Source organism: Excalfactoria chinensis, chromosome 14 (genome assembly GCF_039878825.1).
Source record: "Excalfactoria chinensis isolate bCotChi1 chromosome 14, bCotChi1.hap2, whole genome shotgun sequence".
In the NCBI taxonomy this organism is placed as follows: domain Eukaryota; kingdom Metazoa; phylum Chordata; class Aves; order Galliformes; family Phasianidae; genus Excalfactoria; species Excalfactoria chinensis.
In genome coordinates, this window is record NC_092838.1 from 4,917,315 (window position 1) to 4,988,017 (window position 70,703).

Here is a 70,703-nt window from a genome sequence, read left to right on the forward strand (position 1 = left end):
GAATCGAGGGAATCGTTTGCCATAGCTGGTGGTTTGTGATTCTATAGACAGGGAGACTCCCTCCCTGCCCCCTCCCCCGAGTCCCAACTTTTGTCTCTGCTCTTATGATACCCTATTTAATGACAAATACTGGTTTGGAGAAAGTAGGAAAAACAAACAGACATTTTTTTGGGGATAGTATTTTAATACCAGTAAGGAGCAGGCATTTGACTGCTCCCACTCTCCACCCGTACTTGTGATTTGAGCCATTTTAATACCTGCTTCTATCTTTATTGCAGCTTTATAGCAAATGAAGTACTTTAATGAAACTCACAGTAAACAGCAGTATTTCACAGTGTGATTTTGTTCACCATGTTTTCTTGTTGCAGTCCCTGAGGAAAGACTTGGGGAGGCAGCTCTGACAGCAGCTCCTTGGCACTATGGGAAGCCCAGGAAGACTTTGCTTCAAGCAGCCATTTTGCTTTGTTAAAGTAACACCTGAGAGATGCGTAGCCTGTGTAATCCTTAAGTATGTCAATGTATTTGGGCTCAACTTATAGCATAAATGGGAAATGCAGTGGTCCTGTGGTTAGCTTTCATACCATAAAAGCAGTAAGGTGTTGAAGATTCTGATGCTCATTTTCAAGCTAAGAGTGAGGTTTTGGTATCTGGAATCAGTGAAAACAGAATGGCTCAGTTTCCTAAGGAAATAACGTGCATCTCAGGTCTTCCTTTTTCATCTACCTGCTGCAGTTATATCTCGAACAAGATGTAGTTGAATGTCAGGCATTTCAGAATGAAACCAAGATGGTAACTCAATTAGCAGATCAATTACGTATGATAATGGTGGCATTATGGTGTACTCCGTGACTCAGTCAAGCAAGACCTGATTCTTCCATTAGCTTGTAGAATAGTCCCTTCTGAGCTATTAATTGTTTCGGAGTATCAAATTCAGCTATCTGACCATTATCCAAGACTAAAATCCTGTGAACAATAAAACAGAAGTATGAGTTTGGGAGGATACCAGCAACTGTAAGAAACTCAGCTATTTGTACTTGTTTCTGAAATAAACTGTAGTACTGGGTGGAAAAAAGGGAATGATGGGGTTTGAAATGCATCATATAGGCATCAACAATCTTCAGTTAATCTACAGTTGCTTAGTTGATGTAAAATAGCTCCTAAGATCTATAGCAAAGCTTTGAGGGTTAAGCAAGGAAAAGGCAGAAATGGAATTGTTCTCTAGGATTTAGTCTCGTTCATACAGGCTGTCTGAGTTTTTCCTCCTCAGGGAAGTAGCTGAAAACATTACCGGTCACAGTCCATGATGGTGTTTATCCGGTGAGCTATTGTTAACACTGTGTTCTCTTTGAATCGAGTTCTCAGGGCAGACTGAATCTGAAGGTCAGTTTCTATATCTATTGCTGCTGTGGCCTCATCCAGAATGAGGACTTTGGCTTTCTGAAGAAGTGCTCTGGCCAGACAAACCAGCTGCTTCTGACCAGTGCTGCAAGTAAGAAAAGAGATGGTAAATTAAAAGCTGCAGTTGTTTTTCTCTGGAGTCAGAGGACGTGATTAATTTGAAATCAGTAATGAAAGGGAGATTGAGGCTGGTGGCTGGTGACGCTGCAGATAACAGTATGAAACAAGAAGCTAAGAAAACAAAAGTTGTGTATTACTATAGAACACAGAAGAACTGCACATGAAGTATTTCAGCATATGAAGCACTGCACAAACACAAGCTGCAGTGATTCAGTCTCAGAGGTTCTCCACTCTCAGTTATTTAATGCTATCAGATATGCCAATCATGCAGTAATTTGCTTAATGGGTATTTCCCTCCCTCTTCCTCCCCCATTTATTTATCTAATTATAAATTAGATTCCTTGTCCCGTTGGTTGCATGTCCCACGGCTCACAGGCTGGTACAGCCCTACCACTGTCTGAAGATAAGGTACCTTAGGTTTTCCCCTTGGTCAGTGCACTTATATTCCAACTGCTCTGGCAAATCTGCAACAAAGTTCTTGAGCTGAGTCAGTTCCAAAGCTGTCCAGATGTCTGCATCAGTGTACTGGTTTAATGGGTCAAGATTCATTCTTAAAGTGCCAGAAAACAAAACTGGATCCTGAACACAGAGACAAACAACTCCTGAAATGGATTATATTAAAGGGCACTTTGGTTTTCTCTGCTGAGTACGAATCTGTGGCTGATTTTATATGGAATGGGAGACTAGAATGGTGTAGAGGTTATTTCCAACAGAAATTTCAGACTGTTCCCCTTCTCGCAGATTCTTTCTAAACTCCTTCTGTGCGTTAAGATTTACAGCTCTGCTGAAAAATTCTGGAAGTTAATTGAATACCTGCGGGATGACAGTTATCTTCATTCTAAGGTCGTGGAGACCTAGTTGAGCAATATCTTGTCCATCAATTAGGATTGCTCCTTCTGCAGCTTCCACTAATCGCAGCAATCCTGCAGCAAGAGTAGACTTTCCAGCTCCTGTTCTTCCAGTTATGCCAATCTGTGAAGTGCAGTGTAAATCTTCAATGTTTATCATCTTTCACAGTTGGAAAGATATGTCTGTAGTTAGTTGTTCCTGGCTGGTGTATGGCCTTTGAAATGGATGGTCAGTTTTGTGGCGCTGTTCAAGGCATTCTTAAATCATTTCAAATTTGTGATTGTTTTGTATGAAGGCCAATCTTGAAAGCCTCTAATGGAAACTATCAACTAGAAAGCTTACCATGTAGAACAGGGCCTTGATGTGGACATTTCTTTGCTGTAACTCTGCTAATCCTCTGACATGAAATTTCACTCAGATAAACGTACGGTGCATGGAGCAATCCCAGAAACACTGCTTTTTACTAGAAGGGGTGTGCAGTGTGATTGACAAGAAAGGCTCATACCTTACCACTTCTCATGCTTACAAGTTACTGATGCAGAGCAGGGACTGCATCTGTACAGATCTCATCACTGCAAAGCATTTTTTGCGTTCAGCTCTTCTGAAAGCTCTTACTTACCTTCTCTTTTCCATTGATGGTTAGATTGATGTGCTTCAGAGCTAACTCCAGATTTGGCCTGTATCGTAAACTGTAGTTTCTAAATTCAATTCTTCCTTCAGTAAGCCAAACTTGACCTTGAAGTTTGTTGTTTAGAGTCCAGGGTGCCTAGACAAGTGACAAACATGAGGAATGTATGAAGCTGATTCAAATAACCAAGTGAATTAGCCTTACTGAAATGGGGATCTTATGAAGACGTGTATGCTGTATTCTTCCTGGTCATTTTATTGTTTCCAGAAGAGAAAAAGGTCTCCAAGTTTCATATTGCAAATGTGGCTTTCTACTTTGTGCTAAGGTGATCCCCATCACCTTAACTGAAAATGGGGATAAATATTTATTTGCATATCAAAGTTCTGATATTTAAGTGTTTCAATGAAAAGGTTTGTGCCTGTATACACGAGGCTGTGAAAGAAGTCTCATTTTGGATGATATCTGGTCATATGGAGAAATAATGATTACAGAACAAAAATGATTGCACTGGAGATTCTTAGTGGCTAAAAGGCTATCTAGTAGCCATCAGTTATCAGAACTGCATCTGAACTTGCACAGTGAATACATACTCCAGATATGGGCAGAAAACATGGCTCATTCATTCCAGGACTGTTAACAAGTGAAGCTATTTTAATGACAAATCTAATGCTTAAGTGTTGTAAGGAAATACAGCGGTCTGAGGTTATAAAATGAGCCATGTCAGTTGGATGTAAAATGCTGCAGTGTTTTAAAGGAAATACAACGACTTTCAGAAGGGCAAAAATGGGGAACAATGAATTGTTTGGCAGCTGATTGATTTGGCAGCTAACTGATTTGATTGGCAGCAATGTTGACCCAGCTAGCACGAGATAACAACTGGCTGGCTACCTCTTTAGGAGTCCGGGAGTATTCGCTCACTCTCTCCACAGAGACAATGTTGTTCTCAATTTCCGTCCAGGAGCGCACCATCCAGTTCAGAACGCCAGTTATCTAGCAGAAAGGAGCAGAAACACTAAGGTAGATAAAAGAACTTCGATGTGTGCTCACAGGTACCCGTTATGTTGTTTTAGTGTATATTTACAAAGGCATCCTCATCAGCTAATGACTTGAGAAATTATCCCTTCAAAGGCTAAAAAATAAACTTTGACAAGTCTCTGTGGTTATAAGGCTTTGTTAAAGAGCCTCACCAGCTCCCTCTGAAATGCTGCTGTTTGGGTAGTAAGAGGTAGTGTGACTATTCCATCGGCCATTCTGTAGCTAGTCTGCATGCAAAAAGACACACTGAAGAACGTGCTTCAGGTGCTTGAAGCATACTGTGACTCTAGTGTGAGGGCATGCAGGAGGGAAAGGATGGCTGCTGCGTATGTTTTATGGTCCCTTGTATCAAAGGGCTGCGTGCTTCGGTTGCTCCGGGTTAGCAGAGGAGAGGGCACTTAGAAAACTACAGAAAGAATGAATGACTTTTTAAAGAATGAAATAGTAGCAGAAATGAAAATTAGATTTGGGTGCAGTGTAAGCATGGTATTCCTGTTACCTGAAGAGCATACGAAATGGAGAAGCCTGCAGTTCCTGGGCTAAGATGTGTTCTGCCAATTGCTGCAAAAAGTGCTGCAAACAGTACAACGCCATTGCCTAGGAACTCCAGGTTTGCTGCAAGCCACCTGCAAGAGAAGATTACAGAGCTGTTGTTGGATGCCCTGCTACTTTTTAACCCACAGCACCCTGTTTGTACCCTAACAGCTCCACAGTTATTTTGCAGTGTTCTAAAAAGATCTTGCCTTGCTCTGGTTGCTGTTATCTGCCTTGTAGCTCGTGAGTGACTCCAGTCTCTTCAAACTGGTTGGCCTGTGGTCTCTGTTAGGACTTTATCCATGGGCAGTCGAATGAGCAGCTAGAACAATTTATTCCATTAATTGATCTAACCTTTCTCACTCTGCTATTCCTCACCTGCTATTGACAGGTGGTTGATGGGTTCTGCATATGCTTCCTGTCCTATGCACTGCCATGTGTGTACCCAGACAGGCCTGTTATTACTATAGCTTCTTGCATTTATGATGTTGGATGGTACCTCTAGCCATGTGTGAGCACGTGAGCCCAGTCATATGACAGGGAGGGAGCGTACTGGTTGTGTGAGGAGCGCATTGCCAGGCAGTGGTGTGTTATGAGTGATACATGTAAGAGACAGCCTTACCCTCAGATCACTGCATCAATTCTGTGAACCTCCACCCCTGCCCCAAGAGCAGCTCTTTCCACTCACAAGGGCTATGGCGGCAGTAAACTGTGATTTCCTCTACTCTGCAGATTTGTACCTGTCAGCAACTGCTCCAGGGAAGCATATTCTCAGATTCTCATCCACTAGGCTGTTGCTTTTCATAATAAACCTCTCCTGGTCCTTGTAGGCACGGATCACACTGCTCCCATGGAAGGTTTCTGAAATGTGGGAGTAGATTGGCGATCTGCTGGCAGCCTCCATGCGTCTCAGCTGGCAGGAGGTGGTGACATAGAAATGCTGGTACAAAGGGAAATGAAAAGAGAAGTGACTGGACGGTTAACATCTCTGTTGAGATGCTCCATAGAAAATTTGGAAAGGGCTCAGCAAGTATTTACTGTCTTACTGTTATAAAACCTAATGGGCAGGCAGGAGATGCCCTTAAAAGGTGAGGTAGTGTTTCTGCCTGTGTTATGTACTGTTGTCATTAAGAATAACCCCACAGTTGGGTAATGCAGGAAAGCCAAGGCACTTAAACTCAGAGCCTCTAAACTTATTTTTGCTTTCCACTGTAGACCAGCCCTTTGCCTGGCTGAGAATGGAGACATACTTGCACTTTTCCATCCCTTCCTTCTATTTAGTCTTACCTGGCAGAGCATTTGAGCTCGGTGCGGTAGCTGCTTGGAGTATGTGGCTGTATTAAAAATACATAAATAAAAATGCAGCACGGGAATGCTGAAGGAAAGGAAAAATGCCTTTGGTCTTAATATGATTTCATTTACACTAATGGAGGTTGGAGGTGAGGAATTTAGCCCCAAGGTAGATTTGATTTGGACAGTAAAAACTTAGAAGTCTTCATTCCAGAGACCTCGTGCTTTGGAAGGTTGAGGTGATGTGGGAATAGTTGATGTTATTCTTGTTCAGATGCAATTACAGATAATGCAACTAGTTTCTGCATGTCTCTGGCCCTGCGAAGCAGGCTTTCCACAGAGATACGGCTATGCTGTTGACTTGTATATGTATACTCTGAGCTCCTACCTGGAATACAGCGTAAAAAGCAGTCAAGGGCACTATGGCTATTGCTGCCTTTGGTGTAGCCACTATAATCACAAGGTAGATCTCAAGCAAGTTGAACAAGAATCCCAGCAAAGACTTCAGCTTGTCAGGGATGATAGAATCAATGGCATCCATCTCTTTGGAGAAGCGGTTCAGCAAGTTTCCAATGGGTGTCTCCTCAAAGAAGACTGTTGGGGATCTAGCAACATTCCTCAGCAACTGCAGAAACAGCTTGTGTGACGCTGACACGCCGCCTAGAAACACTGCTGCTGTGGACACGAATCTGACAACAGCTGCAATTTAAAAAATAATAATTACTGGGTCTGAACAAAGTTATCTTAGAGATCCCTTCTGTGAGATTCTCTTTGTGTATAGAGCCCATAGTTCTAGGTCCTATGCCAAACTTAGGATGGTGCCAAGAACCCAGGAGATGAAAAGCCTGTGGTTATGGACTTGTCTGTTTTGTGAGAAAAACATCCTGAACATGGAAAATGGAGATGGAAACAATTGGGTGAGAAGTGAAACGAACCTTGAATGACTCCTAGTGCACCAAAGACTCCAACTCTTAGCTCTGTATGTTGTTGTGTACCATTGTGTACAGGGTCTTCTGTCCACACGCTGAGCCAATAACCTCGAAAAAATGATACACCTTGCTGACATGTGAACAACAAAATGATGTAGACACACAGTGGTAAGCCTGTTGCTCTCAGGTAGGCTGCATAAACTGAAGTATTAACCTGGAGTGAAGCAATAAGGAAAAAATAAATGTTGGAAGGCTTAAGCTTGCTAGTGAAGAAAAACAGCTCTGAGGCAAGGAATGATTTATTAGAGCGTATCTACTCAGTTATATATTTTGAACCACAGCAAAAATTATTTTCCAGGTGGGTGAATAATTAAGTCATACTTCGATCTGTGGTATTAACCAGTAATTGTAGGAAACTGATGAATATTGTTGTGTTACACTGGTGTTACTTTCCTTATGCTGGGCTGACTTCCCTGGAATTGCACTTTGGCAGAGGGCTGACCCACCTCAGTGACCAGTAAACCAGCAGTACCTCCTTTATCCATAGAGGAAAAGCGCTGTGCTTACCCTGCCCTGCTGAGTTTTCTCTCCCCTGGTTAATCTTCCTTCAGTGACTTCAGCAGTGGTACAGCCTTGACTTACAGGAATGGTCTCCCTTCCCATAGCAGGAGATTTGACTGAATTGTCACTTTATAAAGAGAACAAAAATCCTTTCAATTTTTAGCCAAGGCAGTGAGCCTTTTCGAAGGTATTTGTCTCTAGGAAATCCTGCCACCATGTATGTTTATTTGTAGAGAGTAAAGCTGAACTTCTCTTCCTTCTTCCCTAGGGTGCATTTTTAACATTTCTTGCAGTGGCAGTGCACCTTTCCCAGAGTCAAATGGGATGTGCAAGTTGGAGCAGCTTATTCACCCTTATTCATCTCCTCTACAGTCATGCTCATTTTAAAGGCTGTTGTTTTTGGGGTCCTCCAGAGTGATCCCAGATCCATATGTATCACAAGCACAGAGCTCTGTCAAGTGTAGCTATTAAAAAGCCAGAGCTTGAGTGTTCACTGGCTGTAGCTGGTGTGAAACAAGTCAGACCTTCCAGCCCTACTGGGAAGCAAAGAGCAAGCAGATGTATCTCCACGCCTAGTACTGAGCTGCAGGACAGATTCTGGCTTCAAGTGAAATATGAAAAAACTGCTCATAAACATCCATATTCAATAGCTGTTCCTTACTTGTTCTGTAGTTTTACTTGTTTGCTGTTATTAGTGAAGACCAATCCCAAACCATTTTCATACACAGTAAGAAACTCCTGTATGTTTGTATGGACTTTCAGAGCAAATTCTTTGATATGAGACAGCTTTAAGCTTACCTAAATAGCTTGTCTCCTGACGGATTCTTTCTGGAGGTGACGGTGTCTCTGATGCCCCCTGTAGCTGTAAAATTAAATGTGCTGTTCAAGTGTTTTTAAATACTAATTTATCCTGTTACAGACATTGAGAAACTAAGAGAGAAAAGATTGCAAATAATTGTTCATAAGAATAGAAACACCAAGTGCTAATTTGACTGGCATTTTTCCCAAGGAATGTCCTTCACAGAATAAAACTTAAGATTGGCTTTTCCAGTTTTGTTCTTTTCCCTCTTTCTAGCTGTTAATAGCAGCAGACCCCCAGTTCATTAAGTATAACAATACTGAAACAAGAATGGTATTTCTGGGAAAAACAATTCCAATTTACTCGCATTACCTGGAAAACCAGAGCACACCTTCTCTTCTGCAGTATTGTGAGACTGAAGAAACTCTGCAAAAGCCCCGTTTCTCTGCGAAAGTTCTTGGTAGGAACCAATTTCTGCGATCATTCCATCCACCAACACAACAATGTTGTCCACTTGGTGCAAAATGCTGATCATGTGAGTCACAAGAACACGAGTCTGAATAAAGAGGGAACAGTTACGGTGGTTCTGGTGTTCCCCTGTTTACATGAGTTGTTGCAATTAAGTGTCTTCTAAGAAGACATCCTCAGAGCTGTAACTTTTACTAACGTCAGAATATTTTTGTTATTTGTTTCTGTCACTTCTGAGTGTCTCTTTGTCAAAGTTTATCTTTGCAGCATGGCTTCGTAAGTGGAAAACTAAGGAGAAAATCATGGAAAAACAAAACAAAAACTAAGTGGAAAATCATGAGTGGAGAGGTGAACCAACTTGCTCTGTGTCATGCATGGCATAAAGAAGCAAAGATGGAAACTGATGCCTGACTTCAGATTAGCAACGTGTAGGACCTTTTGCAGGGTTCACTGACCAGTCCCATGTTGTTGATTCTACTCAGACTGAAGATCCTAAGGAGAATGACGATAACTGGAGAGTCTATCACCTTCATTGTCATTGATGTCAGTATTCCAGAAAGAAATTTGTGTCTGAGAACTTGTTCAGACTGAATAAAACTAAATTATCAATTTATAACATGGAAAAAAAAAGAAAGGTGCCCTGTCATCCCTTCTCACGTATCCACATTTATCACCTGTATTGTCTGACAGTAGAGGAGGTATACCAGTGCAACCAAATGCAAAGAAGAGTTTAAGATGGACATCGAGACTGAAATTTAAGTGATGAACAGTTGGGTGATAAGAACTATAAAGGTGCTGCCATCAAAAATGATGGGATGAGATATTATGATAAAGTGAAAAGAGTAGACGCTTCTTCCAAACTACACTAGAAGTAAATCCCAAAGCAGGAAAAATCTAATATTGACAGAAGACTTTAGAAAAACAGCTTTGCTGTAGGAGTAAGGCCTGGAATTAGGCATGTGGTTTGAGTGAAGATAAAGGTAGTCTTTCAGAAGAACCTGACCTTTCATTCTTCCTCCTCCTAGCTGAAATTCACTGCAAGACTTGTCTGCAATCTATGCAGCATTTTGGTTGTTGCCTATGCCACTAACTAGTTTTGCTGCTAGCATAAATAAGTAAAAAAAATTGGGAGCCTTTGATAAAGTAACTCACATGACTGGAAATATTTGTGAGGTCTTTATGACTGAATACATTTTGATGTCTTTTACAGTTCAGAATTTATAACAAACCTTATCCTTCAGTAAACCATTGGGTCCAAGAACGTGTTCAAAAATGTGCTGTCCAACGTGGGCATCAACGGCAGAGAGGGGATCATCTAGTAGGTAAATGGAAGATCTTTGGTACACAGCACGAGCGAGGCTTACTCTTTGTTTTTGTCCTCCAGATATATTTATTCCCTGTAAAAATGCATTGATACTGTTTATTACTTTGCTACTTTTTACTCCTGAGGTTTTATGAGTTGCTTATTATTAAATGACAGTCTCTTTCTCTCCTTTCCCTCCCTCCCACCATACTGGGCTCCTGAGATGCTGAGGCAGAGGCCTCTTCTCTTGAGAAACTCCACTCTCCTGCAGAAGAGGACCCATGAATGACCTGGATTTGTTTACTATGTCTGACACATCTCTCATATCTCTAGTTAGCCTAACTATTAAGAGATGGGCTTGAGACCCCTTTAAATTATAGCCCAGCTTTTCAGAAATTCCTGAGTACTTGCCCTTGCAAGTTTAATTCCTTTCTTGGTGTTTTAAGCAGGACATCCAAAGCTGAAGTTAATCATGTTTTGGTAACTTTTCCATAAATCTAGGCCTGTACCTTCTCTCCTATTTCACTCTTCTGCCCTGCAGGGAAGCTCTCCAAATCAGGTTGCAATGCACAAGCATCAACCACTCTATTAAACCATGTTTCATCCATCTCCTTCCCAAAGAGAATATTATCTTCCACTGAAGCATTCTGTATCCAAGCTTGCTGGGGGACGTAAGCTGCTGTGCCCTACAAAAACAGAAATGAAAGAATGTTATCAATTCCTTTTTCATAAATACAACTTGGTACTGTGTGAATCTGTCTTTGAAGAAACAAATTCCCAATTAGCTGTATGGAAATATGCAAAGACCATCACCATTGAGAGGTCTCAGAGTGCTTTGCAAAATGAAAGGTTCCTCACCCTGCTATTTTTCAGAGGGAGAAACAGGTGCAAGGGACATGACTACCACAATGCCACTATAGCTCACTGTCAGCATGGGAAATGGAACTGGATCTCCAAAGTCCTGTTCCAGTTCCCAGTCATAAGAGCCAGGCTCATTAGGGAGCTCTTAAGTGCCACTCAATGATTAAATGTAGGCTGCTATGCTATAGCCTTTGTTAACATTCAGCAGTGAGTTTTCATCAAGTATGTGATGCCTTAGTTTATACTTCACTGTTCTTGAATATAGCTTAATTAAAAGCAAATGCTCAGGGGAAAATTTACCTTCATAGTCACACACCCATCCATCTTTTCCAGGTCACCGAGTAACGCGGACAGCAAGGAGGACTTTCCAGCACCCACTTGGCCAACTACAGCAAGCAAGGAGCCTTGTGGCACGGTAAGATCTATCCTATAGAGAGAAGAGACCATACCATCCCCCCGCTCCCTGATCACTCTGACCACCTTTTAAACACACTTCCTAAAAGAAAACAAGCAAAATTATTGCTGTCGTGATGCAGCAGTAAAAAATACATGCTTCTAATTTCATATAATTTCACAAGGTTTCCCTTTTTGTTATGCTAACAGTTCAGTAGCACAGGATTCATCCCTTCAGAGGCATGTTCAGCCAGAAAGTCTTTGTCCATATCTGCATTTGGATTTAAAGCCAAGATTGAAGACACAGAGTCCCACTCTGGATGCAGAATAGCCCAAGGTACTGGATAGTATTTCTTCTGTAAAACTGCAGCGCCTTTTGAAATGCAGCAACTGTACACCACCAATTCCACTTCTTTTACTTAAATTAATCTAATTCCACATTTTAATGAATAATTGTGTAAATATAGAAAATAATTGTGTAAATACAGAAACTTTCCTGTTTCTGTGCTCTCATCAAGACAGGAATAGAAGAAAGAATACATTTTATCTGACTTCGTAATTGTCAGGATTCAATGTGAAATATGAAGCAGACTCATAAACCTCTATGTATTCTACACTGCTTTCAGTTCGGGCCCTGAATAATTCATTCATTCAGCTCCTGTTCTGACTTACAGAACTGAGCAGAATAAGCTTAAGATTGTACCTTCTAAGACAAGGAGAAGTGTCTTTGCTCCAGCAGAAAGTTCCATTTCTTATGATGATACTTGCTGGAACTAAAATATGAGGAGAAATAGAACATTTGTAAATCCAAAGGTAGCTACAGAAAACATCCCTATGTTTCAGTATGTACTTAGATAAAATCAACCTTAAGTATCAAAAGAAGAGTCTGATTACCAGATCTGATGTCACTGTTAGAAATTACTAGGTTTAGAAACAAAACAATGGTAAGGGGCAAATAATTTTCTCTCTTGGCTATGGCAGGCACCATAGTACAAACTGAACAATGGTTGCTATTCCTCTTGTAAGACAACAGTACTAACACAAAAGCTCACCACAGTCAGAAGTGTTTCTGTTTGAGCTTTCAGGATTCAGGTCTTCCAGATTCAGAAAAGCCGCTAAGCGTTTTAAAGAAACTTTGGCCTGAAATGAAGAAGCATGCAAACACTAAGATTTAGAAGAGAAAGGGAAGTACAGCTAAAAGACTCAACCTGAAAACCCACTGACTAGGTGCTGTGTTGCAGATGCTTAGATGGACAAATGCAGCTCTTTCCTAAGCTAATTGCCTTTACTTTCACTTAGCTCATCAAATAGGTTTTGTTCTTCCATGTGTTTTTTCCTTCTGTTCACATGTTTGATATTGGGGCTTTTTCCTCCAAATTCATCTTGCAGTATTTTTTAGCAATTGCTCCTGTATATGAAGAGCAGTGCAGAAGAGAAGTGCAATTTCCCAGTTTCTCATTGATAAATGACTTGCTTCTATCCCTGGCTTGGTCTAGCAAGGTTTCCCTGATCTGCCATGGAGATTTTCCCCCCCTGCTCTGATCTTTGTGATTAAAAGCAGAACTAGAAGCCCATCTCAGATATACTGTTGCTTGTGATATAAGGCTAACAGGTAATTAATGTTTCCAGGAGAAGCGAAGCGTAGATACTGCCCAGCAGAAAAAGCATTAGAACCCTGCCTCACACAGCATGATGCTTGTAAGGCCCTGGAAGATTTAAGAACTATTCCTGGGGACTATTTTGTCAACATATGGAGCCTTTCTGAAAAACAGTACTTAAAAATACTTTTAGCTGCAAGGTAAAACTTCTCTGTTTCAAAATAGCAATTAAATAGCTGACCTGAGTCTTAAAACCATTAAGACATTCCTGCCTTTACCTTTTAATGGTGATATGTACAAAAAAACACATGTGGCCAAAGGAAAAGAAACATATCCTGCAATTAACCTGGACAGCAGCATTTATGGAGAATGGCAGGAAAGAGTGTGCAGTGTTGAGAATGTTGATCAGTGTTAAAGATACAAAGGCCTTCTGAGCATCCAGGACGTGTGTGTTATCCACCAGTGTGTAGACAGCAAACATGACAAATGCAATCTGGAAGGGAGCAAAGCAAAACCAAACCATTTGCTTCAGACAAGGAGAAGAGAATGATTCCTAGTTAGTAGATCCCTTTCTAAATATTCTGGAATTCATTTAGTTAAACCTAGGCTATCATCCATATACATTATCATAGCAAATATCATAGGCGTGGTCTTGCATGTTGGTGATAAACCAAGTCTGATCATTTGATGTTTGTCCTGCTTTAAGGAAGTTTTGGTGCTGTGGTTGCAGTAAGATGAAAACATGGCCAACTTCCACTAAAAGCGTTTATGGCTGACCTGCAACAGTATAAGCAAAGTGGCTTGTGCTGGTACTGACTGCATTATGAACTGTGTGTAGCTGGAGGTCTCCAGGTGGTTTTTACAAAGCAGGCTTCATCTGCTTGGAGCACATCATGAGACAAGGTGACGTGTTCACAGAACTGTCAGGACAGTAGAAGCCTGTGTGGCTGATTCACCAGGAGTCAGCTCCTCCTGTGAGACCACCAGCTGCTCCACACAGATACTGTCTTTAGCTGTCCAACAGGAAAAATCTGTCCAGACATACCACAAAGAGAAGTGGAAGTAACAGTGCATGTTTTGTGTAGGAAGATGAATCACTCACCAGGAAAGTTGATGAGTGGAAAGAAGCTAGAGATGCTGAAAAGAGAATCTGAGATCTTTTTAGAGCCTGAAGTTCTTGCCTCCGGATAGCATGCACTTTCGCCATGAAGGTTTTTTCCCACCCGTAGAGCTTGATTACTTTAATGTCACTAAGAATGGCATTGGTAAGTTTGGCCCGCTCATCTTTATGCTTCATCTGGGCCTCCTGTAATAGATTGAATATATAACGTGCGATTATTCTGGAAAAACACCTTAATCCTGCCTATGAGCTCTGAATAAATTTCCCTGCAGCTGAACTGTGTATGCCCTTGTGCTTGTAAATCTTTGAGGCTGGGAGCCATTTTGCTTTTGTTCTTTAGAGCATTGTTTTTACTGGCAATACATACAAAACCAGAAAAGGTCAGCAAACGCAAATTAAAAGAAGTAAAAGGCAGATGAGCTTATTCTAAACCTCAAGTAACTTTGCAGGCTTTGAATTCTCCTAGGTTACTTGAGAAAGTCGTGGTCATAGTGAATAATGTATATTAACCCATCACTTAAAGCCAAATGATAGTGATACACACCAATGCAAAGCTTAACAACTTGCCTATTGTAATCATCAGCCTTAGATTTTTTCTGTAGCCCGGGGTTACATGTGGTCCTTCTGTAGGAGAGTATGGCAGCATTTAACTTAGATTTTAAAGTTGAATCCTAGCGTAATTCATGTTAGTAAAAAACTTTAGTTTTATGGAGCAAAATGTACCTGGAAATGACTCCTCCTTTTGGTGATCATAAAATTCAGAGGCAAAAGAAAAAGGAATACAGCGATTGAAGCCAAAGCCGATGGCCCAAGGAGCTGCCAGGAGAGAAAAGGAAAATGGAGGAACTTCTGGTGTTACTAGAAATGACAGTCTTCCACTCCCTCTTGCTCACATTCCTTCTTCTTTGAAACCTATGATTAACACCCCTGAAGTCTAAGGCTTTTCTCCAGCCTTTGCCTTTCTTGGGAGTTGAGCTGCGTAAACACTGTGGGTTGATAATTCTCCAAGCAGGGTAACTCCTGTCATCGTACTCTGCTGAATTTATTTGCTTTCCTTTTAGGAACTGGGCTAGTGCTGATTGAGATCCAGAAGCATGCTTGGTGCTTCAAATCATTTGCTTCCCACCTGCTCTTGGACTTATTAAGGAGGACATCTTGTGGCTGGCATATGGAAGTGACACCAAAAAAAAAAACAAACAGGCTTTGTTTGGAAAACTTTTCTTGCAACATAAATAACTAAGTTTGCCTGAATTTACATCAACTAGTGAGATAAAATGGCAGCCATTGAGTACAGTGCCACATACTCTTGGACAGCTCTTGAATTCGTAACTCATGCACCAAAACAGAGCTTCTTTCTTGTGGTTTAGTCACAGCAGATCCAATACTCTTTTTGAATATCATATAACTTTGCTTCAGTTTCCTTCACTGATCTCTTGGTAACAAACCTTCAGGACTCTGTACTAATGCAGATAACTTCTGACAATAGAAGTGAATTTTTCATGCTACACAGCTAAGAAAAAAGGGCAATTTTTGGTTGTTCAGACCAGCAAAATCTTAAGGTGAATTTTGAAAACTCCTTTTTCCTTTGATACCTAGAATGGAAATCAATTGCTGTGTACTGTCGTCATATTTTACCTGCCACAAGAAGACAAAGCAGATGATAATCCGAATAGGAGCAAGCCAGGTTCCATTAAAATAGATAATGAGATCCATTAGCTTTTGGACATCAACAGACACCAGATTAACAATTTCACCTACTGTTACTGTTTTCCTTGATGCATTTGACATGATTAGGATCTAAACAGGGTAGAGAAGAAGGTATAAGTCTGACAACAGCTTTGATCCAGACATCAAAGAAAAAGGTCAAATCATAGGTACTGAAAATGTGCTGATGCCTGAAATATGTGACTTCACTTGAGGAAGTGAACTCCTATAGTTCCCTTTCCCAACTATAATCTAAAGCATAACAAAGCTTATCCTTCCTTTACTTGTGTTTCCCTTCAGAGGTAATATCTGAAAAACAAACAGTAAAATACCCGACACACTGTTCAGAGACAAAACACAGAATTACATGCTAGAAGTAGATCTCTAATAGTGTATTCCCTGATATTGTTGAGAGTAATGTAACAACATCACAATTACTAATGTTAGGCTAGGAAAAAAATGAGGTTGAAAAGGAAGTTTACAGACTCACCTTCCTGTATACAAGCCCTGTTACTGCAGTTTTCAGTCTCAGACCCAGAACGAGACACATGTACATATATCGTTGTTCAAACAGAGTCTGGAGGCAAGCTAAAAGAACCAGAATGAAGGCATAGAAATAACCATGCCAGCTAGGGGCTTCTTGATCTTCAATGAACTCAAGGAAAAGGCTGCAAGACAGAAGCACAATATTGATTAATTTATGTAGAACTGATGTGATGTTAGAAATGAAGAAACACCAGTGATTTTTCTGTATTCTCTAGCTGACCTTTGTCAGTAAAAATAGTAGATGAGATGGGAAAACTTCTAGGTATCCTGTCTCTGCAATATCTTGTTTTCTGACATTTAGCCACGCTTGGTTTTGAAGTAATCTCTGATCTATCTCAGCATCTCCTGAGATGTGATTTTTCAGTGTGAAAGATGACTCCTGAATTCTGGGAATTTGTCAGAAATATGCAAATAAGCAGTGAGAACCTAAGGAGGTCATTGAAATTTCCACAGCTGCTTCTAATGACTGAGAAGTGTTTTTGCCTTTGAAAATATATTGCAATGCAGGTTTGTGTTGTACCAACATAATCCACAAAGTGTAACGATCAACTAAATAAGATGCTACTTAAGATGTGTAGGATGCTCAGCTGTATGCTTTATAATTAGTCAAGGAACATAGAGCTGTGAGTTTACAGCAAACTGCTGACAACCTGTGCAATGAATGCAATACATGCAATACATAGGACCACCAAACAATGCTTGCTTTTGTTTTGGCAAAGTTGTCACAAAGCTTAGGGCAACTGGTCCTTTCCACACAGCAGTAAAGAAAATGTACACAGCTCTGCAAAGTAACACTGAAGTGACTGTGGGCTTAGAATAAATGGTAATCCAGCTCCTTTCAACACCAGTCAGAGATTGCAAAAGCTAAGAGTCTGTTTATCCACTTTTGTGAGTGCTGACATATATTTCTCTAGGTGACCTCATGCACACAGCAGTCTTATACATGTGGTGTTTTCTTTGGGAAATACATTCTAAACAGGCACATACCTCAGTATCTTTGGGATGGAGAACAAGAAGACGTCACAGATAACTAAGCAGAGGGTGCCGAGTAGGAAATAGGTTCCAAACATGCTCCAAAATGCTTGCAGCAATGGCCCACTCTGACTGTGCTCTGACTGCAGTAGAACCTCTGTCTCTTCAGCTTCTGCAATATCAGTTCCAGTTTTCTGACTCTTTTTAAAAGTAGCAGACTCCATTTTTCTAAAGAAACAGCAGAAAAGCTGACTGTACCTGAGGAAACTGCATCCTATGTTTTCAAAAAATTAAATGTCTCGAACTGGATCTCGTGCCATGTCCAGTATAAATGCAGGTCAAAAAATGATCCTTCTCATTAGAAAGAACTACAGAACCAAGCTTCTAGGAATTAAAAGATGTTGTCCAGTGCATTTCAACGCTTAGGTTTTGCACAAAAAAACCCTCCCTGTTTACCCACTGATTAGAAAAGACTCCCACGTTTTTGTAACAGACTGTTGACATAAAATCTGAGTAACCATATTTTTGTTGTTTAATAGACAGATATTTCAGTGGGATCTTTGATTCCTTTGTCTTGATGAACAGGATGCTTCCATCTGTGTTGGAAGCAGCAGCAAAGCTCACACTGAGAACCCAAATATGTACTGAAGCTGTCTGGCTACTGTGCTGGATGTCTCGTACCTGCAGATGTACAAGCTCAGGCTGGACTGGACTTTGAGCAACCTGATCTAACTGGAGATATCCCTTTTTGTTCCAGAGGAGTTGAGCTAAATGACCTTTAAAGGTCCCTTCCAACTCAAATAATTCTATGATTTTGTGGTCTGTGGGGAATGGAGGAGCTTCAAGTCTGTTCAGAGATGGCATAACAGTCCCTGTGGGCATATACATCTAAAGGGAGAGAACCTGCCCAGCTGAATCCATGACACACTCTCTAGATTAAGTACTCACTGCTTCATTCTCTTGTTATATTTCTTCCACTCCTTCTCAGCCCAGGCAACAATTTCTTCAGAGGAGTCCTTTTTCCTCACTGACCACAGGTCATCCACCCCCAAAGACTGCCGACAGCCTTTCCAGACAAGCCTGGAGAACACAGCTGATAAGTAAGCACAGAGGTATTCGTTGCATATTTAATATTTTCAAAACAGATGGGCCTTAATTCAGTGCTCCACAGTGAATTCTGTAAATACTGCTTAGGAATATCCTTTCCCTGAATACATAGGAACACTTAGGAACAGCTGTTTTGCTTCAAATCCCTATGCTATCTTCTGTCAGCATAATTATTATTTGCAAGTAAGCCCTAACTGACAGTGGGGTCTCGGGCAGAGGGGCACAAAGTTCTTTTTAACTTAATTCGTGGCTGTGTGAAACAGAGGAGGCATTACCATAGCTGACATAAGGTCCAAGTTATGTAATCATTTTACTTCTGACTGTTAAGCAGAAGGCTGGGCCAAAATCCTCTTCCAAGATTTTCTCTCTGTCCAGCATTTGATACAGGAAGGTCTGGCAGGCAGGGATCATAAATTTGTGTTTTAAACCATTTTGAGAATAATGAGCTACATTTTATAATTTGATCACGTGAGAATACCTCCCGTTCCCAGAGAAGGAATTAAAGACCTCACTATGTGAGGTAACCTGGGGGCAGAGATGCTTCAACTGCTTCTCACCTACACCCCTCTCTTATGCTCCTGTTATTTACATATTTATTTCTGATATTATACCAAAACCATGCCTTTTCTGCATTTCCTTACCCAGAGAACCACCAGTATGTGATTTTGGACAGAAAAGAGCTGCTGGCTTCTGGACACTGATTCTGATGGGAGGAAAAACATGGGTGATATTTATATGAAGAAAAGGGAATGTGTCAGACAATATCCCTTCTGCACTTTTCCAAGAAAAAAACAAACAAAAAGGTACCCAGCCCCCACTTCTTGCCTCTGACGATGTGAGTGTATTGTGAGGGATCAATGGGACTTTGGAGAATTAGACTTGGAATAATGTCTCAAATACCATCCTTCATATCCAGAGACATTTACTTTGTGAAGCACGTAGATCTGCCATACATGTACCTCAGACAGAGGAATGTACTGGTTTACGGAAGACCAGGCAGAATTAAAATAAGCCCTGTATGCTGGTTTCAATGAAAACAAGTAAGAGTGTGGATAGGTCATTAGTTCTTCAAAACACACAGAGACGAAGTTGTTATCCCCAGATCTGCTGGTTACCTTTTAATACCATTGGCCTTTATACAGAATGATGTATTTTGCATCTCCTAGATAATCATGTTCCTGTGTATTCCCAGAAGATTAAACTTGAGCGATGAAGCAAAGCATTATGAAAAGCTACATTATACTTACAGAACTGTTGACAGCTTTAGAGAAGAAGGGAGGGTGATCGACTAAGCAGAATAACACAAGCTCTCCAAGCACCAGGCTAGCATAAAGGTAAGTGGCAACATGGTGGAAAAAGTCTTCCAAGAACCCCTAAGAAACAGAATACTGCTGAGAATGCGGTAAAAATTCTTCACATTAAATCAATGGGGAAATATGGCTTCTCCGTACTCTACAGGCCATAAGCTCTGAGTTTTTTGCTTTTATTCATATGTGAAATCTGATGAACACTCAGAAAACCACGCTCTGTCTGTACTGAAAGGGATAACATGAACAGAGATCAGAGCTGTTGATCATTTTTCGCAGCACAGACATTAAAAAAGGAATTCAGTTCTTCACCTTGCTACCAATGAGGCAAAAGGAACCGTATTGTTCAGAGCCTTCATACCCTTTCATGTTAAAGATACGTGGTTTCACTCACTCTTTCCAGGCCATGCTGGATTTTGGAACTAAACATCACAAGTGCAGACAAGAACGTGAGCAGCCAGTAAATCAACATGATGCCTGAAGACCGGATGCCCATCATTCTTTCTGCTTGGGTAAGGAACATGGCGAGGATCTGTGAGGAAGCAGAAACACCTCCAGGTAAATAGCTGGTAGTGAAATGCCAAGCATTATTATCAAGTTAATGGACACAGTAAAGCAAAATCAATTTCTTGCCCAAACATTTCAAGATACTTAGAGTTGAAGTATTTTAAGGCTAAAAGTGAATGTAATATGAGCAGATTGCACTGCAGAATGTCACTACTGAAAGAACAAGTAATAGAACCACAACTAGACCAACAGGCTGGAAGGCTCTAGGCTATGAAGGTGCCACGACAGAAGGGGAGGATGGGCACTTAGTCAAAAAGAAATCCCATTTCATTCATTAAGAGCCAGCCACACTAACTAATGTACTGTGCTTGTGGGAAACTCGATTGTTTCTTATTATAAAACCTCCTTCTAAATATTATTGCTGCTTTGGCTCTTGTGAGGTGTACGCAACCCACAGAGCTACATAGTGTAGCTACCTCAACTCTTACCCCCTTCTGCTTCACACATCAGAAACTCACAGCATTGCTCCAGCCTTATATTCCCCATCAGCTATCTTTGTGCTCAAAGACGCTGAAAAACATGAGAAACACCAGAAGTGTCCACAGAGGGTCACACACAGACAGGACAAAAGAAGAATTACCATTGTGATCCCCAGCACTGCAGGGCTAATGAGGAATGCTGGAGTCCGAGGGATTCCTTGGCTTATTTCCCACATTACAAAGAAGACGTTGGAAAAACACAGTATTACCAGGAGGAATCCAAGGATCTGGGATGGAGACAGCAAAAACACATTGGAATGAAATAAAAAGATGCTGGGCCAGCCTACTGAACTGACTGCTCCAATGAGGCTGGGCTGTAAGACTGAAGAGGTAACAGAGCAGGTTTGAGGCAGAGAACATTATGGGAAGCAGCAGGGAACCATGTGGAACTACAGGGGAAGCTTGACGTGGTTATTCCTGAATATTTACTTGATTTGTACTGATGTGACTTTTACCTGAGTGAATAAATGTCAATACAAACACAGAGATGGATCATCAGAAAAGAGTTAATGATTCAGAACAATTAAATTATGCATCAGAGTTGCAATAATGTTAGGACCAAATCCCATCCTCCACTGTTACCATTTTGATTTTGAAGATGTGGGACATCCTGATATAGCCTTTGTTTTTGTGTCGAAGATACGAGTAGTAGAAGGGAAAACAGATCCACAGATAGGCACAGGGGATCCAAGCAAGGACTGTGTTCTCAAAACACCAGGTAAATCTTGGGCTGTTGGTGTACCACGTCTGGTTCCAGTCCTGTCACAGAACCAACACAGAAGTGAAACAGTAATGCTAATGTATGCAGAATTTCATCAGCCAATGCAAATTGCTCATAGTGCAACTGAGATGATGTTAAAGAAACCCGATGCGAAGTTTCAAGTGCGAAGAGTTGGCAACAGAGAGAGCTGCTGGAGATGATGCTACAGGAGAGGGATCAGCAGCAGCATTCTGCAGGGAATGGACATGGGAAGAGGAAAGAAAGGGTTGAAAAGTGCCAGAGAAAATGAATCATCTAACAGAAATAAGGAGGAAAAAAAGAGAGAGAGAGGAAATTTAAGTTATTGAGTGTGGAATGAGGAAAAATAGATTTGGAATCAAAAATACTATTAGCATCTGGGAATGGTCAGCAGAGAACACCTGGTGCAACAGAGATAAGGAGAAGTGTCCTGGAGCATAAACTGCTTCACAACTGCATTTCCCCAGCTGTCTCTATAATCCAATGATAAGTTCTCTGACCGGGGGCAATCACTCTGATGCCAAAGCTTGAGCAGCCCGGGGGAAACGCTCCGCCAGCAGCAATTCTGGCAAAGAAGGCGGGTGGTTGGATCGCTGCTGTCGCGTTGAGAACAGGCCCGCGTGGCAGAGCAGGGCCGGGCTGTGCTCCAGCTCGAGCCGGCGCCGCCCGTGCCGCCGTCGGGGCCCTCACTCACCCACAGCCCGGCCGAGCCCTCCCGGGAGCCGCACAGCCGGCCCGCCGCCATGGCGCCCGCGGAATCGCGCCGAGCGGCCCCGCGCTCGTTCGCCTCGACGCCCGGTGCCGCGGGGTGCCCGCCACGGCAACTCGGAGCGGGCGGGAAAGCCGCGTCCTGAGTGGGAAACGGCGGAGAGCCCCGAGCCGCCCGGAGCGAGGGGAGCCGGGAGACGGGACAGCGAGCAAAGTCCGGCCGGGCGCTGCCAGAGGGGACGGCGCTGCCCGCGGGGGCAGGAGGCGGAGGTACAGCTCAGGCCGGAGGGGCTGCGGCCGGGGCTCTCGGGGCGGCGCTTGGGTTTGTGCGACCCGGGAGCGGCGGCGCTCTGAGTCCAGGGCTTCGTCGCCGCGGTCCCGGTCCGCGTTGTGCAGACGGAGCTGTCGGCGGGCAGCGGGGCCGCCGGGCCGGCAGAGGGCAGCACCGGCCCCGCCGCGCCTCGTCCGGCCCTTCCGGCAGCGCGGCGCTGAGTCAGTCGGGTCGGTGGTGGCGGCATGCGGGCCTGGGTGGCCGTGCTGGGCTGCGCGCTGTGCTGCGCCGTGGTGCGGGGCTCCGAGGACATCGTGGTGGGCTGCGGCGGCTTCGTCAAGTCCGATGTGGAGATCAACTACTCCCTCATTGAGGTGGGCGCCGTCGCCGCCCCGTTCGCAGCGCCGCACCGCGGGACCCCCGCGCACCGCCGGGTGCAGCGCTGCGTCCCGCTGCCCCTTTCCCTCCTGAGCTGCGGACGGGCGACCCGACGGGCTGAAAGATGGATGGGCCTCGTGCCCTGACTGCAGCAGGACCGGCCTTGCTCATTGAATTCAATTCTCATTGAAGCGCTCGCTGATTTCTCCCGAGGCCGGAGCTGAGTTCTGTGCCGCGGGTCCCCCGGCAGAGCGTAGTCCTGCTGTAAACCTTTGCCCTGTTACCTCCATTGCCGCTGGGGACGTGCACCCTCTGCAGCACTTGCTTGGAGGATGCCCGATTCCACCTTTATTAAAATATCTCTTTGTGTTTGTTTGTTTTATTTCCTATAGATTAAGTTGTACACAAAGCATGGTACCCTCAAATACCAAACAGACTGCGCTCCGAACAACGGGTATTTCATGATTCCCCTCTATGATAAGGTAAGAAACCAAAATACTGCGATGCCTCTGCAGTGGAGGCACGAGCTGCTGCTGTCAGAGCAGCGCCCATCACAAAGCGTTTGGAGCAGTACATCATTCTGTTATGCTTGGATCCAACTTCCCTTCTTGTTTTCTGTTTGTAATACAGCTGTTCTGCTTCTCAGCGGTGTTATGGTGAGGAGGCCAGGTAGCTTCAGCTGTGGTGCTGTGCTATTTAGACTGGAAAGATGTTTCCATTCAGATTAGATACAAGCTGCCCTCAAGTGGTCCAAGTGTGTTGCTCTGGTAAAGAATTGGTGAACTTGTGGTTTGGCAATAAATCCTGCTTCAAATCTGAGGACATAAGATACATCTTATCTCATTGGTTTCATTCTTAGGTCTCAGGGCCTTTTAATGGCTGAACTTCAGAACCCATGTGATGTCTGCTGGTTTAAAGAGGATCTCTGTGTAGATTAATGCCTTTTCGGCACAGGACTTTTAGTAGGATTGGAATTTTGTTAACTCATGTTTGGGCAGAACGTTTGAGTAGAACCACCCAATGGAAATACTGAAGGCAGATTTAGAATGCATCTGTTGAGGCAGGTAGAGAGATTTGAACACTTTCTAACACTGAACTGCTTGTGCATGAGCCAGGTTTGATGTAAATGCAGGATACATGTGATGCTGCTTAACTCTTGCTCTTAGCTGTCATGGTACAAGCTCAACATTGCAGCCTGTCTGGGTAGATTCTGCTTCTTCTTTGAACTCAGCATAATAGTATGTGGAAGGAGAGGAGAGTGGGGCTCTTGAGTCTTGCGTTACTCTCTGCAGCATGGTGCTTGTATCCTGACTTTTTTGTCACTCCTCAGTTAAATGGAATTTGGATCAGTGAAGACTGTTATTGCTTTTTTCAATTTATTTTTTAGGGGGATTTCATTCTTAAAATTGAGCCTCCGCTGGGATGGAGTTTTGGTGAGTGTTCATATCTCGTTTTAAAATAGGATGCCGTATTTGCAGTGTGGGACTTCCAACTACTGCTGGCTTGAAGTTGGCATGGAAAATCATGTGCTATTCAAAAGACAGAAGCTCTATTTGTTCTTGATAAATATACTGACTGCACAGTAGGAAAACAGAGCTGTAAGGTCTGCACCGACAAAGTAACGCATGAATGGATAAGAAATAATGAGTATTTTTCATTAAAATGTCTTTAATGAGAGGGGGAAGGATTTTCAGCATCAGAATCTGTGGGTAGTTAACTTGCTAAGGCAAGGCTTCCAGAGCACAACTGGTGTGCTTGAGCTAGTGCCTTTCTGGCAGAGTTTCTGAAGCTGCAGTAGAGTATTTCCATGATTCCCTTGTCGCTAATTGCTGTGCTGTTTCATTGTTTTTCCCCTCCAGAACCGACCAGTGTAGACATCCATGTAGATGGCATTAATGACATTTGCACAAAGGGAGGCGATATTAACTTTGTGTTCACAGGGTTTTCTGTGAATGGAAAGGTCAGACTCCTTTATATTTATTTATTCCATCTTATGTTATTTCTGCTTTCAGAACAACTTTCCGCTTTACCTCTGCTAGTTGTTTTTATCCACTTTGCACTGTTTTCATTTTGACAGGTTCTCAGCAAAGGTCACTCATTAGGTCCTGCCGGAGTCCAGGTTGTACTGAGAAATGCTGGCAGTGATGTAAACTTACAAGCGACTATTACCCAACCTGGAGGAAAGTGAGTATGGGAATGTGCATGTGTGCATCTGTCCGTGCATGTGCGCATGCCTCATCTGTGCATTTACACCAAATTCTCTCTATTCTGCTACATTGATTGGGATTATAGAAGTTCTGAAAAACACAAAGAATATGAATTGCTTTTCTGTAGACAGGTGTTAAGGACTCTTAAACAGCATCACCTTTTTCTTGCTTTACAGGTTTGCTTTCTTTAAAGTGCTTCCTGGTGAATATGAAATCTTTGCATCTCATCCCACCTGGATGTTGAAAGAGGTTAGAGCCTAAAAAAGTTCTGATGGATGTGTTTAGTGATGGTGTGTTGCCTAGACTTTGTCTTGATCAGCTCCTTGAGCAAGTTTGTGTGAGTGGACTTGCTTAATGCAATTTCCCTAAATTTAGCTGAGGCTACAAGAAATCGCCTTGCATAGGCCTGATTTGGAGCGAGTGGAGCCAGCTGGGGGAGGACTGGCAATGAGCTCCTGCTTTATGTTTTCTAACCCTATACGTTCTGTAAGGAATTGGAGGTTATAGCAGATGCTTAAATCCTTTCAGGTTGTTTCCTTTCTGAGCTCTGAAGTCCCAACCAAATCCTAAGTCAGTGAAACAGTAAAAACGCCAAGATAAGACCACAAAACAGCTTCAGCATCCTTCTGTTTTGAATAGTTTGTGGATTCTCTTTGAGTACTGCTATTCTGGGTTCTTCTATTTCTGATGTTGAATACTGAGCCTCTGTTTGTTATTTAGTGCTGTAAACAAGATTTAATACCTAGTTCTGATGCAAATGTACGTGCTTTGGTTTTTCAGTCAAGCACAGTGGTGCGGGTGACCAGTTCTAATGCTTATGCTGCGAACCCTCTGATTGTTGCTGGCTACAACGTGTCTGGGTCAGTAAGGAGTGATGGAGAACCAATGAAAGGGGTCATGTTCTTGCTTTTCTCCCCCTCAGTGACCAAAGAGGTAATGGTGTTTCAGAACCTTTTCAGTATAAGTATGGAGATAAGTGGAAAGCAGCTAAAAAGCTTTGTGTACTCATAGTGCTCTGCTGCTTACTCTGTTCATCTTGAACTTGGCTTATAAAAGACATAAACTGCACAACCTTTCCATCTGTGTTTTTCTATTTGTTTATTTGTCTTCATTTTGTAACACGGCCCTTGTAATACAACATTTGTGTACCTGCTCAGTTTTCACATGACTTGAATGGAATTACTCAGACACACAACACAATAGCTATCTGTTTAGAAGTTGGCAACATGGAGACTTAAGGTCTTTGCATTTTTCAGACACAAGAAATTAGAAGTTTATTTTAACTTCAGCTCTTCTGATCTCTTTCCATAATTGTTTTCAAGTGATCAGGTTTCCCAACGCTCAGGTTGTTCAGGGATGTAGAAAACTAAGAGTTGAGCTGAAGCAGGCAACAGATGCAAAATATAAAGTGGTTCTCAGCATTTTATTGCTCTGTATTCACTGTGGGTCAGCAGGGTAAAGGGCTACAGTTCTAAGACACTACTTGCAGGGTTTTTTATATTGAATGTTGTTTGGTAAATATGTTCCCTCACGAAGGTTACAATCCACGATTGTGAAAGGTCGCCTTCTGGAGAAAGACTGGAGTTATTGCCCAACAAACTGAACTTCACTACGTGGTAGCTGTAATGCTGTAATTTCCCTTCAACACAAGATCTGAATCACTTTTTGCCCTCGTGATATGGAATCAAAGATCAGTAGCTTCTGTTGCCACTTTAAAAGTGTGTTATTTCTGAAAAGACTGTGGAACATTTGGTGGTGTACTGTGGTTTAATATACAGAGTAGAGCTCTTTTGTGTAATGTCAACTTTGTCCTCAGAGCTAAAGTCAGATGATGTTAGACATGCAGTGCAGTTTGAGCGTACTGGGGGGTGTTGAGTTTCTCAGTTTTCTGAAGTTATTGATTGCTTTTTCTCTTTTACCTGTACAAGAATTGTAAGCTGTGCTGTCAAACTGTCTTTAAAATGGCTTTTGTATTTCCCATCCTTCATTCTCAGTATAACATTTTGAGTTGTACGCGTCCCTGAATTATTTTCTGTGTTCTCTCATTTATTGTCACAGGATGTTGTGGGCTGCAATGTTTCTCCTGTGGATGGATTCCAATCACGAGATGAATCTCTCTCGTATTTGTGTAATGTTGTATCAAAAGAAGATGGATCTTTCAGCTTTCTTTCTCTTCCAAGTGGGAAATACACTGTGGTATGTTTGTTTATCCATTGAGTTGTTAACTTTTGCTTTCTACGCTAGCTTATGTATAATTTTATAGCTGCTAAAACAGGATTAGTTGAAATATTTTTAATAAGGTCAAGTAATCGGAAAAGGAGAATCTGACCTAAACCATTTGGAGGGGAAATAAACTGCTGTGTCAGAATTCTGTGGTGTGATTCCTGAGAAAGTACTTGATTACAAAGTTCCTGAATGCACTGTCCACTCATAGAGCCATCCCTAGGGACTGATGGAAGGCTAAAAGCTTCAGCTGGCTGTGGCTACCCCACATCCTTTAAGTACCCTGTTTTCTTTTTGTCCATTCCCTTTATTTATGTCCAGGAAGTGTGATGAGATCATTGTTGTCTGTGTGATGCCTACAGTGATGGTCATGCAATCTCAACATGTGTGATCCAGAAGTGGGATCTAGGCTTGTCTCATTCCTTTAATCCTCTCGTGATCATATATATCTTATATAAACTCTCTGTAAGCTCTCACACAAGTACCAAGTGCCTTTTGAGTGGAGGGTTATTCTCCTGTTTTTACATGTAGTCTCATGTATCCATCAGACATTCTTGAAATACTGCCTTTATTTCTGTCTCTGTTGCTCTCAGTTATTTTCCAACAGGTTTGCAGCCCATTTGGCCATTCATGGAGGTGTCTGTTAGTGATAAGGATGTGGAAAATGGTAAAGGAAAGGAGTTCTGATGTCATGGCTTTTTAGGAGTCAAAGCAATGTGTTCTCCTTTCAGATACCATTCTACAGAGGAGAAAGAATTACCTTTGATGTTGCGCCATCTAGATTGGACTTCTTTGTAGAACATGACAGCTTACAAATTGAGGTAAGAGAAATCATCTTGTTTGTGCCATTCATTCCTGTAGAAGTGTAACTGATGTTAACAGAAAGCAGATGGGCTGTGGAAAAACTTCTTTGGAAAAAGCTTAAAGAGATTTGTTACATCTAGCTTCTTGCCAAGCAGGTAGACGACAATATCTGGCATTACTCTTTATTCCCTATGCTCGTTCCCTTTGACTAGGAAGAAGCAAAACAGGGAAAAGCTGTCTAATGTGTTTACTTTCCCATCTGTGTTACAAACAGGCAGTAACCTTTCCAGCTGATTCAGCTGACTCATTCACATTGTCATCTCTTCAAAAAGGTCTTGGAAATTTGTATGGTTTGCAGAATTTCTTTAGTGATATCATTATGATGTATGATTTGAGCCTTCAGAATGGTACTGATACAGATAACTTGCGAATTGGTTCTGTCTCTTAGTGGGACAGTAAGCCTTGAGTTAGATGCATACTTTCATTGTGATTATACAGGTGATTTTCTTTTTTCTTATATCTGGAAATTAATTTCTCTTATATGTGTGAGGTGAACAGCAGTCTGTATTAATTGCTGTGGACACATTAATGCTTTTTCTGGGTAAAGATTAATATTCACTTTCTTTCCCATTTCAGCCTGTTTTCCATGTGATGGGTTTCTCTGTCACAGGCAGAGTGCTGAATGGTCCTGAAGGAGAAGGAGTAGCTGATGCCACTGTGACACTAAACAATCAGATTAAAGGTATGCAACCACCTTGGTATGTGTTGCTACAGGGAAGTCTTTAATAAGCTCAAGTACATGAATAGCAGGATATGGGATGGAATCAAACCTTCATGATAATATACTCCTTTTTTCATGAATTATTTGTAATATTACAGTGATTTTCATAGAGTTGAGTAATTTTGTATATTTTCTGGCTTAGATGGGAGTATTAACTGTTCATTAGTTTTGTAGTAGAGGATTTCTTATTATGTCCTTTGAACATTTGCCAAATTGGAAGTGTTGCTTTGCAATACAGAAATGAGGATTCGTCTCTTAAGAAACATAATATTGTTTCATTGTTGTGCAGTTTAAATTAAAAGTAATCAAAAGCAGTGAATGCCCTTTGGTGCTTTTGACACACTAAGACAGACAGTGAAAACATGCTCTGCTTTTTTAACTCTTCGCTTTATTTGTTCTAGTAAAAACAAAAGCTGATGGATCTTTCCGTCTTGAGAACATAACAACAGGTACATACACAATTCATGCCAGGAAAGAGCATCTCTTCTTTGATACCATCACAGTGAAGATCGCACCAAATACGCCTCAGCTAGCAGACATCATTGCAACAGGGTAAGTGCCAGTGTCATGAAAATGTAAATTGATACACAGACTGTTTTCAGAGGGGGTCGTCCTTTCTCTTGTCATGCCTGGTCTGGTGTACTGTTGTTTGTTAGGAGTTAAATGTTGCTCAAGAAGTTCAAGGGAAATAGGACAGTGTAAGTGCAAAGTTATGCTTTATCCACAGAGTTTTGCTCAATTCTGTTCAAGCCTTTGAGAGTGCCCTTTTAATAATCACTCCCTTGCAGGCAAAGGCTCTACGACCTGAGGGTGCTGAGCAATTGTAGAAGTGTGTGTGAACCAAAAAAAGGAGAGTTTTGTTGTCACTGGTACTGCACTTCAGATACCCTCCTCTTGTGTGAGCGTGGGGTTGTGTAACTGTCTGATACAGTATGGTACCAGACCTCTATCAGGAGGAACTGGTCCCCATTCATGTAGTAGTTCCTCAAGATAACAAAGTTTGCTTATCAAGGAAATTTTCAAACACTTTAATGTATTCTGATAGTTGGCATTTATTTTATAGATTCAGTGTGTGTGGCCAGATCTCAGTTACTCGTTTACCTGACGCAGTCAAACAGATCAATAAATACAAGGTAACCATGGTGCCTCATGACAAGGACAAAGCATCAGCGGTTACAACAGAAACTGACCCTCATGGAGCATTTTGTTTTAAAGCACAATCTGGTGCATACAGTGTTAAGGTAAGAGTGAGCTTCTGTTTCTTCACTGTAGGACCGTCAAGAGGTTTTAGAGGATTTAAATCATTTAATTTCTAAAATTTGAGAAGTTGATTGTAGGTTTTCTTGGCCCTTTTATCTGTGCTGTTTAAACTATAATAGGCTTTTTTTTGTTTTTTAATAAGCAGAAATTCTCATGCACCTTTCCCTTTATATTTGTTTAAAAGGAGATCAGCCCACTGAGATTGAACAGTTTTCTCTCCCTCCTTTATTGGTAAAGTCCCTTGAAATGCTTCTTCATGCATTTTCCTGTAAATGAGACATGTGATGTGTGCCTTTTTCAGGTGTGTTAATGGTTCCTGAGATTACAGGTCACTGCAGAACCATGGCACAGCCACAATTAACTTTGCATTGTAGATGAGAGCGCAGGCTGAGAGATAAGGAAGTGCACAGTTCTGAGGTCCCTAACTGTCCTAGATAAATGAAATAGCCTAATGTGGAAACTGGAGTAAATGGATCTCAAAGTGGAAGCTCATCCAGACTTTAGAAACTTTTGTATCGTTTTCAGCTCAGACTTACTGCAATTCTTTGGAGGAATTTTGAAAAGCATATTTTGGAGGCTGCTTTTGCTGCAACTTATGGTGAAATACCCATTTTCTAATTTCTGATAAGTCAGTTCAACTCAGCAGATTTGGGTGTATTTGGTATTTATAAGCTGGTGATGTGCTGATGACCTGTGCTCTACAGGTAATTATTCCAGAGGCTGAGACCAGAGCAGGATTGGCCTTGAAACCCAAAGTGTTCCCTGTTACCGTTACAGACAGACCGGTCATGGATGTGACCTTCTCTCAGTTTTTGGCATCAGTTTCGGGGAAGATCTCTTGTTTAGGTAAGGTGGTTTTGAAAGTGAAGTGGAAATGGTCAACTTCAGCACTGCATGTGTGAATCAGTACTGTTTAAATCCAGTTGCTTTAAAACTACTTGTTGTGGTCAAGCACCATCAACGCATAAGTTAACTTCTAGTAGTTAGACAGAAACAGGTCTTTTATCAAGAGACCGTACAGCCTGGTAACTAGTAAGTTTGGGATGAAGTTATGAACCTGTTTTTAATACTTGCTAGCAATATGTTCTAATTGTTTTAATCTTAGTACACGTGAAGCTTCCTTGGAGTTGCGGGATTTGGAGGGAAGCTGGCAAGTCAGGATGCACTCATTTTCTGATGTCTGTTCTGGGCAGATGCTTGTGGTGATCTGGTGGTGATGTTACAGTCTGTGAGCCGCCAGGGTGAAAAACGGAGCCTGCAGCTCTCTGGAAGTACAGAGTCAGTAGCCTTCACGTTTGAAAATGTGCTACCTGGCAAATACAAAGGTAGGATAATAGGGAATTGCTGGAAGTCTTACCTTGCTCTCTAAATCTGTGTTAGTCTGTATACTTCAGTTATCATGTGCCACATGCCCAGTGCAGAGTTAGTCTAAACTTGAAAAAGTTGGGAAAAATGCTGTATGCCTGTGCAGCAGGTTGTCTTAATGTTGTCTGTTTAGCCATTTTTTTGGTGCTGATATTTATTTTTTTATCCGACTTTGAAGATTACTGCCTGGGAAGTCAGTGTGATGGGGCTTTTTACACCACAAAACCAGTTGTAGTTCAAACAGTTTTACATTACTAAAAGCTTTCTGTGGTGTGTATTCTAGTAAGCATTGTGCATGAAGACTGGTGCTGGAAGAATAAATCTCTGGAGGTGGAAATCGTGGAGGAAGATGTTTCAGGAGTAGAATTCAGGCAGACTGGATATATGCTGAGGTGTTCCCTTTCTCATGCAATTACTCTGGTATGTATATAACAAACATCCTCGTGTTTTTTCATTAACGTCTGTAGGTAGGTTGGATTGCACTTGGAATCAAAGCTTTCTCGTATCTGTAGGTCGTCTTGTGCCTCAGGAGCTCTAATGCTGATTGTACTTTGAGATTTGTCTCTTAGATTTGATGAAGTGATCTTCTGCTGTTGGTTGCTATAAGAGAAGCATTAATGTACCATTAGGCAAAAGCTATTTTCATTTTGTTGTTCAGTAGCTGCTAATAGTGAATTGTGTTGTGGCTTCACAGGAATTCTACCAGGATGGAAATGGACCAGAGAACGTTGGTGTTTATAACTTGTCTAAAGGAGTTAATAGATTCTGTCTTTCAAAGCCAGGTAACAGCTCTAAAGTATTACTTGAAAAAAGAACCATTCAATCAAAGCTACTGGTAATTCAAACAGCCTGTTGTGGCTTCTGAGGTTTCAGCATATACATTATTTTTCCTCTTTTAGTAGATGAAAGGTATTGGTCTTGGACCAACTGAGAGCACGTTAAAATAAACTTGTTCCATTGGATTCTGTAATTGGAACATAATTGATAAATGAAAGTTTAATTTCAATACAGGATTCCTGAAGGGTAGCTATTAATGGTACCTCGGGGTTATTTATAACAAGAAAAAGTAATGCTTTAATGTTTCACATTTTTTTCACTTTGAATATTTTAGAGCTAATTACTTGTTATTGCCCATTAACAGAACAGTTAACCAGTTCATTTGCTTTTGATTCTGTTTTTAGCTTTGCTTAGTTCATCCTTAGAGTCCATGGCTTCATTCACAATTCAGTAATGGAGTTCCAATGGTGGCTCTTTAATCCAAGGCCATCAGCTGTGGAATTACATTAGATTACTTCTGATTTAGGTTTGTTATATTTGTAACTGTTTTTATGTACCTCTTTGTTGAGGTGCCATGTTTTGTATCAGTGTACATTAGAAAGTCAGCAGCTTCCAGTAGTGATTTGTAAGTGAAGAGATGAATTAATTTACTGTAGTCAAACTTAGCAGTTCTTTCTGCACCTCAGGTCATATGTAGTCTTCAGAATTCAGGCAGCACAGTAAGCTTTATTTCTTTATTTGTGTATCAGTGGATCATTCTTTGGCTTAATGTTTACAGGTGTGTACGAAGTAACCCCACGTTCCTGCCACCAGTTTGAACACGAGTATTACACTTACGACACGTAAGCAGAATCTGCTTTCAATCTTATGCATCTCAGTGTGCTTTCATAAAGCTTCCTTCTGCTGCAGCTGCTTTCAGTAGTTCAGGATGAGTTGCTATGACTGGCTCTAACCAATAGAAGGAAGCTTTAGCAAAATGTATCAGATGTGTTTTCTTACCCTTTAAAAAAGAAAAATGTGACTAAAGATAGGCTTTAAAGATGCTTTTGCTGCTTCAGATGGATGTTTCAGTCTGCCTTCTGTCCATCTTTAATGTGTTTTTGCTCTTGTAACAAAGGAGAGGTATTTCAGTGAAAAATGTTGATGGCTTGTAAGGGTTGAAATGCGAAAGATGGTATATTATGTTTGCTAGAAAGCATGTACCACTTATAGATCCCTGGTACCAGTGATTGTCTGTGGTGATGCTGCTCACCTCAGTTTTGCACCTAATTACCAGCAGGCAGTGCTGATCTTCCCAAGTCAGCCATGTTTTGCCATGTATATCTAGGTTGTGACTTGGCAATGTGCTTATTAGCTTTGCTCCTATAAAGAGGCTTTATGCTCCCTGACTGCTTTGTTTCCTACACACAACAGGAAACGAATTCAGCACTAAAATATGATTCTTAACTGAATACATGAGTTGAAAGAAACCCCTTTCTGCAGCAAAGTACCATTTGACCTGGGTCATCTTTGTGAACCACTCCCAGTATTGTATTGTTAACTTGTGAATGTTCCTCTGATATGTATAGAGAAATTGTATGTATCAATTCAATCAAATTGACATCAGCTTGAGAGGAGATGGGAAACACAAAGGAAGGGAAGTTATTTGGTCAATGCCATGCAGTAGTTGGGGTTTCACATCTGCAAAACGCCACCTTTGCAATATACCATCCTGTTAGCACAACAGCTTTGTTGTGTAATTTGTATATTGTGTTTTATAAAGATCTTTCAGCTTCTGGGTGGGAGTACAAAATCAGCTGAATAACATCCAATTATTTTTTTAGGAGGAGAGCCTTGAGTTTGTCTTTGTTGCTTTGATTTACAGGTCCTCTCCTAGCATACTGACGCTCACTGCTGTTCGACACCATGTCCTTGGCACGATTGTTACAGATAAACTGATGGATGTGACTATTACCATTAAGTAAGAACAAAGAAATAATGTGGCTGTAAAAAGAGGAGGAAAGACATCCCTCTCATAAAGTTTTATTCTGGTTTTAATACCTCAGTGGCTGTTCTCTAAGGGAATGGCACCCTATGCTGGACTGCAGGAGGTTTTTATGCTAAGCTGTTCTTCGGGTTCTGTATTTATCTGTAGACAGATAAATAATGCTCAGACCTCACTTTGTACATTGTCACTTGATTGCAGTATAGCTCCTTCCTACTTGCATGTCATGGTAAAAAGAAATGGTTTTCTCAGTGATTATGCATTTTAATGAAGTGAAATTTCTGAATTCAGAAGGTTTTATTTTTGTTTGCTCTGAGCTGTTTAGCACCAGGACTGTTTTTTTCTTATTACCTCAGAATAAGAATCTGCTGCTTTAGAGCACTGTTACTGATGCGGAGAGAGCTATAAGAGGGAAAGTATGCAGAGTGATTACACACTAATGTACCAGTTTATGTTTAGCTGAACAGACAGCTCAATGGGAAGCACTGATTTGTGAGTAGCTTTAATCGTGGGAGTTGCCAGATCTTCCTGAAAGTGGGTGATAACAGTGAGTGTTTTAATGCTTTCCTGATGTCCACTTGCTCTGGACTAGAGGTTCTCAAACTTAGAGTGTAGAAAGCATCTTTGTGGCAAAACAGGTTTCCTCAATAGCCTTTTCTTGAGTCCCTGAGTTTAATGAGCACACAGCTGCAACTGCTGGGCAGCAGCCAGAAAAGAAGCACTGGGACAGAAGAGAGCTATTAGAATTTTAAAACTAATTTAGCAAGGGGGTGAATATTATACCAATAGACCGGGCTGGTGGGGGTTTTTGAGACTGTTGGGAACTGTGGAGGCAACTCAGTTGCCAGTGACTGCCTCTGTTCCAGCCTGTATGAAGCTTTTCAGCTGAAGTCCATTTTGTGAAATGCTGTCAATGTAAAGGGAACAGCTCTGGAATTCAAAGCAAAGCTCTTGTTTTTAGCAGTCTGTGCTTACATATCAGATTTAGAGCAGTGATGTCTTTAATTTCAGTTAATCAGAGACTGCAGAGAAAGGGTTTAAAGTCTTAATGAAATTCGATGTGTTAGAGCAGTTGTATATATTTGTCTCAAAAAAGAGAAACAGGGTTATGGGGTGGTATGGAAGCAGGAGATGGAATTATCCTGATCATTTGAAGCGGTCTTAAGAAAAAATAATGGTAATCATTTCATTTCACTCCTTGTAGAGAATTTTGCAATATTTGGAATCAGTTTTTCAGTCTATTGTAGACAAGACAGGAGGTAAGGTACAAAGGGTGGTTGGAGGTGAAAAGACATTGCTAGGAAAGACGATGTAACAATATCCATTGTTCTGAATTGGTGTAAGGAATGGGGATGAGATGAGCTTATCTAGCAATCTGTTCAGTAGACAGAGATCTGACAGCTGGATGGTTCAGAGGTGTGGAGCAGGTAGGTCAGAACACAGCACGTTTCCTGGGAATTGCCAGCTGTTGGAAGTATTTGCTTGTGATTGATGTTTTTTTCTTCTTCCTTTGTATGAAATGAGCTTATTTTGTTATCTTTCCTTTCTTTTCAGGTCATCTATTGACAGTGAACCTGCCTTAGTTTTAGGGCCATTGAAATCTGTGCAGGAGTTACGCAGGGAGCAGCAGCTGGCAGAAATTGAGACCCGCCGACAGGAGAGAGAAAAGAAGGGCCAAGAAGAGGAAGGAACAAAGCCACCAGTGCAGGAGATGGTGGAGGAACTTCAGGGACCATTTTTATATGAATTTTCGTACTGGGCAAGGTACTACCAAGCTCTGATGGGGAAGGCTGTTTTCTTTGGCCTGTTGCCTGGGTTTTCTTACAAGCAAAGTACTGATCTATTCCATGTAGGAAAGAGCTGCTCTGCGGGTATCTGTTCTGGCTGACTGTTAGCAAAATGAAAACTAATAACACGTAATATGAATTATGCTTATATTATTGCTTGTATTTTCCCCTTAGGGCATTTAGAAGTGTTCTGAGGTCAATATGCAGTGTTCTATCCTGTGTGAGAGACACTGATCTCATTATCTTCTAATGCTTTCTTGCTTTTGTAGGTCTGGTGAGAAAATTACTGTGACACCGTCTTCAAAAGAGCTTCTTTTCTATCCACCTTATGTGGAAACAGTCGTTAGTGGAGGTAAATAAAAATACAATTTCTGGATATTACAGCAGGTTCTCAGAATTACTTGTATTACACTTACTGAGAAAAACAGCTGTGCAGATGTATGATAATCAATCGAAGTTTCTGTCAATTTTTCCTTTCTATTGAGTTAGAACTATAAAATGGTTAGAAACAAACAAACAAAAAATAAAAAAGCAAAACAACAACAACAAAAAAAACCCACCAAAACAAAAAATCACGCTTCTAAAATTGCGAGGGCTGCCAGCAATCAGTTATGCTGCCTGTTGTATCAGTGTCCATCTTGCCCGAGGATTCCTAAATGAACGTCCTTTATATGAGACAGCTAGGAGATGGGAGGCACCTCTTTTTAGGTGCTCCTTTGTTGTGTGCATTCTTACATAATGTGAGAAAAATAAGTTCACATGTCACTGAACATGGTGTATGGTGACCTCTGTTTCATCTCAGACAGTGTTGTTGCTGTTGGAATACTTTCCATGTGGCTGCAGTTCACGGTGCTTTATGAACCTGCAGAGCACTTAGCAAATCCAAATTCTTTGTGCTCACCACGTGCCTATAGCTTTGGAACTCAGTTTCTGAATTTGGAGAATGTTTGGGTGTTTTAAGATGTGACAGGGAGCCATACTGTTATGTGGATGGATCTCTTATTCCAAGGCAAAAGAACTTTGACAATCTCTTTAGTAGTAGTTAAACTCTTGCTGTAAGATGTAATATTGAGTGTATTCTTGACTTGTTTGTTTTGAATCCCCTTTGCAATGACCAAGAGAGCTGTCCTGGAAAGCTGATAGAGATTCATGGGAAAGCAGGCTTATTTTTGGAAGGGCGGATTCATCCTGAATTGGAAGGTGTTGAGATTGTCATTGGTGAAAAAGGAGCGCCTTCCCCTCTCATCACAGTTTTCACTGATGACAAAGGTGCTTACAGGTAATTAGCAGATTTGTTTTGATGTTTTGGATTCTTTTGTTTAAGTGCCATAGTGACTTGACAACGCACCTGTGTGACAACCAAGTGCTTCTTCTAAAGTGAACTTTTCTTTCCTTATATTTTGAAGTGTCGGACCACTGCACAGTGACTTGGAATATACAGTTACTGCACAGAAAGAAGGATTTGTTTTGACTGCAGTAGAAGGAACAGTTGGTGACTTCAAAGCTTTTGCTCTTGCTGGTGTGACATTTGAGGTAAGCACGTCCAGAGCACTTAAGTTTTGAATGGTGTTTAGTTAAAGCTAGACAAGCAAAAATGTTAGCCCGTGTGTCCCAGGGAAACACAATCAAGTATGAAATGTGGGAATCGGGTAACTTTATCATAATGGAAACAAATCACAGGCTTCTGAATTGAGCCTCTTTTTGTGAGAGAATCCTGTCTTACACTTACTGCTGTGTCTTTTGTTAAAACAGATTAAATCCGAGGATGACCAGGCTCTTGCTGGAGTACTCTTGTCTCTCAGTGGAGGGGTGTTCCGGTCCAACCTCCTTACGCAAGATAATGGCATGCTGACCTTTTCCAATCTGGTAAGTTGAAATTGATCTGAATGTGGTTGTATGTGTGGTGCTGTGTAACTCTGCCCTCCAAAACAGGGATGTAATCAGTGCTCCTCAGTGACAGGAAGATGTATGAAATCATAGCTCATAGTGAGAGATGAGAGAGCGGACAGCACTGAAGCTAGCACTTAGCTAGTGGAAGTTGTGAAATCTAACCTGGAGAAAGCCTTGTCCCCAGCGTGCAATAGATGATGTTGGTTGATCTCATTTACAAACTTGCAGTCTATAAACATGATCACCAACAAACCAGCTTAGCTCATTTTAGTCTTTAGAGGAAACAAATGTAATAATCTTATTGATCTGTACCTGTGTGTGGACATACCTGAATAGTTTCTTTCCAAACTCCTCCTGGTCACTTTCCTGCCCTTGCAGTCTTGTGATGAAGTGTTAGAGTCATAGTTCTTTCCCTTTTCAGGCTTCATTTTCTGGTAAAGATCCACCAGTTCATTGTCTCATGTGTTCCTCGTTTTTCACTACTCGTGTTTTCCAACCAGTTTAGCCTATGGCTGGAACAGAGAAGGTTAGCTCTTTGGGGCACTTAAGAGAAAAATAATAGGAGCTGGTGAATTGTTGTGTCACTATCAATAAACAGCTTGTTTTATGCATCTTTGCAGAGTCCAGGGCAGTATTACTTTAAACCCATGATGAAAGAATTTCGCTTTGAACCATCGTCTCAAATGATTGAAGTACAGGAAGGACAGAATCTTAAAATTCGGATAACTGGTTACAGAACAGCTTACAGGTTAGTGGGGATGATAAACTGTGCAAAATGCTGCACGCTGGATCAGGATGCATTATACAAAATGTGTTTTCTTCTGATATGCCCGTTCTGAAGGCTTGGAGGTACTTTTGAAGGCACAGTTTAATTATTGTGCTGCTTGAGAGTACTGGTTCTAGCCTTTATTTTCATGCATGTGGATATACTAGCAAAGCCCATGACAGAATTGTAAGGAAAAACATTGCTAAGAAGGTACTGTGTGAGTGGCTTGCGCTGTGTTCAATGGGAGGGGTTTACTCTGGGGACTGTGTACCACTCCAGGTATCTGACTTAAGAGTTCTCCCTTTCCCTGCCCTCTGAGGTAAGTGTTACGTTTCTTGAAGGGTTGGGAACGTGGATTCCTGAAGATGTGCAGCTAATTTAAATGCTCTGAAACAGTTTTGGGTGTATACATTACAAATTCTGCTTTTGCGTGCTATGCAAGACAGATAAAGAACTTTTCCCATGAGTTATAACAATCATGTCTTAAAAATACCCATTAAAACAGCATTTGCCCATAATTAGCAATTGTTTCTTCTCCTAGCTGTTACGGCACTGTTTCTTCATTAAATGGGGAACCTGAGCAAGGGGTCTCGGTAGAAGCTGTGGGGCAGGAAGGATGTAGCATCTATGGAGAAGATACAGTAACTGATGAAGAGGGCAAGTTCCGGCTACGTGGCCTTCTGGTAAGGATCAGAATGCTTTCTCTCATTTACATTTATGTTAGCGTGTCAATGGAACAGTACCATGTGTTTTATGAATTAGCTATAGGTTTCTGTCTTTTCATCACACGTGCTAGCTCAAAGGTCCTTGGTCTTTTTGTGTTAGGACAAGGTGTGAGTGATGATTCTTGTAGAGGGGGAACATTTTTATAGTGCAAATCTGTGGAACTTTTTGGCTGCCTTCACACGAACTGAACAGCTCCCATGGTGTGGCACATGAGAGTGTCTCATCAGTGTTCAGGCACAAGCACAGGTGCTATAGCAGGGAAATCTCATCTCTTCAGCTTGTGAAAATTCTGCAGCAAGTGCATCTTAGAGGTCTATTGGGTGTTTGTATCTTGTTGACTGTATAGCATATGTATGAAGTAGGCTGTTCTGCGGGAAAAAACAGCAATAGAATTTCTGGAAGTGAACACACTTAAAGGAGTTAGTGGGTTAAATTATCTACTTAGGATAAGGAAACTTGTGGAATGCTAGAAAATTCACTTACTGTCTTCTAAAAGTAATGAATATGCTATTTGGTGTTAAAACTTATCATCTGAATGTTGCTTGTAGCCAGGCTGTGTGTATCACGTACAACTGAAAGCCGAAGGCAATGATCATATTGAAAGGGCTTTACCACAGCACCGGGCAATTGAGGTAAGTTTTTAATTTTTTTTTTTAAATGTTTTGGTATCCGTTACATTTAAAATGCGTCTGTGCAGGCATTGAATCGACAACAGTGTCTTTGAATGCATCCTGTTTAATCAACTGGCTTTTCAGCAAGTTAGCTCCTATTGTGTTAGCACCAGAGCTTAGAATTGCAATAAGGCCCAACCAGATTCTTACAGCACAAAAGGTGTATGTTAAGAAATCAGAGAATAAATATGCAGCTTATTTTTCAGTGTTCTTTTATGATGTGGGACAGAGAATTCATCATTTGAGATTGTCATAAATTGTTGTATTATCTTCATATTCAGTTATGGATCAATAAATACGCCTTCTAGTGTTTTCTTTGGTCCAAATCTTATGGTCTCGATGTAGATGAAATTGTCATCCAGTCTTGCAAATCTTTATAAAATGCAATAATAACTTTGAATTTAGGACTGATGAAATCTTGTTAAGTTCTCCTCCATCCTTACAGACTCAAACTACCTGCTACTCGCCTATCTCTTAACACCCAGCAGAGGTTAATTAGCCTTTGTTAGTTGCCTATAGCCTGACCAACATGCCCTCCTTTTTAGCAAAACAGGCAGGATTCTTTCAAGTCCTTTGTGTCTCTGTTTAAGAGTGTCTGCTGCTTGGAAAGGGATGTGAATGGCAACACAAGTTTCAGAAAGTCAAGTGAAGCTTACGTACTGCAAGTGAGAGCTGTTGGCAGTACATTGTACTAATAGTATCGTAACCAGATTGCCATTTTCTTAAGGGCAGAAAAGCATTTGAAAGAGACCTGCTTTAGTTCTTTCTTTGTCAGCAGAAACATGACTGTGTTGTGTGTTGCAGGTCGGGAACAGCGACATTGATGATGTTAATATTATAGCATTTCGGCAAATTAATCAATTTGATTTAAGCGGAAATGTGATTACGTCTTCTGAGTATCTGTCCACGTTATGTGTAAGTTCAAGCCTGTGATCTTTGTCAAGTGCATTTGCCATTGATTTCCCAGTGTTTTTTTGCAGGGTCACTGAAAATCATTCAGAAGCCTTATCTGAGTATGATGCAGTCCTCTTTTAATTATGCTCATTTTCAAGCAAACAGTGTTTTCTCAGTATTTCAGGCTTAGTTTGTGCCTCGAGCTGTCTAATTTGTGAAGTAAGTACAGAGAAACTGAAACTCAACAAAATGAGCTTACCAGAGAAATTAGAAACAATCTCCTGCTGTAAATTCCTCTGGGGATTATTTAAAAGAATTGCTATATTCTCTTTATTGCACAGCACAGACTATGTCTAATACATCTAGATAGGGGAAAACATCATTCTTTCCTAATGGTACTCTGAAGTATTTTAAAAGTCTCTTTCTGTGATTTTTCACATGACTTGTTAGAACAAACCCAGGTGTTCATACTTGACATCTTTCTATTTATACAGTCCGTGATGAATTTTGAAGTACTTTTATCATGCAGGAGTATGGGCTCTTCTAGTGCAGACTCAGAAATATCTCTTGTGGTTTCTTCTTTCCCTCACAGGTGAAGCTCTACAAAAGTGAAAATCTTGACAACCCAATTCATACAGTCAATTTAGGCCAATCTCTTTTCTTCCATTTCCCTCCCCTGCTCCGAGATGGAGAGGTAAGAATATTCCTGAATAATTGGCATGATTAGCTTTATTATTTTTCCCCTAAGCACACTGAAGTATTAGTTTTGGTTTGCCTGCAGTACTGTGTTCATGCTGGAGGTGACTGGCGTCTCAGAACATGTGAAGCCTATTAAACTAACTTTTGCCTTTGAATTTTACCTAAGACTGCTACTGGTGCTGTAGACTTGAGTTTATTTTATACCCACAGAATTACGTGGTGCTCTTGGATTCTACGCTGTCTAAATCACAGTATGACTACATCCTGCCTCAAGTTTCGTTCACTTCCATTGGATATCATAAGCACATTACATTGGTCTTTAGTCCCACTGTAAGTACCAAGTAGGTAAATGTTCATTTCAAATGCTCAGCTTGAGAGCAGTGTCTGGGTAGTGTTGCCTACGTATACTTTGTGGTCTTGGCCTGAGTTTCTATTAATGTAAATATAAAGAGGTTTATGAGAGGCATTAATGTGGCAATAAGCTTGGTGATGTGGTTTTGGCCACATTTAAGGCATTGGACAGCAATGTAATGATCTGGAATATTATGTGAGGTAAACAGGGAGTTCAGAATGGAATTGTAGCCTTGACACTAACTGAGAGGATGCAGTAACTGGGAGCTGAAGACAAGATTGTTGCTGGGATTTCCTTAAAAACTTCCATATAGAGGACAAAAGCATCAGCAAGCTCAAATGAAAGTTATCAGTTCTCAGAGCCCAAAGCAGATGGATTCTCAGACTAATGTCAGGAAAAATCTTCTCCTGTAAGTGAGAGAAATGGATTTTTGCACCTTTAGAGCTTGAAAGGAAACCAGATGGGAAGGGCTGGATGTTCTTTGGCTAAAATTACTTAAAGCTGGGGGAATTCCTAGTCAAAATAACTGTTAAAAATAATAAAATGCATCTTGCACACTATTTTCAGAGAAAGCTACCTGAGCAAGATATTGCCCAAGGATCTTACATTGCACTGCCACTGACTCTGCTTCTGTTGTTGGCTGGTTACAACCATGATAAGGTAGGACATGTCTTTGGTTCTATCCAGGTGTATTGTTGTCTGTTGGTACGCATGAATACTTTGTATTGTGTTAAGTGTAGTTGCATTCTGATAGATATCCAGATAGAGATGCAGTCAGCAGCTGCCTTCTGTGACACATATGTAGCTAAGCTTTTGAACACTTACCTTGGGAAAACTGTAGTGGGAAACTGTGCTCCTCTGTTATTTCTGTTTCTTATTTGATGGCTCTGAAAAACAAACAAACAAAAAAATCCAACACAATACAACATCTTTTAAATTCATATAACCAGAGTCAGGAATAATATGAACAAAATAAATATTTTATTGCAGAAGCAGTCAGACTGAAAGAACTCTTACAAGCCATTGAGTCTGATCTCTTTGGCTTTATACCCTTGGTATAAAACTCTCAGGAGTAATATAAGGAACTACCATGTTACCTTTTTTATTTGTTGACAAACTGTTCTTTCAAGCTTTCTCTGATAGGGCTGGGTTGTTTTTTGGTGATAAGAGGGGAAAAAAACTGTCTGTGCAATGTGATTTCTTTCCAAACTTGAATATACTGCACAGAATGTGAGTTTCTCCAGGACTTTTCAGTGGCACTGAAAGTGCCATGGAGATGAGCAGCTTGTCTAGACTCAGAACTCAAATGCTGGTTGTAGGTAAATGACTGCAAGAAAAAAACTAGGGATGATTTTTGGTTTTGATGATCAGAAGTTCCAGTAAGTTTGGTTTGCTTCCTTTCCAAAGAATTGCTGGTGTTTTCTGACATCTTTTTAGATGTTGTACATGTTCTGTTTATACAGTGAATTCTATTTGTTTGGGAGTGTATCATTCTGAAGAGCACCACTACTATGCAGACCTTACAAGCCACCATAATCACAAACTTTTTCCCCTTTTTGTTGGCCCAGCTTATTCCCTTACTACTGCAGCTGACAACTCGACTGCAAGGGGTCCGTGCCCTTGGACAGACGGGTTCTGACACCGGTGGCCCAGAGGATGCAAAGAGACAAACAAAAAAACAGAAGACAAGACGGACGTGAGGTGAAAGGGGTGATTGCATAAAGTGACGCTCCATCAAACTGAATTCTGGGGAAGCAAAACTAAAATGCGTTTTTGATATACATACGATCTTCACATTTTTGTCGTTGCTACCTGAGCGCAGTTTGTCACACCGGCTCCATTTTGGTTGTAAATTTTTTATGGAGTTTATAGGTTTACTTATTATAAAGTTATGAAATGAATGCATCTGTTGTTACTGTGAGTACATCTCCCATACTTGAAGACAGTTCATGAATTCTTTTTCTCTTCACTGGAATAGGTTGTGTTGTCTTCATTAATGATTTGTAAATGCAGTGGTAATAAACTGCTGATTTCACTCTGTATTTTGGGAATATTTTTCCTTACCTTTCAGAATTCCCACTTTACTCCAGAGAAGCAGCACAGAGGGATTTTGCTAAATCAGTGGTACTTGAAGCAACAAAGTTCTAGGGGAAATGCATGAACTGGTGAATGATGTCCTTGGCACTTCCAATTCAGCAGCTTGATTGAAGAGTCTGTTATCTGCACAGCTGTGATTTCAGTTCTTATCCAGCAAATGTTTGATTTTAATAAAAGATAACGTATTTGCCCAGTGAAGACAAATCATTAATGTTATGTAAGATTAGTTGATAATGTCAGGTAAGTTCTGCTGATCCTGGTGCAAAAGCAGTGTTTAAATGTCAAGTTCACGTACAGTGTGATCTCTTTAGACCTCCAGTATTCCTGAAGTGGCTACAGCTAGTTAGCTAGCTGCACTGTTCTTTCCAGAGTCAGACTGTGTTGTGATACTTGTCTGTGTGTCTGTCTCATCTCCTGCTCAGGCAGCGAGTTGTGCCAGTTGCTGATGGATTATTTTCTTTTTTTCCCCAATTATTTTAAGAAGTGTTAGCTTTTGGAAACCTTCGACATGCACAGCCCCAATAATGTAGACGGTAATAAATAATAGCCTGCTTCTTACAGGCCGTCTTTTGATTCTTGTTTGAAACAGACAGTTAGACATACACAGTTTAAATGTTAATGGGGCTTTTTATTGACAAATAGTATAAAGGTTAATAGAGCTTTTGAAAGATGAACATAAATGCCTACAAATATTGCAAAGATGTTGGTACTGCCAGTGAGTGGCAATGTTTCTCTTTTATAGTACTTGAAATAGAGTCCCTTTATATTTAAATATTGAAGCTTACAAACCCTACTTTAGAAACCTGGATACAAAAATTGCTTTAGTTTGGTCCTAAATATTAAAACTTCATTTGCTGATCCTTCTACTTAGACTGGCATCTATGCAACCCAATCTGAGGAGAAACTACCAAGATCATAAAAATGAAGAATGTCAAAAAAGCACATGTGTATAAAGCTTGAGATGAAGCTCTAACAAACTATCATGCTCTCAACTTAATGACCTCAAAATCTGTGGTTTGCTGTGATGAACTACGTGGGGAAAAAAAAAACAGCGTTGGAGGCCTTGTATTAAAAATGTACAATTTTTATATCTTTATTTGAGGTTGGTGAATGCTGATAAGGGAATTGCTGCTTGGGGGAGTTGTGTGAGGAATGAATGATCATTCAGTGTGACTTGAGGGACTACCAGATATTCTGACCTCTGAACTGTGGGACTTGATTGACATTAAACATTGGAAATGCCGTTAATAAAGAGGCAGTGATGCTTGCTAATTTGTTGACAGAAGCTATTTGGTTTGTGACATCCATTTTCCCCTTGCTAGTTAAGGAGTTATCTCAGGATAAGATCTGGTAAATAGTTCTTGCTACCTCTGACAGCAGTAGTGAGTCGGAAGGAACAAAATGTGTCTGAGTGTTGAATACAGAAAATGGGTTTGTGTCAGACTTCTTTGTGAGGCAGGATTCCTAGTGATTTTATCCTGATGCTGATCTATCCAGAAAAGCTGTATATGCCCATCTTCCATATTGGCCAGAAAGGTCAAGGGCAGCTGGAGCTGAGGACTACCTGCTACAGTGTGAGTGTTGGGGTATTTATATTAATACAGAGACTACGTGCAAAATGGGACTAGCATTTATTTAGATATTGACTCTTACAGGGAAACACTTGAGGCTCAGTGCTTTGCTTACTTTTCTGGTGGCACAGTAGTGAAAGAATAAATGAATTCATTTGCATGGTGAGCTAAATGTGGGCAATGTCTGATTCTTTTGGAAACGAGAGTAAGGCCTTCTGGGTAAAGGTGACATTGCATGCTACTTGTTTTTCTTTTGAAAGCAACAAATGTTGTTGGCTGCCTTATCAGCGATGCGCAGAACTCTGTTTCTTATGAATGAAATGAACTATTGCTACAGAGTTTTACAGTTTCTGAGCCTAATTTCTAAAGCATTATTTTCGTTATGCCTGTCAGGTGAAGTCAGATTTTGAGAATAAGTTTTTGCTGCATAAGCAACAGCGTTGTTAAGTAAAGGTGCAACCGTTTAAAAAGCAAATGTGCAGGAGAATGAATACAAAAAATGAGGAAATGACCCATTTCAGCAAGGGTAGGGAAGCACAGATTTCTTCACAATACTTCTTGTTGCATTTACTTTAAAAGTTTCACTATGTGCTGAGTGGCACTACTTAATAAATAATACAGAATTGAATCCTAAGATGATTTTGCCTCCTGATCAGTATTCCCTTCTTTGTATGGCATCTGAATTTCTACTTTTTTTCCAGTCCGAAAGTAATTTAAACTGAGCTTGTTGCAAAGGTGGAGGCAATGAAACAGCTGTGGTAGGCAGAGCCCGAAGGTGATGGGATTTCCCGACTTGTGCATGGAAGAGTTGGCTCCAATCCTGCTGAGAGGTGGGTGCGTTTACATGCGGGGAGTCACATCTTCCTTACAAATAGGTGGTGGCTTTAGCAAAATCTCCAGAAGTCCATTAAATCTATTTCTGGGTGCCAGAACTCTGCGGGTGCTTTTGGTTGTTTGGCTTTTTTTACTTTTAAAAGAACAGCAATGAGTTCTAATCTCTGTCGTTCGGTTGTTTAAACCTGCAACATGCTCTATGTCCTTGTACACATGAAGAGCAGCTCTACGCTAATTAGCATTCCCTGAGCCCTTGTGGATTATTATTAGCAAGTGTAACTTTCCCCTTGTATGTTTTACAGAGCTTTTTGTGAGCTTTTTACATCAGCTAGCTTGTCCTTTCAATTTTCTATTATACCTTTTGTAATTACTTTCTGTCTTCATTTGATATGTTGCTGCTTTACTCCAGTAAGCCCTACTATCGCTTTTAACTGTTTGCTATTACTAAGATCAACATGACTGCATTATTTACTCTGCTTGCTTCAAACATCACTTTTTCTCCCTTGTTTTCCCCCTTTCTCTCCCGCTGCCTCTCTGGGAATATTTGAGTTTTAACAACCTGATGCTGTCTGAAGTTTTATTTGTTACCTTCACAGGCTAAGACCATGATTACTTTAAGCCCTGTGATACATTGTCATGAAGCAGTAATACCCACCAGACCATTACTGAATTTATTATATCTAAGAGCTCAATAAACAGTGAAAGATAAAGCTGTTTTTTACTGCCTGTGGAAATCAGCCTGTTGATTCCTCCCTTAATTCTCATTCTTGTCGATACTAGAATAATTAAATCCCCATCACAAAAACTCTAATTTCTTCTTAGGTCTCTTATCACACAGACTCTGGCTACTTCTGCTTATTTATTATTTTGCTGCATAGCGTTTTGGCAAACCAGCAATGTATTCTCACTCCAGGCTTCCCTTCTGTCAGGCAGAAGAGAAAATAATAGGCGCTTATGTAAAACACAGGAAAACAAACTGTTTTGTTTTTATGGCGTCCAATATTTGCTTCATCCAAGTATTTTCTTCGGCTCTCACTAGGAAGCACATTGATACACTCTATTCTGTACTGTAATACTCACTCTTTCTGAAGGAGATTCTGCCCGTGACTTCCTCTCTCCTTTCCTCTCTGCGACAGGTGATGCACCTGGATGATTCCTTTTATCACACATGATCAAAATGTTGATCAAATAACACATCTGCAGGCTTTGGGGCCTGGTGGTTTGCTCTTTGCCATCAAGGCGAGTCTGACAAAGTTTAAGTAGCACCTGTGATTCTCAGCCTGGCTGAAACAGCCTTCTGCATCACTAGAGGAGCAAAGCTGTTGGTGTGCAGAAAGAAACAAATTATTTTATTTTAATAAGCATGGAAATTGGATGCAAATTTCATTATGCATTTAGAATCAGGAATGGTATTTACCTCCTATTCTGCACTCCAGCCGTATGCACCGTTATCTTTTGGTGGCTCAGAGCAGTTGTGAAGTACAGCTACAAGAGTCTGTCATTCTTTCTGCCTAAGGAAAGGAAAACCCAACCTAAAGTAGTAAGTGTCAGCTTCAGAACAAGGTCTGTAAGGAGCTCTGTGGCATCAGTAAGCGTTCATGTGGCAATGTATACTTGTACAAAGCTTGGTAAAGGGGTCCAGCAGTGATATCTTAAGCAATGTGGAGCAGACATGGAACTAGTAACATCTAATTAGGTCAGAACTTCACAAAGGAAAATAAGAAATTGGAAACTTGTGTGCCCATTGCTTGACATGTTTATAAAAGTCTCACCTGAGATCATGTAAGGCGTTCTGTACTGTAGCCATCAGCTGTCTTGTTGATTATCCCTACCATCTTTCTGTGGTAGTGGTGTAACTGATACATCAGTGGTGCTATCAATAAGCACTGACCAAAGGGTGCAAGGTAAGATGAATTACAGTTTTGGTGGCATGGATGGACTTTGTGAGGGGATGATTTTGTTTTCAGTACTTTTGTTTCCAGTGAGCACCAGAGTAGAAGATGAACAGAAAGAGGCGCTGGTGCTTTGGGAAGTAAGTAATTTCTCTGTGTCCATTTCTACAAGATGGAACTTTGGCTTGTGTAGATTCAGATCCTGCACTGGGACTTGTATGCAGAGCAGTCCAGGTACTGTGGAATAGACAAATGTCTCCTCTTTTGCAGTAGTATATTGCAGGACTATGGCATTGCAGAAGGGAGAAACAGCAAGAAACAGTATTGTAAATAACTGAAATTGCAACAGAGACAGTTCTTGGGGGAGGACAGGATGATTAATTTCATTGGTATTGAATCTGATTAACGTGTACATCACAAAACCCAACATACAAACATAAGGCATTTATCCTGTACTTCATATTCAATAACTTTAACTGCTTAATCTTGCATGTAGGCATTTGTCTTTACTAGTAGCTAAATTGGACAACTAGCTGATCCTTAGTTTGTCACGTTTTTTGCTTCTCATCATTAGAGAGCAGGGGACTTCCTCAACACATTTAGCCCAGTGGTGATCCTCATCTTAACTTGATCCTTCGCTAACCCACTAGCGTTTTTTCTTATCTTCCTTAAAATAAGGGCTGTTGTCTTTCTTTGCAACTAGGCTTCCTGGAGCATGGAAGGCCAATGCTTGGGGATGTTTCAGTGCCATTTCATTTATCAGAAAAGGTAGAATATCTAGGAGAATTTATGCAAGCAGTTTCACATGTTTTGAATTTTTTACACACGCACACACACACACACACACACACACACATATATAAATGAAATGCTTTTGAGCATATCCAGTAAACATCTATGTGCATTTTCAGGTACCTAAGTAAATAGTTAAAATAAGACTTTAGTATGCATTCTAAAATTAAATTCTCTGCTCCTGATCAATGAAACCTGGTACCAGCTCATCCCGCTGTGTCTTAAATATGTAGAACAGATGGCTGCTTTGTAATTGAGCTTCTATTTTTCCTGCATCCTTTGCTACAAGGGCATTGGTTAGTCAAAACTTCCATTCCCAGGCTACAAGTGCGATGTCTCCAGAAAACAGATGCCATACCCCAGCAAAATGCTTGTTGCGTAGGTCCAGACTCAGCTGGGAATTTGTGTGTAAATAAGGCTTCAGTCTTTTGGTGTGCTTCTGTTGTGCTTGAGCTGTGCAGACAGATCCTATACAGGAGAGGAAAAAAAACACAACAGAATATTGAAAAAGCCCAGCTTAATAAAAAAGATGACCTCCACAATTAGAAGGCTTCTATTTTTATAGTCTTCAACCATTTATATATCAACTGAGGAAACAGAGAAAGGAAGTCACACAGGAGACTAAAGACAGAGGGCACAAACATATTTTGCCAGCTTAGCTTTTATTCCTCACTGTGCTGTGCAACATTTCTTTTCTCCATCAAACTAATTAGTGGAAACCTGCATCCGTAAAGCCCTGCCTGAGCTCCTAGGTCAGTGATCCTTTGTTCTTTCTGGGAGTGGATGCTGTCTGTGATTATTGCATTCATTAATTTTTATATGGGAAATCATACCTCTGCCTTGATCTATACAAACACAGATTTCTGTTCCAAATCAAACTTCCTCTGTGCATGCTCTGTTGCTGGGAGGGAAGTGAGAAGCTAATACAGTATTAAATCAATTTAAAGAATGTGATTTTATAAAAATATCCAATAGTAGTTATTGTTTGTTCTATTACACAAGGTAAACTGGGGCAGATGAGTTCCATTGATTACGTTTTGTGTGATTCTTAACTATGAAAGCAGAACATTCAGTATGTTCTGACTACAGACGCTCATGTGCCTTTGGACTGCTGGTTTCTCATCCGCATGTTTCTGATACTGCATTAGATAAAGTTGGGCAATGACATTATTGTTCAGATCATTGCAGAGCCTACCCACAGAGATGCTGAGGAAGGATGGAGTCTCAGTGCAAACACTGGAGCGTTGAGCACTAGGTAATGTTGGGGTGATTCAAAGGGAACTGCGCTCTCTGACCAGCACAGAGCTGGTGGGGTCACGAGTGGCAAGTGTTGTCACCTGGCACAGATGGAGATAAAACCCCCTGGCTAATCTAGTTTTTATTAATTTTTATTAATAATCTGATCAGTGCTGATGTGAGATGATTATTTCCAAATTAACGTGGGCTGTTGTAGCAACAGCACTGTTAGTATGCAGCCTTCCTTGCCCTGGAATACCATCAAGTGGCCATGAAACTTAGCAACTCCAGCCTTCCCTTGGTGTTGTTCCCAAAGATTGACAGCTTGTGGGGGGCACAGAAACGGCAGCTCTGACCAGAGTAAGAAGCACTTATGCTCCAGACTTTACTCAAATAAACAAAGACTTTTAGTTCTTCCCAGCTGCCGATCCTGTGTCCCCAGTACGGAATTATCCTTTGAATGAAATCATCTAATCCTGTCTTTTCTATAACATGTTTTATGCTCGAGTGTTAGACCGTTCACCAACTGCATTTTTGCAGAAGAGCCTAATTTCACAGTTGTCTTTTGTCTTCCTTTCTCAGATTTATTTTGTTAGAGACATTAGAGATGTGAACCAGAGACCACCTCCTTTATGGATTTGCTTATGGTTCTGCAGAACTTCTCTGGTCTTCCTTGTTTCAGGTGTTTTTTCTCCAGCTGTTCCAGTTTCCGTTCTCTCAGGTACCAAAATTCCAACTCTAGTTCTGGTGATTATAACCAAGAACTGCATCTAAAATCATTCTTTGCTTAAGAAAACTCACTGAACGAATCCTAATTCCTCATGTTTTACTAATCTTATTTGCTAAAATATTTTTAAAATATTTTTCAATATTTTTTTTTAATGTTTAATATCATTTCATCCATCCTTCACCCCACATGAGCCCCCTGTATTTGCCTGCACCACGTCCACAAGGTCCATAACAATCCCAGCTTCCAAACTCATCTGGTATTACCACATTTCAGAATAAGATTTTGTCAACAGCAAGGAAATTTTCAATCTTTGTCAAGTGCATGTTGGATCTGGGACATTTTAGTGCTAAATGGTGTGGGCATTGTTCCACATTGTTATTTACTAGCTGAAGTGTGAAGGCTTTCTGAAAGCCAAGCGGAAACTAATGCTTATCATTCTAGCTATTCTGTCATAAAATGCCACTGCCTAAAGGCTTTGCAGTCTAAAGGGTTTGGACAGATAAAAGATGATTGGAAGATCAAGTTAATAGTCTATAAGATGGCCAATGAGATCCAAAGCAGTTGGGTCCTACGCTGCTGCCACGGAGCATTGCAGTGCCCACTCCTATTCACTGTTACAGGATCTATGCTCCTCATCACTTAGACTCCTGAGGAAGCCTTTAGAAGTAGCTTCAAGAAGATGGTGTGGTGCTTCAGGAACTTAAAGAAAGCCTGTATCCTTAGTTTTGTAATTTGTCCTAGAGGAAGGAGCTTCAACTTGTGTGGATATAAGATGGGACAGAGACTGATACTCTTTTAAAGACCAGGATGATGAAAATCTCCTGAGTACATGAAAAAATATTTCCTTGAAGTAGATACTAAAGAGTTTCTCCTTTGAGTCCTTTTTAAGGTGTAGTATATCAACTTTGTTCTCAGTATCACTGGAGGAGAACAACTGATTTGTTTCTCCATTTTCTTCAAGGTCTTGCAACTCTTGGCTGGAGATGTTTCAGTTTCTGGTTTCTTCTAATTTCCTTCTGTTTGAAAGAATAAGATAAAATAGGGAGACACCATTTACATACTATAAGATGAGGATTATTTAATTTGCAAGGAACTTAATAGTATTCTGAAGAACCAGGTTTGTTTATCATTCTAGGGAATGGAATGACATTTATGCTTTACAAAAAAAAAAGCTACAAAAAGATGGCACATTTATGAGACCTTGCCTGGATCGAGGAGGAGAAAAAAGGCATTCTCATGAGAGCTATTGGTTCTTTTGCCATTTGTAAAACTGACTCTGAAATGATGGCTTTAGTGATTAAAGACTGAGAGAAAGTAGTCTCAGAATAATCAATGGATTCTCCAGCATATGTTAATATATTCTGTTTGGAAAGGTTACTTCCATTTATATTCAAGATGAAAATACTTTATGGCATGTAATCGCAATCTTTTTTATCTATGGGAGCTAAATACTCAGGTTAACATGGGCAATAAGAATAAAAAAAATGTGATGGATTAAATTCGTGAGGAAGTGTTGGTTTTAATAACACATTTTTAAAGATAAAGCAGCATACTGAGTCATTTCTTCTACATAACGTTTCCGATTTCATGATACCGTATCATCTAAAGTAAATTTCATACAGTAATGGTAAAAATAAAAAATGGAACAAGAACTTTTAATTTAATAAAAGCAGGTTTGAATTTGCCTCCCAAAATTCTGGAAATTTCATGTTAGTGGACTTTTATGTCTTTTTTTTTGTCTCCTTCCATTTCATTTGGTGACAGAAGTTGATCTGAAATTGCCAGGTGTTTCTCCTGTAAAGGGGTTGCGTGTTCAAATGATCCCAGTCAGAACATGCAGAGTGTTCTGCTGAGAGCCAAAGCTTTTCTTGAAAGCTCGTGTTCATGCAGGCCAGCCATTTAATCTGAGACATTCAGGTGGATATGGGATTCACCTGGTATTGCTGGTAGCTGGCGGGGTCCTTCATGTATGTCTGCCACCATGCAAAATAAGCTTCTCTCACTGTAGAAATTCATTGCTTCAACCAGGTAAGGAAAGTCTTCCAGTTTTCAGAAATGGGTTGGAGGCTCGGATTTATTTTCCTTTCTCTTTTAGGTTAGGACATAAATAACGCCGCCTCAGTTGTTCCCTGAAATATTTTCTGCTCTTTTACATCCAATCCCACCTTTGCTACTTGAAGCACTCATTTGAAGGGTAGGAAATCATTCAGATTCAGATCACTCCTCCCTGCTACACAGTTAGTAAAGGGATCTTGGCATCTTAAGAAGGTGTTTTAAACATGAAGCTAGGAGAGAGGGAGAAATGGGGCTGTGAATTTGCTGCTGCAGTGCTGAACACATTGCAGGGGAAAAACATGAATAAAAACATAAAGGATGGTAGCATAGGGCTGACCTTCACAGCACCATGGTTAAGCAGCTACAAACATGGAAGGCAAGTGATTTTACGGAGTCTAAGTTTCTCTGCAATACATCGCAGTCACCTAGCTGAGGGCAGCAAGGTAATTATTGACAAATAAACAGCCATGCATGCAGTACAGAAAGTGTAATGATATGCAATGAAGAACCAAAGAGTGGAAGAATTTGGAGACAAAACCTTAAACTTCATCTTGGTATTCTTGGTTAAAGTGTCAGCTGCAGCTAAGCTATGGTATCTCTGCAGATACACACGATATACAGTGCTGACTTAGAAACATGGAATCTTTGATGTGATTTTGTGGCATGTCACATATGAAGCAGTCCTTGGGGTGTGACTGTGTCTGTGTCCTGGGAATGGGTGAAATTGCTTTCTAACTTCTTTTTAGTAAGTAAAAAATAACCTCATAAATAAAACCTGAGGACAGTAATTTCTACTTCTCAGGTTGCTTGTCATTCTGAATATGATAAATGTTAAATGACTGCAATTTCAGTATAAAGTCAATTATCTGTGTGTAGCAAATTAAAATTAGACACATTCTTTAGTCTGGAAATTTATCCTAATGGAGAATGCAATTTGCTTCCTATCGAAGAACAGTTCTCTTGGGTATAACATCAGTGTTATACATCTGGAGGAGCATTGACTTGACAGGTTTGGGAAACTGTTGACTCATTCCTCACCAGTCCAGCCAGGGAGCCTTTACAGCACTGGGGATGGTAAGATTTCTTTATTCAGAACGTGGTCTGAAAGCTCTGAACATTTAAAAGATGTGTGATTTTTAAAGAATGGTCAGAATATTTCATGCTTCTGGACACATGGATCCAAGCAAACAGTGTAACCAAAAATAGAGATATTAGAGTATAAATATATGCCTAAAGGAAGGATAGGATTCAGAATTAGAACCATGGAGATGAAAAGAACTTGGGGTTATGTCTCCTGGAGACATATGTCTCCTCTAAAACATACACTACCTCTATTCTGAAAATTCATCAGAACATTCTTTTTATAGTCTGAGGAAGGAGGTGGTGGCAATGGCTTGAAAGAAGGGGAGGCGGGCTTACTGAGGGAAAAGCATGGAGCCACAGATTACATCCCCTGAATTTAGTCTCGTGCTGTTGAGAACTCATACTGTTCTCAATACTTTTGGCTGAAAAATGAATTGTAAAGTAATCTGAGGTACTTGAATGCTGCAGTCATTAGTCCTCCATCATTAGCATAAAGCAAGATACCTTCATCGTACTTAAAAAAAAGAGAGAGAATGATGATAAACTGCAGACTTGGAGCTCTGCTGCAATGGGTACCACGCTGGTTTGCTGCCCTGCAGTTTGCACAGCTGCAGAGCCACCTGGTCTGAGGGCAGGTGCACGCGGGGGGCAGCAGGGGGCCTCGTGCATAAAGTGGTCGAGCCACCCTCCTCCAGTGCTCTGGGGGGGTCTGTTTGCATCTAGATGCCCCTCCTCCGTCCTGTAACAGAACCTTCAACCATTTGTAGCGGCCATTAAGCTGCCTCAGATGTTTTGTGTGGGGAGTCAGGATGGCTGCCGGCGTTACCTCAGCACGGCCGTGGGTCAGCAAGGTGGTCTGCCGGCATTACCTCAGAGTGGCTGTGGGTCAGCAAGATGGCTGCCAGCATTACCTCAGCTCCAGAGGTGATGTGCTGTGTGGAGTGTGCAGGCTGAGCTAAGGTATGGTCTGATTGCCTCATCCCTGTGAGGAAGGTTATATTTTCAGAATGAAAACCTCTTCTTTTTAATTTTGTTTGTTCTGTTTTGTTTTTCCCCAAGTTCCAGTCTAGTTAAAAGCAAAGATGGTTTTGTTGGGAGGTAGTGGACCTTTAGGCGTGGTTGGCAGAAGCAACAAGCTTTTGAATACGTGAGCTTTTCCTCATGGAAGCAGGTTTTCTCAAAGATTTTGGTACTCTTACGTGTGGTGATTTCTTTTCCCAACAAGGTGGTGGAGAGGCACTCAGGAGCCATTGCTGTCCTTGGGGAGATGCACCTTCCACCATTTGTACAAGGGTGTAGATCAGTAAAAGCCTGTAGAGACTCTTCAAGTTTTGCAAGGAGGGCTATTGTTTGTTAATTAATTATATTGTTCCTAAAACTGTGTTCAGTGCTGGAAATATTCACACTTGTTCAGGGATACACGTACAGGCTGATACACTGCAGCATTTGGTGTATCCTGACGGGTTGCAGGCGCTTGGCTAACGTATTACTTTGCTCTTTTGCTGAGTTCACTGGGGATTGTTTACGCGAATAAGAAATACTTGTAAGGATGCATCTTGCTAGATCCGAGCCTTTTCTCCCGAATTTTGAGACAAGCTGTCCATATGGTAGGTTTGTTTGTTTGTTTTCTTTGTTTCCTTTGTGTTTCCCTCTCCTTTCTTTTACAAATGTTGACGCAGGGTGAACACCTGCATTGAGAACGTCTCTGCAAGCGCTCGGTGCGAGTGCTGTGCAAAGTGTGCTCTGTGCACCCTTGGCTTTGACTTCAAGTGAAATCTAAGCAAGATCTCAATTGAGATAACTCCTGTGTGACCTGCCTGGGTGGCAGGTGGAAAACGAGCGGCATTTTTTTTTTCTTCCCACGAAGGCAATTGGAAAACACAGTCAACGAGGAAGAAGCTGGCCGTGGTAAATAATAAAGGCCTGGTGTACATAAAGCTGATAAGCATGGAAGTGCGACTGGTATATACGGCGTGTTCTGCCGGGAGGGCTCCACCAGCACGTTCTGGGAAGTGAGTGTGAAAGATTTCTTAAGCTGTTAGTTCGAAGGGTGCTTGACTAAGGTCAGGACTCTGCCATGGAATTATTTGAGGAGAAAGAATGCTGCTTAAAATCAAAGCACTTCCTATTTATGTAAATCTGTTTTACTATTGCATGTTAATAGAGCAGTTAACCTCAAGTTGTCCTCTCGAAGAACTGCTAAGACTCTTGGCTTGTGCTTTCTTAGAAGTTTTAAGTGGGTATTTGCAAGTCCTGTTCTCAAAAGAAATACAAGCAACCTGCCAGTCACATCTAGCTGACAGGGAACAGTCACTAAATGGCATTTGCTCTTTGAGGAGGAGAAAAAATACACTTCATACATACAGCAAAGCTTTTCTCCTTGAAGCAGACCTGCCAGTCGGAAGTGACTGTGTTCCAGCAGGGGAAGACTTTGGCGAGGAGCAGGGTGAGCTGTGGTTATTGAAAACTGGGCTGAAGTAGTGGCAGCAGAAAGCAGCCTGACGAATTTGTGACAGTGTGATGATAGCCTGTCTAGTACTGCCATCCAACAGACTTGGCTGGAGCAGAAAATTCCTGTTGTCCTAGGAAGGATATAGAAAAGTTTTGTTACTTTGCAAAGGAATGGTTGTTCTCTTGCAGCATGGAAGATTGTTTTGGCATTTGCTGGGGTGAAACCAGTTCATCTTGACTGGCCGCTAAGGATGATGTGACTTAAGTGTTATGGTTTAACTTTCAGTGGAAAAGCTACAATCATCAGCTGAAACACTTGTGTTTCTTTCTGAAATCCTCCTGTTACAGTAAGTTACTGTTGCTATATCACAAGAGTTGAAGTTACCCCCCTTCAGTGTAGACTCTGAATTTGGTAGAGCTCTGAAGGTGGTTCATTTCACTTTTGATAATGCAAGTGGATAACTTGTAGTGTAACTGGGAAAAAGACAGGATGAAATCCTAAATAGGAACTGGTTGGTTCCTGGGTATAGAAGCAGGTAATATCACAGAGCTCTGGAGCAATGAAGATTTAGGGTCAGCAGACAATTCCATTGGACAGGCCAGATACTTCTGCAACTATTCTAAGTGCGTCTATGGCTGTGTGCGTACTTGCTATGTAGAAGTGTAAATGAATATCTAAACTCCAGTGTGGAGATGGCAGTGTTTTATTAAGGGTAGAAGGGCTTTTAGCTTCTCTGCTGCAGTGTCTGGCTGGCATTTTGGAGGCTAGCATTATCCAAATGAATGATTCCACACAGCCAGACCAAAGCTAAATAGGCACCAGTTGTCACTTCTGGAAACTGTGTGTGCCAGGGCAAGGGCTGCTATGACAGCCACTGGGAGAGGGAGGTGCCAGAGAAACTCATTGTGGTGTTTGATCTGCAGACAAGATGCATGCTTATGTTTAGCTCTTGAAGAAAAATGACTTGTCTCTTCCTTTCTGCTGTGAGGGAGAGGTGCACCTGAAAGACTTACACAACATGTAGAACAGATAGATTCCTCAGGCTTATCCCAGCTGTAGGATGTTGTCTTGCAAACAGATCAGGATTGATGCGTATGGCAAAGCTCGGATATATGGAGAAGCTTGTTCATCTGTACTAGGTATGGGGCTGGATCAAAATCTTGGAGTGAAATTAATTTTCTTAGCAATTGTGAGTAAATTTAATTTTGGAGCTACACCTTCTATTTCAGCTTAGTCCAATACTCTGCTCAGGCAAGTATAATTTCTCATTAGTAGCTACCTAAAACGATTCGGGAAGGTGTCTTATACAAATATAATGGAGTAAAATACAGTCTTGAGAATTTATGCAGTGCCAAGTATTAATTAGCTGGAAAGATACCAACAATTGACTGAAACGTCTGCATGTAATTTTATTAATATTTTTAATCCTTATTAGTGATGTGTTATAATTATTTGGGTACATGCTTTTCTAGCACATTTAACACGTACAAGTTTATTCCCGGGGTTTAGGTTATCTCTGTTGTAAAAGAAACAATAGAGGCTGTGCTTGAGGTTTCCAACCTTAAGCTAAGCCTCCGTGTACTTCATTTGGAAAGAGCAGCTGTTAAGGGATGACAGCATGGAGACTGTCACCAGGGATCTGTGTGTGCAGGCACGCGTTTGGAGCCAGGGATGCAGGCCAGTGTTTTCCAAATGAAATTGAAGTCCTGTTTGAAGGTGTATGTCTGGCTCCTCCGGAGTCTTTGAAAATACCAGCTGAAATATCTCTGCTGCAGACTACTTTTTACTTAGCCAGATTTGATGTTCCAGTGACATGCTTGATTAAAATTTGCATGATGGAATGAATGAGTTCTTAGCTACCTGATGAAAACAGTGATTACATCTAAAGCGGTAGTTATGGTACAGTACACATCTGAGCTACAAGTCTGAGTTACTGTGGATATGAGCCAGTTTGACATTGAATTATGTTTTCAAATGTCAGAATTCCTTTCCCAGTCACCCCACAGTTCTTAGATGGATGGATGGAAGGCTTCATTGGGTGCTTTATCGGCCAACTGGCATTCTCTGAATGGTGGCTGATAATGCAGTAGTGACCTTGCAGTGATAACAGAGTTGCAAAGGGGAAAAAAAATGGAGCAAAGAAGATAATTTACACCTGCAAGGACAAAATATACAAATCATATAAGAGATAAAGAAATCCTCGGGCTTATGATGACAGTGTGTTTGTTGTACACGATGTTATCGCAAGGTGCTGTAGCTAGTTTATCTTGCTGTCTAAGACACTTACAAGACATGCTGGCTTAAAAACAATTCCAAATCAAAAGGGTTTCAGGGAATTAATTTTGCAGCATTCTTGGTTCGTTCTCTTTTATGAAGGTAGCAGTAAGGACTGAAGCAGAGTAGAAAACGCCTTGTAGTCTACTGGCAGCTTTTTAAGAATCATGCTTCTTTTTACTGATACATGAACATCTGCTACTGAGCTGGAATTTTGGCTGATGTGAGCTGAGGCTGGTGGAGCACCAGCGTCTTAGGCATGTTTGTGTTGGTTTCTGTCATGTTATTGATGTCTCTAGTGGCTTTGAATTACCATAACCTTGATAGAACAACATTTTAGTCCTCTGAGGTCGTCTTTAAGTGTCTTTGTTAATGTGCTGTTGGGTTGGATGTGCAATGAAACCACAAGGCTTAATGTCAGTTATTTTTATACCAGATCTGACATATTTGCAAGTTATAAACATTGCCTTTACAGCCATGGCAGTTTACAAAAGCATGTACAGTCATTGCCATATATGTGGAGTTACACACTATTAGCAGGAAAGTGCTTGAGTTCTGGAATAAGATCTTGTTAATCTAATGAGTGAAGAAAAGACATTAAAAAACGAGTTTGGTTCTTGAAGCAAGGTTTCATTAATTAGAAAAAAGTCATAGCTGCAAGTTTATCAGTGCAGACAAATAATTAATTTTCACATTACCAAATATGTTTTCATTTCCAGTAATTATGGGAGAAGTGGAAGTGTTTATTTTAGGAATTGTTTTTCTAGTTACTGTGTTGGTTGAGAATGTTTACTAATAGCTGTATGTAATGTATACCACAATTCACTATCTTGATTTTTCTTAAAATGGAGTTAGCTGAAGGCACTTCAAATCCTATCCTAATTACTGCATCATACAGTTACTGAAAAACTAGTAACTACTCTTGATGTTATTTTTGCTCTATGTTAGAAACTTTGCTTTGCTGGTATATGGGAACTGTTAGGTCATGGTCTGAAGCAGTGATTGAGCACCTGGTGAAGAGGCGTAGCCAGCTCTGGGAGCACAGGTGGAAGCCATTCTACCCCTCCCTAACCTCATTTAAAAGCTGATAGCCACAAGGGAAGCATCTCTGCTTGGGGATTGTCTTCTTTGGAGTGTTTGGTGAGCCCTGATTCTCTGAAAGGGGTAAGTGATTACTTTTTTATTATTGGATTGTGACCGCTACCTTTTTTGGGGTCACCATATCTGTGACCGTCTAGCTTTATAGCTAATATGTGTGATTTTTCCTTGGGTACTATTTTGGGTGACAAGTATTTATTACCTTGAACATTGTGAGATATGTGACAGGGAACTCAAAGGGGTTGAACTCTGTTCTGTAGAGGGCTTCTGGGAAAGCCTTGAATGAACTAGTTGGCTGGTGCGTGAAGTGCTCGTCTTGTCTTTTACTGCTTTTATGGTGAAAACCAAACCTCATTTTGAGGCTTTAGTTATACCAGCGATGTGTTGAAGGCAGTAAAGCTGCAGCAAGGTTTCCTGTTTGTTCACAGCTCTGTGGCTCCTACAGGGTTCATACTTATCTCTTTTCTGAGCAATCTGGTTATTGCTCACAGCAATGTGGGTTGCAAAATGAAGAGGTGAATATGTGAGAATGACAAGGTTGGAAAAGGAACCGTTAACTTAATATCTAAAATAAGAGAAGGACTCTGGAGCATGAGGGAATCATCGTTAATCTGGGATCAACCAGCTGGCCCTGCTGAATGTGCAGGTGCTTATGGTCTGGTTTGTGCAGCTGTGCTGGAGGGAGGCTGGGCAGTGGGCTCTATGGAATCCCTGCATGCTGCTGCTGTGAGCTCTTCCTTGCTACTTGGTTTTAACCCAAATGGACTGGCTGATTTTAGAACAGAAAGTGTTTCCGTGTTACTATTATTGGAAATGTACTATATCTGAAGAGCTGTGAAGAATTAGTAATGGTAAAATCAAAGGTAAATCGAGAGGGAGTTTATATACTGCTTCAGTAAAGTTGATTTTAGGGTAAAATAAAACCCTGAAGGCATATAAACAGAATGTATTAAGGGCGTCAGGCTGTGGATAGTGATTTAAATAAAATTAGCCTAACAACATAAAGTACCTACAATAATAAACATCTCCAGCCACAAGAGGCTCATTTTACTTAATTCAGAAATATTAAGCATTCTGTATAATCATACTTGAAAACATGATGGAAAATGCATATGGAAACAAGAATGCTACATTTGCTAAGTACTGAACTAGTTGGAGGTGTACATCAGTACCTAACATTGTTCTCATTAAATGCTGTAGTCTTTGGCTGATTTCAATTGGAGATTATATTGGCTGCTGTAGTAAGACATTTGCTTTTCACATTGGTAGACTTATGCAAAAGATGTAGTAAGTCAGATACAGGTAATGTTCAACAGTGCAATAGATCCTCTGGGCCTTGGGTCTGGCTGTGGGTGACCAGGTACTGACTGCTGCTGATTGGACGGTGTAAAAGGAAACAAAGCAAAATGTATTGGTTGTCACTGTGTGAAGAAGGCTGTGCTGATGGCTTGTGATCCCCCTGTAGAGCAAACAAAGATGATGACAGAGCCTTTATTTGAGATATAGATGCTATAGGAAAAGTTATCACAGAGGAAATTAACTCATCCCTCCCAGTAGCAATTTGGAGAAAATGGTGAGCTGAGGAATGAAGCCTTCTCCTGTTTGTACTCACACTGCAGGGGGAAGGGGAACCTGTGCACACTCAAGGTACACACGAGCTCCTAGAAGCATTGCTGAGACAGAAAGGGTGGCTCCAGTCCTCCCCCCTGCCTTGGCTCGAGGTAGTTATGTGCTCATGTATTGGTTCAGATGGTGACCTTGGAATTCCACTACACACCCTTAGTTATCTTCAGCTGGTCTCTACTTGGAAAAAGTAGATGTTGGATGGTTTATACTGCAAAATACACAGCTAGCTCTTCATAGACTGTAAGCTGATGCTGATTTTTCTTGAGAAATGACATGCTGTTATGTCAGATGGACCTGAATTGAAACCTGTCTAACTCGCCACACTTCTGGATTCCTATTACATCAGTTTAAACTCCCTTGCACTTGGTTTGGACAGATTCAGTACTGAGCCAGCATCTATAAGAGCGGGGTGGAGCTCTGAAAACTCAGATTTAAGGTAACCTTAATACTAGACAAGGTTATGGGTTGATGTGTGCAGGCCAATAAATACCACTTAACTTTCTGAACTCTCAGCAGATTTGTAACACTGATTATCCAGTAGTGGTCTCTGCTCTTCAGCATCAAGGTACTGTCAGGGCAGTGTGAATGGGGACTTAACAGGTTGTGTTAACTTGGATGCCAACATGTGGGAAAATTGCAAGAGATAGGCAGACACCTATGGATGTTTAGAGAGATGACATCTACAGACACAGAAAGGAGAATGTCTGCAAATGGCCTTGGTAAGAGTTGAGCAAACTTATTCTTTTGTTGTGGTGTAGGAGGAAAAAAACAGCTATTAGAAACACTATCTTTGCTCTTCAATTGCAGAGACTTATTTAATTTCAAAAGGCTCTACCTTTATTAGAATTATGGTATAGTAACACTAAGCTGCTTTGAGTAAAAAACAATCCTTTTTTGTTCTGTCAGTGAACCAAAAAATCAATTTGCTTTTTCAGCTTAGCTGTTAAGTAATATGACTTTTTATTTGCGTTCCTGACTGTAAATGCATTTTAATTCTACTCCACTTTAATTTTCTTCTGTCTCTCAGGGTTTTTCCACTCCAGTTCTCTGTATGTGATATGTGAACTATATGGACAAGATAAGGGCATTGCTCATTGAGAGTGTGACAGGCTGGCATTAACCTGCCCAGAATTTAAGTCTGATGCTTTGTTTGGACGAATTATAAATCTGGTCTCTAAAAGCATCTCAACAAGAAGACAAAGCCCTTCACTTTCCTCTTAACAACAATGTAGAGTAATGAAATCTGACCCCCTGCACACTCAGTAATGCATAGTCAACACAGAAGCACTATGTGATGTTACGCAGTGATTTTTGGAAGCATGGAACAAGTTGTTCTTGTGCTCTGGTTAACTAGGGTTTTGTTGGTGCTGGTTCAGCACTGGTGTGGCTGACTGAGGAATGTGAATGACAAATCTGATCTGTGGAGATCTAGCTTAGGTTTCTGCACAGTTCTTTGAACTGGTGCTCTCTGACCTTAATTTCAACTCAGATCCATGTGTGCTTTAATTTATTATCCTCTAAAGCAGTGCTTAAGGATTCCATTGTGCACATGGAGAGTGCTAGGAAAAAGCTGGGTTCATTTGGAGACGGAAAGCTGTGCTGATAATTTGCAGTTAATGCTGCTCACAGGTGCTTGCATTTGTGGATTTTTACTTTCTCTTAACTGCGCTAGATGGCAGTGGAGCTGAAAGGGAGTTCCTGGAGTGCTGCCAACAGAAGCTGCTAAACCTTAACGGCTGCAGACACAGATTCTGGCTGTGCTCTTTATGTTGTCAGATCCTAGGGATCCACCTGCTGAACTGTAATGGCCAGGTGGAAGAATAGCCGTGTTCCTCTGGTTGGAGGGGCAACCTGTGTTGCAACAGTGTTCCCAGAGAGGCAGTGCATGGTGGGCAGCCCCCAGTGAGCTGTGTGAGGATGAGCTGCAATGGGACATGTCAGATTCCCAGGAAAGGGACTGCTGAAGGTTGGTTGTAGATTTTGGATCAAGTACTGCCTGTGACTTCTGTTAGTTTTGATCAGTCCTTAGTACAGCCCTGCTGGCGTTTGCTAGCCTGTGACTGCTGAACTGCCTCCATTGAGCCTTTTGAAAGCTATTTATTTCCATTTCTGACAAAGTGTAGTTGCTGTTCCTCTTGAAAGTCTGCATGACTTCTGTAGTTAAGCTTTTTCTGTGGATAGAGCAGCTGGCAGAAGGGCAAGGCTCTCTAACCATCCTTCATCCGATCAATGTCTTTAATCTCAAGGTCGTGGTCAAAGCTCGTCTTGGGGTTTTAGCAGACTGTATGCTCTGCCGATGGCCAGTAGGATGGAATACAGCCATCAGCTCTGTGGGAAGCCAGCTTACTTCTCCCAGGGATCTGGGGCAATGAAGTTTACATTAAACTCATTCTCTGAATTGCCCATATCCACCAAATCCAAGGTCCTTGTCATGTTCCTGGAGCCCATTAGTGGGCAGGGACATCTGAAAACCCCTGATGTTCAGAAGTGTGGGTGGCTAATGTTTTGGCCAGGATGGAAATTCCAGTGTGCAGATTGAATGGGGCTGTAAGATGCAACATCCACACAGATCACTGCGAGCAGGCGAAACAAACTCCCACTGGGAATAAGCGACACAGTGCCAGACAACAAGGAGAGGGTGGTGGGGAGTGAATCATAGGAGACAAACGTGTCTGTGTTATTGTGGCAGAGGCTGAGACTGACAGACTGAAATGGAAATGGCAAATCTGAACTGGAATAATTTCTCTTCTGTCTTCGATGCAACAGCAAAGGTGGAATTTCCCCTGTTGCAAGCAGCAGGAAAAAATTAAGGCTGGGCACTTACATTGAATCAGGCACAGCGTGAACTCCAGGAAGGCAGTTGTTGCTGCAGGGATAAATTTGGCCCGGTGAATGTCACATTAGCACATTCAGAACACAGAAATGCCCTTTCTGAAATTTTCTATTGATTTTTATGACAAATGGAATATCACAGAGTATGAACACAAACACATTACTCCTGTTCTGCAGAGATATTCCACATTTTGCATAATAGCAGTGGGGCAGCTGTTGCAAGGGGACTGTCAGAGTGATTCAAACAGGAGGGGGTTGATGTTGAAGTGCCTGTCATGGAGAGCTCTCCCATAACTTGTCTGACTCATCCAATTTACACATATTGAATGCACAGCAAATAATTGCTGTGCTTTGCCAGACTTTTCATGACCAAAGCACGGTTGATGGCGTTAAGTGATTTCACTGTGCATAATTGAGAATCAAATTATCATGTGGTATTCATCCTTAATGTTGATTAAGAGTTGCACCCTATATAATTTCACACTAATAGTGAAGAACTCCATATTGTCAGCTATTCGTACTGGTGAGGATAAGAGTTTAATAACTTACACTGTCATGATATGCTGTATGCACATACGCTGACTGTACACATGCTTTTCACTGACTTCTGTCCCTTTCTCCTCCCCCCACCACTTTCTCTGCATGCAGTCCCTGAGGCTGCTGAATCTGACAGAAGTTACTGCTGTCACTGCAGCAGCTGCACAGCCTGGCTGGGATTTTTCGGGTTGCTGTTGTAGGCAAAGATGATCTAGGAGAACTTAAATTGTCTCATTCCTTTTTCTCTTAAAGGAATGGAGCTTCTGTTTATTTGCTAACAGTCAATACAGAAATCTTATCAGCATGTTCTTCTGACAGAAGCAAGTGGTGAGGACCCTGGGATGCTGCTTAGTTGCTCAGACTGCAGGGCAGCAGGTTCTTGCCCCAGTTGGGCTGTGTGCGGTGGGGCTGTCTTCAGGATCTTTTCTCTAACAACTGTGAATTGTTAGAACTCTTGACTGTTACCAGAGTTAGCCTTTGGGATTAACTGTCAGAAGATATTAATATGAATGGAAACTCATCTGTACAAACTCACAAGACAGTTTTGATAGTCTCATCCCTGGCTTCTGGGGAGCAAAGTACCAACAGGTCCTTCTGACCTGAGAGAGACCTTCAGCGGTTACCATCTCTAAAAAGCTGCCAACACCTTTTCCCTCAAATTCATTTTAATATCTCATTCATACCACGAGGTTTTGACATTATGCTAATAGATGTTAATAGGTCTGCAGAGGGATAGATGGAGGGTGAACTTCATTACTCATTCATTAAAACTTTGTATGTGCTTCTGAAGGCATTATGTACTGCAATGGCTGGGTGGTGTCAGGGAGCATTCACCAGGGAACCATCAGATGTGTTAATCAGCGAACATTTGGAAGGGATGAAGGCATCCTAAGGAGTGCTGATCCCCATGTGACAACCTCAGCTTGGGTTGAGAAGGTAGGTCAAGAAGGTGGCAAGGCGAGGCAGCTCTGTTAGAGGTACTGAAGCCGGCTGGCATGGCAATTCTGCCTCTGGTCCTGCAAGTGATGTAACCTTGTTATTGAGCCTCTATGAGCTAGCTGACTAACTTAAATGGAGTGCTGTGCCAGCTCAGTGAGGTGGCACAGTCATGGTAGCTGGCTTTTTGAGCTGGTTAAGGGATGTCTAGGTAGTGCTGTGTTCTGTGGCACAGCTACCCCTGGAGAAACCATCTCTAGTCTCTGCAGGCAGGTCCGACTCTTTCAGATGAACTGAAGCCAGATGTTTAAATGCTGGAATGAGACCTGTGATTGCTTCTAACAACAGTGAAGTCAAAATGATTCACGAGCAGGATTAAATTGGCACTGGCAGTACCATATGAAGGAAGGAGGCAATGTAGTCTCTGGTGTATTCAAACTGTGTTTGACATGATATTCTATTGACTATTCAATTTCATTTTTCTCACATTTTGAGTGGTGTTTATAGAATAGGGAACCTTTATTCCCCTCTCTTAACTTGCACTTGCTGTGTGAACTAAAGCAAGTCATTTGAGCATGCTGCGTGTCAAAAATCTGAGCAATTCTTCTCCTTTTTTTTACAACAAGACGAGCACCATTTTTGTAAGTTTGATGTCAGTAGGCCTGTAATACTGCTTAAAGGAATTTGATCTTTAGGAATGGCTTCTGTGTAAAGATTTAAGCACTAAAAGAATTTAACTTTAGAGAACTGGAGGTATGGCACTGCTGTAAGTTTTTCCAAGATCCCAGAAATCTGGACTCCATCATCTGTTTGAACTAATTCAACATCTGTCCTTCAGGAGGCTGGAGCTGAGTCACTGGAGTGACTGGCACAGAACCAGGCAGTGGCAGAGCCTTTGTTTCAGACTGAGGTGGTGGCTGTTTTTTGGGGAGTTGGTTTCCAGCGGCCATTGGTGCTTCTCAAAAACCTGGCCTGGTTTTTCTCTCTGGAAGGAAGTGTTCAAACTAGCATGTGTGCTACTGATTTTCTTTGTTTTTTAATTGTCTGTTTTTTTTGTTTGTTTGTTTTTGTTGTTTTTTTGTTTTTTAATTAATCACTGGCTCTGATTCTTTTTTTTTTTTTTTTTAATTTTTTAATCACTGTTTTAGAATGCATTCATAAAGGTCTTTAGAATATATTTAGTATAACAGGTGTGAGCAATGAGAGCACTTACCTTTAATTGTCCCAACATGGGGAGATTTAATCCCTTGTGCTTAACAGATCAAACTAATCATGGGCCCCCTGTTGCATTTTGGTGAAATACGTTACTGTCCAATATCGGCATCTCTATTGGAACTGAGGGCTGGGAGGGCTTTTGCTGCTGAAGTGAAAATTATGTTCCTTTTCCTGCTTTTCCTGGTGTTTCATTTCATTTCACTGTTTTTAGGGCTGTCTGGTAAACTGTTAATTACGCTGGGAGCTAAGCAGATGCATCTATCACTCTTGTGTGCAGAAAACTCTTCAAGTGTGATACTGCTGCTCCTATTAGTGGAAGGATATCTGCAGTGAGTGTTTTGTTTTTCTTTTTTTCCTCCCTTGAGACCTGATGACTTTTATTTATAGCCAGGGGAAGTTTGTGCTTGTTACTTTTGCACCAAGAGGCTTCTATTCAAATCCAGCTCTTTCTATAAATCATTCACAAGCTATTTAACAAACCAACCCTATTTGTACTCCAACCATTGCTTTAAAGCTCATATATAAACCTTATGACAGTTTGGTGACAAAATACTTAATTTAACAGTTAAGATAACTCTTTGTTTAAAGTTGGGCTGTGGGAAGAAGATGAATCTTTTAAAAAATGGCAGTGCCTAAGCAGTTTGCTAGCAAATGGCTATGAGCCTGCATGCAGAGAAGAAGCCCCGTCAGTGTGCTGGGTGAGGAAGGGGACAATGGCTGCTGCTGACCCTACCTGTGGCCTGATCTTTCATCACAGCATGTTTTCCTGCAGTTGTGGGCCAGCTGAGGGGACTGATAGATCTTTTAAGACCTCTTCTCCTTTCTCCCTTTTCTAAGTTTGTCACTTCTAACCCATGTCATTTCAGTTACCAGATTTACAGTGCAATCTCTGGTTGCACAACAAACAATTGTATGTTTGTGGCGTAAGTAAAGGGTACAGAAGCTGAGATGGCATATAGGGGAGCAGGAGTGGGCTAGTTAGGGAGAAGGAAAATGGTAGAAGGAGGCAGGATATGCCAGAAGCTCTTTAACCTGGCAGTGCTACTGACACCAGTGATTCAGGAAACTATGGCATCAGATAAAAAGCTGCTCTGTAATCACACAGAACACTTTCTCAGTCAGTGGAGTGGGGTTAACAGTGCATCCCAGTGCTCTTATTTTTAAACTGTCTTGGAGAGATTGGGAATATTTGAGATGATTACTCATGGGAGCGCAGGAAGGGAGGTACAGTGCCATGTCCTCTGTAATCACTGACACTGGTGGAAAACAGCCTCTTTTCTGTGCACTGTTCATCTGTAGCTGTACCTGACGTAGTGTGTTGGTTGCAGGGAAATTGTAGGATTGTTGAGCATCACACTCCAGTGTTCTCTGGCTCTTGAGTAGTGCTGTTTGGAGGAGCTGTAATTAAGCTCAACCTCAGTGTTCTGCTAAATTTAGCCAAAGAACCCTATTAGGATCAAACCAGGTGGCATAATGATTAGCTTGTCTTTGTTGTGGACTTGGAAATGGGTGTGAAATTGTGAGAGTGACTTTATACTTGTTTTGCTGTGGGGCAAAACAGTTTGAATTCTGAATCAGGCTTGAAATACCCAAGATGATTTTGATTATCTGCATTTCATAACAGATGTTCTCCCATCATAGAGATGCCCACAGTGACCTGGGTTGTGCCTGTCTTCCTCCATGCCCCCACCATGTCTAATTGGAGCTCCTGTTAGAGCTGAGAATTGATAGGCAGCTGTTGGAGAACACAGTGAATAAAAATGCCCTTCATTCAGATAGCTTAAGTTCCCACACTTTGCTGTTTCCATGCTTCAGTATGTAACTGTGAAAACACTAAGTCACAATCCAGCAAGCCTTGTTAAGTGCATTGTATTAGGCTCCTGGAGAGCTGTGTGTCTTTCTGGATGTAGCTCAACACTGAAGTTTCTCAGTAAGCATCTTCAGCTGAAAGGTTGTACCCCATATGGAGGGAACATCTCATTAGTTTTTTCTCCATTAAAACCAATGCCAGTGAACTTTTCTTATCTGACAGTTGCCTTAGTAACTTGATAGGGACCTGAAAAGCTGATCTAATTTGTTGCAAATACTGCATATCTTCTGTGAGTTGGTGCTGACCTGAAATACAACTGAGTGTTGGAAGACTATCAGACAGGCACAACTCGGTCTATACCAGAGCCTGGCAGACACCAGCTCTTCCCATGCTGCAACCCCCCACGCTTCCCACACAAGCTAAGGCCTGCCTGACTGAGGGAAACCACTTGCCATCTGTTACATGCTCTATAAATTCATTTGAACCTCAGTACAACTGCATATGTTGCTCGCACACTTTCCTTTAGAAGCCTTGCCTATTCAGTGCAGCCTTTGCTTCAGACAAACTGTCCTTCTGGCTTGATTCACTTATCAGTAATTGTTGATAGTAACCTTTGGGACTGTGTATTCGTTCAGCATATTTCAGATAAAAGTTATGAATTCTTGACAGATGCTCTTACATACTTACATGGTAAGTGGAGTGCTCAAACAGGCAGAATACAGCTTTTAAGCAGTCTGTTAAACCACTTCCTGTGCATTCATTTTTGATGTGCTACTCAAAAACAATGCATCTCTGAGAACAGTTATTCTGCTTGTTGAAAGCCTAAGTACTTTGTGGAAATGCATTAAAGTAGTGGTTTATTCCCAGGAGCTTCAGCAAACCTGTTGTTAATCAACTCTGCATTCCCACGTGTTCTTCCTTTGCATCTTAAGACAAATTTCAGGATTTGTTATGTGACAAATGTTGGACTTCAGTATCTACTTTTCTGGTGCATCTCTTGACCCTTTTATAAATAAGGGAGATTTTTTTTTTTTTTTTCTATTTAAAAGAAATCAAATGGCAAATGAGAACTAAGTTCAACAGCTGTCTTAACACTGGAGTTTGTTTTGATAGGGCAACGTTACTGAGCAATGGTCTGTTGAATATTCAAGTGAACTTGTGTTTATCTGGTTTTTCAACTTCTCTGATAGTTTGAGGAAAAAATAGCTCAATCACTTCATATGATCAGTGTTTTCAGAAGCTGCTTTGTCATTCTTGTGTAATCTTCTGCAGTTTGCCATTACTTCCAAGTGACATGGGAAGAGCTTTAGTGGCGGGGCTGCAGCCAGTGATTCTATGGTATGGGAAGGAAGGAAGGAGAATGGGGTGAAAAGGAGGATGTGAGTATTAACAGCCCTGGCTTAAAATCTCGTTGTAGTATAACATTCCTACGGAACTGCAGGGAGTTATTTCTTCTATGTCAATCATGAGAATACTTACTGTAAGCCTCAAATATTTAAATTGAGCATCTAGGAAGGTGAACAGTAACTTGGTAGTTTTGAGTGAAAACTTTATATTTGTCTTCAAGTGTAAGATAACATTTCACTGTATATGTTCTCATTAATACACACAGTATCAGTTATTCAGTGTACAACTCTGTGCTTTGACAGATGGTTATGTTGAATCATAAAATGGAGATGCTGAAAGAATTACTTGACTTTCTTTCAAGACCGAATTTCTTTGATTTCTGTTGCATCAGATGATGAAATATCTGATCTTGAACAACATGCTCAAGATACAAACT

General features: G+C 41.1%; 2 protein-coding genes across 3 annotated transcripts; one reads left to right on the forward strand and one right to left on the reverse strand.

Moving 5' to 3' along the window:
- Positions 1-221: 221 nt before the first annotated feature.
- Positions 222-22,428, reverse strand: ABCC6 (ATP binding cassette subfamily C member 6). The gene is made up of 31 exons (XM_072348716.1): positions 22,002-22,428; positions 21,151-21,327; positions 20,670-20,795; positions 19,917-20,054; positions 19,463-19,588; positions 18,857-18,918; positions 18,057-18,188; positions 17,124-17,336; positions 16,081-16,258; positions 15,522-15,683; positions 14,610-14,702; positions 13,869-14,072; positions 13,113-13,259; positions 12,221-12,308; positions 11,872-11,941; positions 11,076-11,202; positions 10,424-10,600; positions 9,841-10,008; positions 8,516-8,699; positions 8,143-8,206; positions 7,351-7,471; positions 6,790-6,997; positions 6,243-6,553; positions 5,305-5,504; positions 4,530-4,656; positions 3,884-3,985; positions 2,987-3,133; positions 2,332-2,490; positions 1,931-2,097; positions 1,289-1,483; positions 222-963 (listed from the first exon to the last, which is right to left on the reverse strand). Exons 1-31 carry the CDS (start codon positions 22,050-22,052, stop codon positions 855-857), a joined length of 4,533 nt encoding a protein of 1,510 aa, XP_072204817.1. The 5' UTR covers positions 22,053-22,428; the 3' UTR covers positions 222-854.
- A 48-nt stretch (positions 22,429-22,476) lies between these two features.
- On the forward strand, positions 22,477-45,232 carry LOC140258452 (BOS complex subunit NOMO3). Of its 2 annotated transcripts, XM_072348715.1 has the most exons (32): positions 22,477-22,660; positions 23,057-23,146; positions 24,052-24,097; positions 24,524-24,624; positions 24,742-24,848; positions 25,048-25,120; positions 25,652-25,804; positions 26,930-27,067; positions 27,826-27,915; positions 28,535-28,640; positions 29,081-29,231; positions 29,743-29,920; positions 30,644-30,785; positions 31,133-31,264; positions 31,588-31,724; positions 31,999-32,086; positions 32,860-32,923; positions 33,946-34,041; positions 35,620-35,829; positions 36,122-36,204; positions 36,972-37,131; positions 37,259-37,385; positions 37,605-37,718; positions 38,363-38,490; positions 39,050-39,191; positions 39,783-39,866; positions 40,710-40,820; positions 41,392-41,493; positions 41,709-41,828; positions 42,418-42,510; positions 43,419-43,551; positions 43,922-45,232. In XM_072348715.1, exons 1-31 carry the CDS (start codon positions 22,532-22,534, stop codon positions 43,548-43,550), a joined length of 3,627 nt encoding a protein of 1,208 aa, XP_072204816.1. In that variant the 5' UTR covers positions 22,477-22,531; the 3' UTR covers position 43,551; positions 43,922-45,232. The 2 variants fall into 2 exon arrangements, with proteins under 2 accessions (XP_072204816.1, XP_072204814.1); XM_072348713.1 differs by having other exon boundaries at positions 43,419-45,232.
- The last annotated feature ends 25,471 nt before the right edge of the window (positions 45,233-70,703 follow it).

Excerpts from the sequence above, each read along its gene's own strand:
- LOC140258452 (XM_072348713.1), top strand. The coding sequence starts at position 22,532 with ATGCGGGCCTGGGTGGCCGTGCTGGGCTGCGCGCTGTGCTGCGCCGTG. Across the intron at positions 27,068-27,825 it reads CAAGTGGGAAATACACTGTG|ATACCATTCTACAGAGGAGA; the intron begins GTATGTTTGTTT and ends TTCTCCTTTCAG. Across the intron at positions 37,132-37,258 it reads GATGACAAAGGTGCTTACAG|TGTCGGACCACTGCACAGTG; the intron begins GTAATTAGCAGA and ends TATATTTTGAAG.
- ABCC6 (XM_072348716.1), bottom strand. The coding sequence starts at position 22,052 with ATGGCGGCGGGCCGGCTGTGCGGCTCCCGGGAGGGCTCGGCCGGGCTG. Across the intron at positions 17,337-18,056 it reads TATAACAAGAGAATGAAGCA|AAAAATGGAGTCTGCTACTT; the intron begins GTGAGTACTTAA and ends CTGTTTCTTTAG. Across the intron at positions 3,134-3,883 it reads ACTCCCGGACTCCTAAAGAG|GCACCCTGGACTCTAAACAA; the intron begins GTAGCCAGCCAG and ends TCACTTGTCTAG.